Source organism: Hordeum vulgare, chromosome 5H (assembly GCF_904849725.1).
Source record: "Hordeum vulgare subsp. vulgare chromosome 5H, MorexV3_pseudomolecules_assembly, whole genome shotgun sequence".
NCBI lineage: Eukaryota > Viridiplantae > Streptophyta > Magnoliopsida > Poales > Poaceae > Hordeum > Hordeum vulgare.
Genome location: NC_058522.1, coordinates 585,567,395 through 585,639,086, shown reverse-complemented (window position 1 = coordinate 585,639,086; position 71,692 = coordinate 585,567,395). Strand labels below are relative to the sequence as shown.

General features: G+C 44.4%; 3 protein-coding genes, 1 long non-coding RNA gene and 1 pseudogene across 7 annotated transcripts; all 5 read right to left on the bottom strand.

Moving 5' to 3' along the window:
• Positions 1-22,666: 22,666 nt before the first annotated feature.
• Positions 22,667-22,750, bottom strand: LOC123400574 (annotated as a pseudogene).
• An 8,122-nt stretch (positions 22,751-30,872) lies between these two features.
• On the bottom strand, positions 30,873-33,736 carry LOC123395246. Its single transcript, XR_006609687.1, has 6 exons — positions 33,554-33,736; positions 33,125-33,171; positions 32,145-32,850; positions 31,614-31,846; positions 31,343-31,464; positions 30,873-31,084 (listed from the first exon to the last, which is right to left on the bottom strand). It is a non-coding gene; the product is annotated as an uncharacterized LOC123395246 (long non-coding RNA).
• A 2,244-nt stretch (positions 33,737-35,980) lies between these two features.
• On the bottom strand, positions 35,981-36,553 carry LOC123395245 (ER membrane protein complex subunit 7 homolog). Its single transcript, XM_045090207.1, has 3 exons — positions 36,466-36,553; positions 36,267-36,383; positions 35,981-36,122 (listed from the first exon to the last, which is right to left on the bottom strand). The coding sequence occupies exons 1-3, from the start codon at positions 36,520-36,522 to the stop codon at positions 36,006-36,008; spliced, it is 291 nt and encodes a 96-aa protein (XP_044946142.1). The 5' UTR covers positions 36,523-36,553; the 3' UTR covers positions 35,981-36,005.
• Positions 36,554-39,110: 2,557 nt separating this feature from the next.
• LOC123395244 (uncharacterized protein C2orf16-like) lies at positions 39,111-42,420 on the bottom strand. Of its 2 annotated transcripts, none has more exons than XM_045090206.1 (6): positions 41,971-42,420; positions 41,817-41,884; positions 41,624-41,674; positions 41,225-41,284; positions 40,054-41,115; positions 39,111-39,477 (listed from the first exon to the last, which is right to left on the bottom strand). In XM_045090206.1, the coding sequence occupies exons 1-6, from the start codon at positions 42,245-42,247 to the stop codon at positions 39,469-39,471; spliced, it is 1,527 nt and encodes a 508-aa protein (XP_044946141.1). In that variant the 5' UTR covers positions 42,248-42,420; the 3' UTR covers positions 39,111-39,468. The 2 variants fall into 2 exon arrangements, with proteins under 2 accessions (XP_044946141.1, XP_044946140.1); XM_045090205.1 differs by having other exon boundaries at positions 39,111-39,487; positions 41,971-42,414.
• Positions 42,421-43,799: 1,379 nt separating this feature from the next.
• On the bottom strand, positions 43,800-52,351 carry LOC123395243 (mitogen-activated protein kinase kinase 3-like). Of its 3 annotated transcripts, none has more exons than XM_045090202.1 (12): positions 52,105-52,351; positions 51,902-51,976; positions 51,631-51,770; positions 51,058-51,309; positions 49,328-49,546; positions 49,081-49,218; positions 48,784-48,951; positions 48,179-48,292; positions 46,601-46,708; positions 45,197-45,288; positions 44,293-44,677; positions 43,800-44,201 (listed from the first exon to the last, which is right to left on the bottom strand). In XM_045090202.1, the coding sequence occupies exons 3-11, from the start codon at positions 51,745-51,747 to the stop codon at positions 44,314-44,316; spliced, it is 1,572 nt and encodes a 523-aa protein (XP_044946137.1). In that variant the 5' UTR covers positions 51,748-51,770; positions 51,902-51,976; positions 52,105-52,351; the 3' UTR covers positions 43,800-44,201; positions 44,293-44,313. The 3 variants fall into 3 exon arrangements, with proteins under 3 accessions (XP_044946137.1, XP_044946139.1, XP_044946138.1); XM_045090204.1 differs by having other exon boundaries at positions 44,298-44,677; XM_045090203.1 differs by having other exon boundaries at positions 51,631-51,752; positions 52,105-52,337.
• Between the last annotated feature and the right edge of the window lie 19,341 nt (positions 52,352-71,692).

The window sequence follows — 71,692 nt, the reverse complement described above, 5'->3', positions numbered from 1 at the left end:
CGATCTAGAGGAAAAACTATGGAGGTATGTGGTCGGGCAGCCGTGAGAAAGTCGTCTCAAATCTGCCCTAAAAGCCCCATATATATAGGAGGAGGGAGGGAGACCTTGCCTTGGGGTCCAAGGGAACCCCAAGGGGTCGGCCGAGCCAGGGGGGGAGGACTCTCCCCCCCCAAACCGAGTCCTACTTGGTTTGGTGGGAGGGAGTCCTTCCCCCTTCCCACCTTTCCCTTTTTTTTTTCCTTTGATATTTTCTCTTCCTTGGCGCATAGGATTTGGTGGGCTGTCCCACCAGCCCACTAAGGGCTGGTGTGACCCCCCCAAATACCTATGGGCTTCCCCGGAGTGGGTTGCCCCCCTCCGGTGAACCCCCGGAACCCATTCGTCATTCCCGGTACATTCCCGGTAACTCCGAAAACCTTCCGGTAATCAAATGAGGTCATCCTATATATCAATCTTCGTTTCCGGACCATTCCGGAAACCCTCGTGACGTCCGTGATCTCATCCGGGACTCCGAACAACATTCGGTAACCAACCATATAACTCAAATACGCATAAAACAACGTCGAACCTTAAGTGTGCAGACCCTGCGGGTTCGAGAACTATGTAGACATGACCCGAGAGACTCCTCGGTCAATATCCAATAGGGGACCTGGATGCCCATATTGGATCCTACATATTCTACGAAGATCTTATCGTTTGAACCTCAGTGCCAAGGATTCGTATAATCCCGTATGTCATTCCCTTTGTCCTTCGGTATGTTACTTGCCCGAGATTCGATCGTCAGTATCCGCATACCTATTTCAATCTCGTTTACCAGCAAGTCTCTTTACTCGTTCCGTAATACAAGATCCCGCAACTTACACTAAGTTACATTGCTTGCAAGGCTTGTGTGTGATGTTGTATTACCGAGTGGGCCCCGAGATACCTCTCCGTCACACGGAGTGACAAATCCCAGTCTTGATCCATACTAACTCAACTAACACCTTCGGAGATACCTGTAGAGCATCTTTATAGTCACCCAGTTACGTTGCGACGTTTGATACACACAAAGCATTCCTCCGGTGTCAGTGAGTTATATGATCTCATGGTCATAGGAATAAATACTTGACACGCAGAAAACAGTAGCAACAAAATGACACGATCAACATGCTACGTCTATTAGTTTGGGTCTAGTCCATCACGTGATTCTCCCAATGACGTGATCCAGTTATCAAGCAACAACACCTTGTTCATAATCAGAAGACACTGACTATCATCGATCAACTGGCTAGCCAACTAGAGGCATGCTAGGGACGGTGTTTTGTCTATGTATCCACACATGTAAATGAGTCTTCATTCAATACAATTATAGCATGGATAATAAACTATTATCTTGATACAGGAATTATAATAATAACTATACATTTATTATTGCCTCTAGGGCATAATTCCAACAGTCTCCCACTTGCACTAGAGTCAATAATCTAGCCCTCACATCACCATGTGAACTACATTGTAATAAATCTAACACCCATACAGTTCTGGTGTCGATCATATTTTGGCCGTGGAAGAGGTTTAGTCAGCGGGTCTGCTACATTCAGATCCGTGTGCACTTTGCATATATTTACGTCCTCCTCCTCTACGTAGTCGCGGATGAGGTTGAAGCGTCGTTTGATGTGTCTGGTTTTCTTGTGAAACCTTGGTTCCTTTGCTAAGGCAATGGCACCAGTGTTGTCACAGAACAAGGTTATTGGATCCAGTGCACTTGGCACCACTCCAAGATCCGTCATGAACTGCTTCATCCAGACACCCTCCTTGGCCGCCTCCGAGGCAGCCATGTACTCTGCTTCACATGTAGAATCTGCTACGACGCTTTGCTTGGAACTGCACCAGCTTACTACACCCCCATTAAGAATGAATACGTATCCGGTTTGTGACTTAGAGTCGTCCGGATCTGTGTCAAAGCTTGCATCGACGTAACCTTTTACGGCGAGCTCTTCGTCACCTCCATACACGAGAAACATCTCCTTAGTCCTTTTCAGGTACTTCAGGATATTCTTGACCGCCGTCCAGTGATCCACTCCTGGATTACTCTGGAACCTACCTGCCATACTTATGGCCAGGCTAACATCCGGTCTAGTGCACAGCATCGCATACATGATAGAACCTATGGCTGAAGCATAGGGGACGGAGCGCATATGCTCTCTATCTTCATCAGTTGCTGGGCACTGAGTCTTACTCAATCTCGTACCTTGTAACACTGGCAAGAACCCTTTCTTGGATTGTTCCATTTTGAACCTCTTCAAAACTTTATCAAGGTATGTGCTTTGTGAAAGTCCTATCAGGCGTTTTGATCTATCCCTATAGATCTTAATGCCTAGAATGTAAGCAGCTTCTCCTAGGTCCTTCATAGAGAAACTTTTATTCAAGTAACCTTTTATGCTCTCCAAAAGCTCTACGTTGTTTCCAATCAGTAATATGTCATCCACATATAATATTAGAAACGCCACAGAGCTCCCACTCACTTTCTTGTAAATACAAGATTCTCCAACCACTTGTATAAACCCAAATGCTTTGATCACCTCATCAAAGCGCTTGTTCCAACTCCGAGATGCTTGCACCAGTCCATAAATGGATCGCTGGAGCTTGCACACTTTGTCAGCATTTTTAGGATCGACAAAACCTTCGGGTTGCATCATATACAACTCTTCCTTAAGGAAACCGTTAAGGAACGCCGTTTTGACATCCATCTGCCAGATACTTGGGGCAATTGCGCTTCCAGTGACCCATACCCTTGCAATAGAAGCACTCTGTTTCAGGCTTAGGTCCAGCCTTGGGTTTCTTCGGCGGATTGGCAACAGGCTTGCCGCTCTTCTTCGAATTGCCCTTCTTGCCTTTGCCGTTTCTCTTGAAACTAGTGGTCTTGCTCACCATCAACACTTGATGTTCTTTACGGAGTTCAGACTCTGCGACTTTCAGCATCGCAAACAACTCGCCGGGAGACTTGTTCATCCCTTGCATGTTGTAGTTCAACACAAAGCCTTTATAGCTTGGCGGCAGTGATTGGAGGATTCTGTCAGTGATAGCTTCTTGCGGGAGTTCAATCCCTAGTTCAGCCAGACGGTTTGAGTACCCAGACATCTTGAGCACATGTTCACTGACAGACGAGCTTTCCTCCATCTTGCAAGCATAGAATTTATCGGAGGTCTCATACCTCTCGATCCGGGCGTTCTTCTGAAAGATAAACTTCAACTCCTGGAACATCTCAAATGCTCCATGACGCTCAAAGCGACGTTGAAGTCCCGGTTCTAAGCCATACAAGACTGCACATTGAACTATTGAGTAGTCCTCCTTACGTGCTAGCCAAGCGTTCTTAACATCCTGATCAGCCGTAGCGGGTGGTTCATCTCCTAGCGCAGCATTAAGGACATAATCCTTCTTTCCAGCTTGTAAGATTAGCTTAAGATTACGAGCCCAGTCTACAAAGTTGCTTCCATCATCTTTCAACTTAGCTTTCTCTAGGAACGTATTAAAATTGAGGATGACACTTGCGTGAGCCATGATCTACAACACAAATATATTCAAAGTGGACTTAGACTATGTTCAAGATAATTAGAGTTCAACTTAATCAAATTATACGCTAAACTCCCACTCAAAAAGTACATCTCTCTAGTCATTTGAGTGGTTCATGATCCACTTACACTATCCCAAGTCCGATCATCACGTGAGTCGAGAGTAGTTTCAGTGGTAAGCATCCCTATGCTAATCATATCAACTATATGATTCATGATCGACCTTTCGGTCTCATGTGTTCCGAGGCCATGTCTGCACATGCTAGGCTCGTCAAGCTTAACCCGAGTGTTCCGCGTGCGCAACTGTTTTGCACCCGTTGTATGTGAACGTTGAGTCTATCACACCCGATCATCACGTGGTGTCTCGAAACGACGAACTGTAGCAATGGTGCACAGTCGGGGAGAACACAATTTCATCTTGAAATTTTAGTGAGAGATCACCTCATAATGCTACCGTCGTTCTAAGCAAAATAAGGTGCATAAAAGGATTAACATCACATGCAATTCATAAGTGACATGATATGGCCATTATCACGTGCTTCTTGATCTCCATCACCAAAGCACCGGCACGATCTTCTTGTCACCGGCGCCACACCATGATCTCCATCATCATGATCTCCATCAATGTGTCGCCATCGGGGTTGTCGTGCTACTTATGCTATCACTACTAAAGCTACATCCTAGCAAAATAGTAAACGCATCTGCAAGCACATATGTTAGTATAAAGACAACCCTATGGCTCCTGCCGGTTGCCGTACCATCGACGTGCAAGTCGATATTTCTATTACAACATGATCATCTCATACATCCAATATATCACATCACATCATTGGCCATATCACATCACAATCATACCCTGCAAAAACAAGTTAGACGTCCTCTAATTTTGTTGTTGCATGTTTTACGTGGTGACCAAGGGTATCTAGTAGGATCGCATCTTACTTACGCAAACACCACAACGGAGATATATGAGTTGCTATTTAACCTCATCCAAGGACCTCCTCGGTCAAATCCGATTCAACTAAAGTTGGAGAAACCGTCACTTGCCAGTCATCTTTGAGCAAAGGGGGTTACTCGTAACGATGAAACCAGTCTCTCGTAAGCGTACGAGTAATGTCGGTCCAAGCTGCTTCGATCCAACAATACCGCGGAATCAAGAAAAGACTAAGGAGGGCAGCAAAACGCACATCACCGCCCACAAAACCTTTTGTGTTCTACTCGAGAAGACATCTACGCATGAACCTAGCTCATGATGCCACTGTTGGGGAACGTCGCAAGGGACACAAAAAATTTCCTACGCGCACGAAGACCTATCATGGTGATGTCCATCTACGAGAGGGGATGAGTGATCTATGTACCCTTGTAGATCGTACAGCAGAAGCGATTAGAGATCGCGGTTGATGTAGTGGAACGTCCTCACGTCCCTCGATCCGCCCCGCGAACAATCCCGCGATCAGTCCCACGATCTAGTACCGAACGGACGGCACCTCCGCGTTCAGCACACGTACAGCTCGACGATGATCTCGGCCTTCTTGATCCAGCAAGAGAGACGGAGAGGTAGAAGAGTTCTCCGGCAGCGTGACGGCGCTCCGGAGGTTGGTGATGATCTTGTCTCAGCAGGGCTCCGCCCGAGCTCCGCAGAAACACGATCTAGAGGAAAAACTATGGAGGTATGTGGTCGGGCAGCCATGAGAAAGTCGTCTCAAATCTGCCCTAAAAGCCCCATATATATAGGAGGAGGGAGGGAGACCTTGCCTTGGGGTCCAAGGGAACCCCAAGGGGTCGGCCGAGCCAGGGGGGAGGACTCTCCCCCCCAAACCGAGTCCTACTTGGTTTGGTGGGAGGGAGTCCTTCCCCCTTCCCACCTTTCCCTTTTTTTTTCTTTCCTTTGATATTTTCTCTTCCTTGGCGCATAGGATTTGGTGGGCTGTCCCACCAGCCCACTAAGGGCTGGTGTGACCCCCCCAAATACCTATGGGCTTCCCCGGAGTGGGTTGCCCCCCTCCGGTGAACCCCCGGAACCCATTCGTCATTCCCGGTACATTCCCGGTAACTCCGAAAACCTTCCGGTAATCAAATGAGGTCATCCTATATATCAATCTTCGTTTCCGGACCATTCCGGAAACCCTCGTGACGTCCGTGATCTCATCCGGGACTCCGAACAACATTCGGTAACCAACCATATAACTCAAATACGCATAAAACAACGTCGAACCTTAAGTGTGCAGACCCTGCGGGTTCGAGAACTATGTAGACATGACCCGAGAGACTCCTCGGTCAATATCCAATAGCGGGACCTGGATGCCCATATTGGATCCTACATATTCTACGAAGATCTTATCGTTTGAACCTCAGTGCCAAGGATTCGTATAATCCCGTATGTCATTCCCTTTGTCCTTCGGTATGTTACTTGCCCGAGATTCGATCGTCAGTATCCGCATACCTATTTCAATCTCGTTTACCAGCAAGTCTCTTTACTCGTTCCGTAATACAAGATCCCGCAACTTACACTAAGTTACATTGCTTGCAAGGCTTGTGTGTGATGTTGTATTACCGAGTGGGCCCCGAGATACCTCTCCGTCACACGGAGTGACAAATCCCAGTCTTGATCCATACTAACTCAACTAACACCTTCGGAGATACCTGTAGAGCATCTTTATAGTCACCCAGTTACGTTGCGACGTTTGATACACACAAAGCATTCCTCCGGTGTCAGTGAGTTATATGATCTCATGGTCATAGGAATAAATACTTGACACGTAGAAAACAGTAGCAACAAAATGACACGATCAACATGCTACGTCTATTAGTTTGGGTCTAGTCCATCACGTGATTCTCCCAATGACGTGATCCAGTTATCAAGCAACAACACCTTGTTCATAATCAGAAGACACTGACTATCATCGATCAACTGGCTAGCCAACTAGAGGCATGCTAGGGACGGTGTTTTGTCTATGTATCCACACATGTAAATGAGTCTTCATTCAATACAATTATAGCATGGATAATAAACTATTATCTTGATACAGGAATTATAATAATAACTATACATTTATTATTGCCTCTAGGGCATAATTCCAACAGTCTCCCACTTGCACTAGAGTCAATAATCTAGCCCTCACATCACCATGTGAACTACATTGTAATAAATCTAACACCCATACAGTTCTGGTGTCGATCATATTTTGGCCGTGGAAGAGGTTTAGTCAGCGGGTCTGCTACATTCAGATCCGTGTGCACTTTGCATATATTTACGTCCTCCTCCTCGACGTAGTCGCGGATGAGGTTGAAGCGTCGTTTGATGTGTCTGGTTTTCTTGTGAAACCTTGGTTCCTTTGCTAAGGCAATGGCACCAGTGTTGTCACAGAACAAGGTTATTGGATCCAGTGCACTTGGCACCACTCCAAGATCCGTCATGAACTGCTTCATCCAGACACCCTCCTTGGCCGCCTCCGAGGCAGCCATGTACTCTGCTTCACATGTAGAATCTGCTACGACGCTTTGCTTGGAACTGCACCAGCTTACTACACCCCCATTAAGAATGAATACGTATCCGGTTTGTGACTTAGAGTCGTCCGGATCTGTGTCAAAGCTTGCATCGACGTAACCTTTTACGGCGAGCTCTTCGTCACCTCCATACACGAGAAACATCTCCTTAGTCCTTTTCAGGTACTTCAGGATATTCTTGACCGCCGTCCAGTGATCCACTCCTGGATTACTCTGGAACCTACCTGCCATACTTATGGCCAGGCTAACATCCGGTCTAGTGCACAGCATCGCATACATGATAGAACCTATGGCTGAAGCATAGGGGACGGAGCGCATATGCTCTCTATCTTCATCAGTTGCTGGGCACTGAGTCTTACTCAATCTCGTACCTTGTAACACTGGCAAGAACCCTTTCTTGGATTGTTCCATTTTGAACCTCTTCAAAACTTTATCAAGGTATGTGCTTTGTGAAAGTCCTATCAGGCGTTTTGATCTATCCCTATAGATCTTAATGCCTAGAATGTAAGCAGCTTCTCCTAGGTCCTTCATAGAGAAACTTTTATTCAAGTAACCTTTTATGCTCTCCAAAAGCTCTACGTTGTTTCCAATCAGTAATATGTCATCCACATATAATATTAGAAACGCCACAGAGCTCCCACTCACTTTCTTGTAAATACAAGATTCTCCAACCACTTGTATAAACCCAAATGCTTTGATCACCTCATCAAAGCGCTTGTTCCAACTCCGAGATGCTTGCACCAGTCCATAAATGGATCGCTGGAGCTTGCACACTTTGTCAGCATTTTTAGGATCGACAAAACCTCCGGGTTGCATCATATACAACTCTTCCTTAAGGAAACCGTTAAGGAACGCCGTTTTGACATCCATCTGCCAGATACTTGGGGCAATTGCGCTTCCAGTGACCCATACCCTTGCAATAGAAGCACTCTGTTTCAGGCTTAGGTCCAGCCTTGGGTTTCTTCGGCGGATTGGCAACAGGCTTGCCGCTCTTCTTCGAATTGCCCTTCTTGCCTTTGCCGTTTCTCTTGAAAATAGTGGTCTTGCTCACCATCAACACTTGATGTTCTTTACGGAGTTCAGACTCTGCGACTTTCAGCATCGCAAACAACTCGCCGGGAGACTTGTTCATCCCTTGCATGTTGTAGTTCAACACAAAGCCTTTATAGCTTGGCGGCAGTGATTGGAGGATTCTGTCAGTGATAGCTTCTTGCGGGAGTTCAATCCCTAGTTCAGCCAGACGGTTTGAGTACCCAGACATCTTGAGCACATGTTCACTGACAGACGAGCTTTCCTCCATCTTGCAAGCATAGAATTTATCGGAGGTCTCATACCTCTCGATCCGGGCGTTCTTCTGAAAGATAAACTTCAACTCCTGGAACATCTCAAATGCTCCATGACGCTCAAAGCGACGTTGAAGTCCCGGTTCTAAGCCATACAAGACTGCACATTGAACTATTGAGTAGTCCTCCTTACGTGCTAGCCAAGCGTTCTTAACATCCTGATCAGCCGTAGCGGGTGGTTCATCTCCTAGCGCAGCATTAAGGACATAATACTTCTTTCCAGCTTGTAAGATTAGCTTAAGATTACGAGCCCAGTCTACAAAGTTGCTTCCATCATCTTTCAACTTAGCTTTCTCTAGGAACGTATTAAAATTGAGGATGACACTTGCGTGAGCCCTGATCTACAACACAAATATATTCAAAGTGGACTTAGACTATGTTCAAGATAATTAGAGTTCAACTTAATCAAATTATACGCTAAACTCCTACTCAAAAAGTACATCTCTCTAGTCATTTGAGTGGTTCATGATCCACTTACACTATCCCAAGTCCGATCATCACGTGAGTCGAGAGTAGTTTCAGTGGTAAGCATCCCTATGCTAATCATATCAACTATATGATTCATGATCGACCTTTCGGTCTCATGTGTTCCGAGGCCATGTCTGCACATGCTAGGCTCGTCAAGCTTAACCCGAGTGTTCCGCGTGCGCAACTGTTTTGCACCCGTTGTATGTGAACGTTGAGTCTATCACACCCGATCATCACGTGGTGTCTCGAAACGACGAACTGTAGCAATGGTGCACAGTCGGGGAGAACACAATTTCATCTTGAAATTTTAGTGAGAGATCACCTCATAATGCTACCGTCGTTCTAAGCAAAATAAGGTGCATAAAAGGATTAACATCACATGCAATTCATAAGTGACATGATATGGCCATTATCACGTGCTTCTTGATCTCCATCACCAAAGCACCGGCACGATCTTCTTGTCACCGGCGCCACACCATGATCTCCATCATCATGATCTCCATCAATGTGTCGCCATCGGGGTTGTCGTGCTACTTATGCTATCACTACTAAAGCTACATCCTAGCAAAATAGTAAACGCATCTGCAAGCACATATGTTAGTATAAAGACAACCCTATGGCTCCTGCCGGTTGCCGTACCATCGACGTGCAAGTCGATATTTCTATTACAACATGATCATCTCATACATCCAATATATCACATCACATCATTGGCCATATCACATCACAATCATACCCTGCAAAAACAAGTTAGACGTCCTCTAATTTTGTTGTTGCATGTTTTACGTGGTGACCAAGGGTATCTAGTAGGATCGCATCTTACTTACACAAACACCACAACGGAGATATATGAGTTGCTATTTAACCTCATCCAAGGACCTCCTCGGTCAAATCCGATTCAACTAAAGTTGGAGAAACCGTCACTTGCCAGTCATCTTTGAGCAAAGGGGGTTACTCGTAACGATGAAACCAGTCTCTCGTAAGCGTACGAGTAATGTCGGTCCAAGCCGCTTCGATCCAACAATACCGCGGAATCAAGAAAAGACTAAGGAGGGCAGCAAAACGCACATCACCGCCCACAAAACCTTTTGTGTTCTACTCGAGAAGACATCTACGCATGAACCTAGCTCATGATGCCACTGTTGGGGAACGTCGCAAGGGACACAAAAAATTTCCTACGCGCACGAAGACCTATCATGGTGATGTCCATCTACGAGAGGGGATGAGTGATCTATGTACCCTTGTAGATCGTACAGCAGAAGCGATTAGAGATCGCGGTTGATGTAGTGGAACGTCCTCACGTCCCTCGATCCGCCCCGCGAACAATCCCGCGATCAGTCCCACGATCTAGTACCGAACGGACGGCACCTCCGCGTTCAGCACACGTACAGCTCGACGATGATCTCGGCCTTCTTGATCCAGCAAGAGAGACGGAGAGGTAGAAGAGTTCTCCGGCAGCGTGACGGCGCTCCGGAGGTTGGTGATGATCTTGTCTCAGCAGGGCTCCGCCCGAGCTCCGCAGAAACACGATCTAGAGGAAAAACTATGGAGGTATGTGGTCGGGCAGCCATGAGAAAGTCGTCTCAAATCTGCCCTAAAAGCCCCATATATATAGGAGGAGGGAGGGAGACCTTGCCTTGGGGTCCAAGGGAACCCCAAGGGGTCGGCCGAGCCAGGGGGGAGGACTCTCCCCCCCAAACCGAGTCCTACTTGGTTTGGTGGGAGGGAGTCCTTCCCCCTTCCCACCTTTCCCTTTTTTTTTCTTTCCTTTGATATTTTCTCTTCCTTGGCGCATAGGATTTGGTGGGCTGTCCCACCAGCCCACTAAGGGCTGGTGTGACCCCCCCAAATACCTATGGGCTTCCCCGGAGTGGGTTGCCCCCCTCCGGTGAACCCCCGGAACCCATTCGTCATTCCCGGTACATTCCCGGTAACTCCGAAAACCTTCCGGTAATCAAATGAGGTCATCCTATATATCAATCTTCGTTTCCGGACCATTCCGGAAACCCTCGTGACGTCCGTGATCTCATCCGGGACTCCGAACAACATTCGGTAACCAACCATATAACTCAAATACGCATAAAACAACGTCGAACCTTAAGTGTGCAGACCCTGCGGGTTCGAGAACTATGTAGACATGACCCGAGAGACTCCTCGGTCAATATCCAATAGCGGGACCTGGATGCCCATATTGGATCCTACATATTCTACGAAGATCTTATCGTTTGAACCTCAGTGCCAAGGATTCGTATAATCCCGTATGTCATTCCCTTTGTCCTTCGGTATGTTACTTGCCCGAGATTCGATCGTCAGTATCCGCATACCTATTTCAATCTCGTTTACCAGCAAGTCTCTTTACTCGTTCCGTAATACAAGATCCCGCAACTTACACTAAGTTACATTGCTTGCAAGGCTTGTGTGTGATGTTGTATTACCGAGTGGGCCCCGAGATACCTCTCCGTCACACGGAGTGACAAATCCCAGTCTTGATCCATACTAACTCAACTAACACCTTCGGAGATACCTGTAGAGCATCTTTATAGTCACCCAGTTACGTTGCGACGTTTGATACACACAAAGCATTCCTCCGGTGTCAGTGAGTTATATGATCTCATGGTCATAGGAATAAATACTTGACACGCAGAAAACAGTAGCAACAAAATGACACGATCAACATGCTACGTCTATTAGTTTGGGTCTAGTCCATCACGTGATTCTCCCAATGACGTGATCCAGTTATCAAGCAACAACACCTTGTTCATAATCAGAAGACACTGACTATCATCGATCAACTGGCTAGCCAACTAGAGGCATGCTAGGGACGGTGTTTTGTCTATGTATCCACACATGTAAATGAGTCTTCATTCAATACAATTATAGCATGGATAATAAACTATTATCTTGATACAGGAATTATAATAATAACTATACATTTATTATTGCCTCTAGGGCATAATTCCAACAGTCTCCCACTTGCACTAGAGTCAATAATCTAGCCCTCACATCACCATGTGAACTACATTGTAATAAATCTAACACCCATACAGTTCTGGTGTCGATCATATTTTGGCCGTGGAAGAGGTTTAGTCAGCGGGTCTGCTACATTCAGATCCGTGTGCACTTTGCATATATTTACGTCCTCCTCCTCTACGTAGTCGCGGATGAGGTTGAAGCGTCGTTTGATGTGTCTGGTTTTCTTGTGAAACCTTGGTTCCTTTGCTAAGGCAATGGCACCAGTGTTGTCACAGAACAAGGTTATTGGATCCAGTGCACTTGGCACCACTCCAAGATCCGTCATGAACTGCTTCATCCAGACACCCTCCTTGGCCGCCTCCGAGGCAGCCATGTACTCTGCTTCACATGTAGAATCTGCTACGACGCTTTGCTTGGAACTGCACCAGCTTACTACACCCCCATTAAGAATGAATACGTATCCGGTTTGTGACTTAGAGTCGTCCGGATCTGTGTCAAAGCTTGCATCGACGTAACCTTTTACGGCGAGCTCTTCGTCACCTCCATACACGAGAAACATCTCCTTAGTCCTTTTCAGGTACTTCAGGATATTCTTGACCGCCGTCCAGTGATCCACTCCTGGATTACTCTGGAACCTACCTGCCATACTTATGGCCAGGCTAACATCCGGTCTAGTGCACAGCATCGCATACATGATAGAACCTATGGCTGAAGCATAGGGGACGGAGCGCATATGCTCTCTATCTTCATCAGTTGCTGGGCACTGAGTCTTACTCAATCTCGTACCTTGTAACACTGGCAAGAACCCTTTCTTGGATTGTTCCATTTTGAACCTCTTCAAAACTTTATCAAGGTATGTGCTTTGTGAAAGTCCTATCAGGCGTTTTGATCTATCCCTATAGATCTTAATGCCTAGAATGTAAGCAGCTTCTCCTAGGTCCTTCATAGAGAAACTTTTATTCAAGTAACCTTTTATGCTCTCCAAAAGCTCAATGTTGTTTCCAATCAGTAATATGTCATCCACATATAATATTAGAAACGCCACAGAGCTCCCACTCACTTTCTTGTAAATACAAGATTCTCCAACCACTTGTATAAACCCAAATGCTTTGATCACCTCATCAAAGCGCTTGTTCCAACTCCGAGATGCTTGCACCAGTCCATAAATGGATCGCTGGAGCTTGCACACTTTGTCAGCATTTTTAGGATCGACAAAACCTTCGGGTTGCATCATATACAACTCTTCCTTAAGGAAATCGTTAAGGAACGCCGTTTTGACATCCATCTGCCAGATACTTGGGGCAATTGCGCTTCCAGTGACCCATACCCTTGCAATAGAAGCACTCTGTTTCAGGCTTAGGTCCAGCCTTGGGTTTCTTCGGCGGATTGGCAACAGGCTTGCCGCTCTTCTTCGAATTGCCCTTCTTGCCTTTGCCGTTTCTCTTGAAACTAGTGGTCTTGCTCACCATCAACACTTGATGTTCTTTACGGAGTTCAGACTCTGCGACTTTCAGCATCGCAAACAACTCGCCGGGAGACTTGTTCATCCCTTGCATGTTGTAGTTCAACACAAAGCCTTTATAGCTTGGCGGCAGTGATTGGAGGATTCTGTCAGTGATAGCTTCTTGCGGGAGTTCAATCCCTAGTTCAGCCAGACGGTTTGAGTACCCAGACATCTTGAGCACATGTTCACTGACAGACGAGCTTTCCTCCATCTTGCAAGCATAGAATTTATCGGAGGTCTCATACCTCTCGATCCGGGCGTTCTTCTGAAAGATAAACTTCAACTCCTGGAACATCTCAAATGCTCCATGACGCTCAAAGCGACGTTGAAGTCCCGGTTCTAAGCCATACAAGACTGCACATTGAACTATTGAGTAGTCCTCCTTACGTGCTAGCCAAGCGTTCTTAACATCCTGATCAGCCGTAGCGGGTGGTTCATCTCCTAGCGCAGCATTAAGGACATAATCCTTCTTTCCAGCTTGTAAGATTAGCTTAAGATTACGAGCCCAGTCTACAAAGTTGCTTCCATCATCTTTCAACTTAGCTTTCTCTAGGAACGTATTAAAATTGAGGATGACACTTGCGTGAGCCATGATCTACAACACAAATATATTCAAAGTGGACTTAGACTATGTTCAAGATAATTAGAGTTCAACTTAATCAAATTATACGCTAAACTCCCACTCAAAAAGTACATCTCTCTAGTCATTTGAGTGGTTCATGATCCACTTACACTATCCCAAGTCCGATCATCACGTGAGTCGAGAGTAGTTTCAGTGGTAAGCATCCCTATGCTAATCATATCAACTATATGATTCATGATCGACCTTTCGGTCTCATGTGTTCCGAGGCCATGTCTGCACATGCTAGGCTCGTCAAGCTTAACCCGAGTGTTCCGCGTGCGCAACTGTTTTGCACCCGTTGTATGTGAACGTTGAGTCTATCACACCCGATCATCACGTGGTGTCTCGAAACGATGAACTGTAGCAATGGTGCACAGTCGGGGAGAACACAATTTCATCTTGAAATTTTAGTGAGAGATCACCTCATAATGCTACCGTCGTTCTAAGCAAAATAAGGTGCATAAAAGGATTAACATCACATGCAATTCATAAGTGACATGATATGGCCATTATCACGTGCTTCTTGATCTCCATCACCAAAGCACCGGCACGATCTTCTTGTCACCGGCGCCACACCATGATCTCCATCATCATGATCTCCATCAATGTGTCGCCATCGGGGTTGTCGTGCTACTTATGCTATCACTACTAAAGCTACATCCTAGCAAAATAGTAAACGCATCTGCAAGCACATATGTTAGTATAAAGACAACCCTATGGCTCCTGCCGGTTGCCGTACCATCGACGTGCAAGTCGATATTTCTATTACAACATGATCATCTCATACATCCAATATATCACATCACATCATTGGCCATATCACATCACAATCATACCCTGCAAAAACAAGTTAGACGTCCTCTAATTTTGTTGTTGCATGTTTTACGTGGTGACCAAGGGTATCTAGTAGGATCGCATCTTACTTACGCAAACACCACAACGGAGATATATGAGTTGCTATTTAACCTCATCCAAGGACCTCCTCGGTCAAATCCGATTCAACTAAAGTTGGAGAAACCGTCACTTGCCAGTCATCTTTGAGCAAAGGGGGTTACTCGTAACGATGAAACCAGTCTCTCGTAAGCGTACGAGTAATGTCGGTCCAAGCCGCTTCGATCCAACAATACCGCGGAATCAAGAAAAGACTAAGGAGGGCAGCAAAACGCACATCACCGCCCACAAAACCTTTTGTGTTCTACTCGAGAAGACATCTACGCATGAACCTAGCTCATGATGCCACTGTTGGGGAACGTCGCAAGGGACACAAAAAATTTCCTACGCGCACGAAGACCTATCATGGTGATGTCCATCTACGAGAGGGGATGAGTGATCTACGTACCCTTGTAGATCGTACAGCAGAAGCGATTAGAGATCGCAGTTGATGTAGTGGAACGTCCTCACGTCCCTCGATCCGCCCCGCGAACAATCCCGCGATCAGTCCCACGATCTAGTACCGAACGGACGGCACCTCCGCGTTCAGCACACGTACAGCTCGACGATGATCTCGGCCTTCTTGATCCAGCAAGAGAGACGGAGAGGTAGAAGAGTTCTCCGGCAGCGTGACGGCGCTCCGGAGGTTGGTGATGATCTTGTCTCAGCAGGGCTCCGCCCGAGCTCCGCAGAAACACGATCTAGAGGAAAAACTATGGAGGTATGTGGTCGGGCAGCCATGAGAAAGTCGTCTCAAATCTGCCCTAAAAGCCCCATATATATAGGAGGAGGGAGGGAGACCTTGCCTTGGGGTCCAAGGGAACCCCAAGGGGTCGGCCGAGCCAGGGGGGAGGACTCTCCCCCCCCCCCCAAACCGAGTCCTACTTGGTTTGGTGGGAGGGAGTCCTTCCCCCTTCCCACCTTTCCCTTTTTTTTCTTTCCTTTGATATTTTCTCTTCCTTGGCGCATAGGATTTGGTGGGCTGTCCCACCAGCCCACTAAGGGCTGGTGTGACCCCCCCAAATACCTATGGGCTTCCCCGGAGTGGGTTGCCCCCCTCCGGTGAACCCCCGGAACCCATTCGTCATTCCCGGTACATTCCCGGTAACTCCGAAAACCTTCCGGTAATCAAATGAGGTCATCCTATATATCAATCTTCGTTTCCGGACCATTCCGGAAACCCTCGTGACGTCTGTGATCTCATCCGGGACTCCGAACAACATTCGGTAACCAACCATATAACTCAAATACGCATAAAACAACGTCGAACCTTAAGTGTGCAGACCCTGCGGGTTCGAGAACTATGTAGACATGACCCGAGAGACTCCTCGGTCAATATCCAATAGCGGGACCTGGATGCCCATATTGGATCCTACATATTCTACGAAGATCTTATCGTTTGAACCTCAGTGCCAAGGATTCGTATAATCCCGTATGTCATTTCCTTTGTCCTTCGGTATGTTACTTGCCCGAGATTCGATCGTCAGTATCCGCATACCTATTTCAATCTCGTTTACCAGCAAGTCTCTTTACTCGTTCCGTAATACAAGATCCCGCAACTTACACTAAGTTACATTGCTTGCAAGGCTTGTGTGTGATGTTGTATTACCGAGTGGGCCCCGAGATACCTCTCCGTCACACGGAGTGACAAATCCCAGTCTTGATCCATACTAACTCAACTAACACCTTCGGAGATACCTGTAGAGCATCTTTATAGTCACCCAGTTACGTTGCGACGTTTGATACACACAAAGCATTCCTCCGGTGTCAGTGAGTTATATGATCTCATGGTCATAGGAATAAATACTTGACACGCAGAAAACAGTAGCAACAAAATGACACGATCAACATGCTACGTCTATTAGTTTGGGTCTAGTCCATCACGTGATTCTCCCAATGACGTGATCCAGTTATCAAGCAACAACACCTTGTTCATAATCAGAAGACACTGACTATCATCGATCAACTGGCTAGCCAACTAGAGGCATGCTAGGGACGGTGTTTTGTCTATGTATCCACACATGTAAATGAGTCTTCATTCAATACAATTATAGCATGGATAATAAACTATTATCTTGATACAGGAATTATAATAATAACTATACATTTATTATTGCCTCTAGGGCATAATTCCAACATGTTCTCCACGCCAACGTGTTGTGGGACGCAGTCGATCCAGGAGGCGACGCTTTCAAGAAGGAGAGAGATGAGCATCGTAAGGATCGGCAAGCGGCGACGGCGATTTATTCGGTGATGTCGATGGATGTCCTTCAACACGTGATCGCCAAAGAAATGGCGAAGGAGGTGTGGGATACCTTGGAGTTCATGTTCGAGGGACACGACCGCTTCAAGCATGCCAATCTCCAAACTCTCTGAAGGAACTACGAGACTTTGGTCATGGGCATCAATGAGTCTGTGGACGCATTTGCTTCACGGGTAGCTACTCTCGTCAATCGGATCCGCGCACTTGGAGAGAATCTAACGGAGGCCTCGGTTGTCCGTCGGTTCTTGCGTGCGGCTCCTCCCCAATACCTGCAAATTGTCACGGCAATCAAGCAGTGCGTCGATCGCGTGACTCTCTCCATTGATGATCTCGTCGGATGCTACAAGGCTCACGACGAGCGTATGAGGTACAGTCTCGGGGACGGGAGGAACGATAAGCTTGCCATGCTCACACGGGCTCAGTGGCAGGCGCTGGACTCAAGGAGAGAAGGTGAGGGCTCTAGCAGTTACGCTCGACAAGATCATGTGCCAAACGAACAAAGTCAAAAGGACGCCAGTGATGGCGTTCCGAAGAAGAAGAAGAAGTTCGACAAGCGCAAGATCAAGTGTCACAATTGTGGCATCATGGGGCACTTTAAGTCGGAGTGCAAGAATCCCCCAAAGGAGAAGGCGCTCATAGCCCAGCAAGGAGATGAAGGTGACATGATGTTGATGTGTGAACTCATGGACGAGGAGGATCCAGTTCTTCAAGTGTCGGATAAAGAAATTGCCGCACTCCATGAAGAAAAAGTTTGCTCTCAACATCATGGTTCGGAAACCCGTATCGATGCTACGGATGCGGGGGTGATTCTGAAACTTACACCAATGCTACGGGTGTAAGTGCTATCTTTGCTAGAGCGAAGGAAGCGCTCATTGCATGCTCTCGGCCGTGGAGAAGCGGCCTTGTTACAAACAAGAGAGGTGAAGGACAGGAGTCAAACACGGACACGGCGTAGATGCATGTACTATCAGACACAGACACGTCCTATCGTGTTTAATTCCAACAATCACCCCCCTAAACACGACATCGTTACGTCACAGCTCCGACGTCGATCCTTCTTCGCATCTTGAAGAACTTCTCCCGATCCAAAGCCTTGGTCAGGATGTCCGCCAACTGATCATCAGTGCAATTGTAGTTGACCTCCGTCTTCTCTTCCGACATGATCTTCCGTTACTTGGTCAGGATGTCGTGGCGTCTCAAGACCACGAATCAAAGTATGTTGATGCAAAAGTAGGCACGTGCGCACCAGCCTTCTCATGTTGTCCAGTAACAGACCAGGACATGGTTACAGAAGTACACTACACACATGTGATGGTGCCAGAAAACCATAGCACACGACGAGCTATGCCGCTCGGACCTGATGAGAATCGCGCCGTGTCAGAGGATGGCAAAGCGAGGGAAAAAGGTCCACTCCCGGCTATGGTTGTGGAGATTCCAGATTTTGGACCGCGAATTCACGAACGAGCAGCCGTCCGGTCTGCTACGGTCGCTCAGCCAGAAAACCCGAAGCTGGTTGTCCCGATCAGCAGCAAAGGAGGTGGACTAGGCTGTAGTATCCTACATAGTAGTAGCAGTACGTCTTCAACAATAGGACATGGAGCGGGACGTGGTGGATTTGTTCCATCACATAAAGAAGCTCTTCAAGTAGTTCATATGGCTGGAGGGAGCACATGCAACATAGCAAGTGATCCAAATAAAGGGTCAGGGATACTAGGAAGCCTAGTTCGGGCTAGATGATTTGCTTCGCCAAAAGAAACGCGCGCAGCAGAAATTTTCATGTCGCCTCCGACAGTAATGGAGGAAAGGACACCACCACCTATATCCATAAAGCTATTGCCGGTATTTCATCCATATCCGGAGGATACTCTTCGAACGATTGACCCGGTAAAGATCGAAGGGAGTAGACAACGGTGTCTAGCAAGCGCTAAGGAACCAGCAAAATTTGAAGGCGCAAATATGAAGGAGTGTTGGCGTCATGCTATGGAGGAGAAGTTGGGGTCCATCCACGACAACAATGCATGGGAGCTCGTGGATCTTCCCAACAATGAAAAAGCCATGGATCTCAAGTGGGAATTTACGATCAAGAAAGAAGTTGAAAGGAATTGTGTGAAGCACAAGGCGAAGCTAGTGGCCAAAGAGTACATACAAGAGGCAGGTGTGGCTTTCGAAGAAGTGTTTGTTCCCATTGCACGGATGGAATCGATGAGATTACTCACCGCTCTCGCGGTTCAAGAATCATGGAAGATACATCACATGGATGTAAAATCCACGGTTTTGAACGAAGGAGATGTGTATGTGAATCAACCATCGAGTTTCATCAAAGAGGGAGAAGGACATGAGGTATTGAAGCTACACAAAGTCTTGTATGGGCGACGACAAGCCCTTCGGGCGTGGAACATCAAACTTGATCAGACTATGATTTCTCTTGGATTTCAGAAAGCCCCACTCGAGCATGCAATGTACAAGAGAGGTGAAGGAAGGGATCGTCTACTAGTTGGCATCTACGATGATGATCTATTGATAACTGGAGCAGATGAAGAGGTGATTGCAAAGTTCAAGCTACAAATGAAGGAGCTTTTCAAGATGGATGATCTAGGTCTTTTGAGTTACTACCTCGGGCCAGAGGTACATCAAAAGTCGGAAGGGGTCACACTATGACAGGAGGCATATGCAAGAAAGGTACTTGAAAGTTGTAGCATGAAAGATTGAAATCCAATTGACGCTTCAATGAAACCTCGTCTTGAGTTGAGCAAGAAGGAGATGGTGAAACTACTCGGCTACGGTGATAGTGACAAGGAAGGAATTGTTGATGGCCATAAGAGTACCTCGGACGTGGCATATTCCCTTGGTGGAAGCATAGTACGCTGGCTATCACGAAAGCAGAAAGTGATGGCATCGACTTCAAGTGAAGCAAAGTGTCAAGGTGTGTGGCTAAGGCTACACGATGATCTCATGGATCGAGATCCGAAACAAGTGGTGCTCAAAGTTGACAGTGAGTCTATGTTTTTTCTACGCGAGGATCCAATGTGGCGTAACAGGAGCAAGCACATTGATACGATGGATCACTACATGAAGGACTGCGTGGAAGAAGAGAAGACGGAGGTCAACTACAATTGCACTGATGATCAGTTGGCGGACATCCTGACCAATGCTTTGGATCGGGAGAAGTTCTTCAAGATGCGAAGAAGGATCAACGTCGGAGCTGTGACGTAACGATGTTGTGTTTAGAGGGGTGATTGTTGGAATTAAACACGATAGGACGTGTCCGTGTCTGATAGTACATGCATGTACGCCGTGTCCGTGTTTGACTCCTGTTCTTCACCGAGTAGGAATAGATTAGTTGGCAGATTAGCTACCTAATATAAATACTCTTGTACCCTCGTAATATCATAACAGATCAAGATCAGATCAATAACAAGTATTGTGTCGCTCCCGTGGCCATAAACTCGGCGACTCCTATGTTCCAGCTTACGTGAGTTCAAGCAATCCATAATCGATCAAGCCTAGGGCTAGGTTGTTACGTACATGTGGTAGACATACGTGAGAATCCATCCAGCTGCTCGTGTGCCTGCTAGCTCCTTGTGTACGTGCACATCCGGTGAAACTTCAACACTAGCGGCCGGCTGGAAAGTAATCGGCCGTGACTAGCTAGTGCGTGCGACTCGTCGGAAAGTAGTCGGCGAATCGTCACGGTGAGGTCGGAACTGGGCCAACACACTTGTTCCTGAGGAGTAGCAGGTGGGGAATTAAGTAGAAATGAGGGGAGAAGAACAAGCTCCGCGCGAAGTTGTGCACCTGCATTAGGGTGTAAAGCGGCAAAGGAAAAAATATGCTCATCGAATATAACATCACGGGAGACATATACACGACCCGTGGAGATATCAAGGCACTTATAGCCTTTGTAGAGAGAACTATAGCCAATGAAAGCACATTGCTTGGAACGATATTCCAGCTTGTGTTTGTTGAACGGGCGTAGGTTCGGCCATACTGCACACCCAAAAGTGTGAAGGGAAGAGTACTCTGGGGTGGTATGAAAAAGTCGTTCGAGAGGTGTTTGGTTGTGGATGGTGGTATGAAAAAGTCGTTCGAGAGGTGTTTGGTTGTGGATGACGCGGCTAGGTACTCTGTTGATTAGATGAACAGCGGTGAGGAAAGCCTCATCCCAAAATTTAAGAGGCATGGAGGCATGGGCTAATAGAGAGAGACCAACTTCGACGATATGACGGTGTTTGCGCTTAGCGGAACCATTTTGCTAGTGTGCGTGAGGACATGAGACATGATGGGTAGTACCGATGCGTTCAAAAAACTGATTCAACTTTTGGTACTCACCGCCCCAATCAGTTTGCATGGCAATGATCTTGCGATCAAACAAACGTTCAACAAGTGCTTGAAAAATATGAAATTTTTGAAACACATCAGATTTATGTTTGATGAGGTAAATCCAACTGAACTTGCTAAAATCATCTATGAAACTGACATAGTACTTTTGTCTACCAAGAGAGAGAGGCCCAGGGCCCATACATCCGAAAAAATAAGCTCTAAAGGAGCTTTTGACACACTAGTGGAACGAGGGTATGGTAATTGATGGCTTTTGGCCATCTGACACGCATCACAGACAAGGTGATGATCTGTTTTATTGGACACTAGAAGATTATGGTGGCGAAGAATTTGTTGCACGACCGGGAGGGATGGATGACCGAGGCGCCTATGCCACCTAGAGGTAGATAGTTTGACAACACCAAGGATTTGTCGTGCAGAACCAGTCGGTTTGCCATCAACAGAGTACAGTCCATCTCTACTTGGACCGTGAAGGGTTGTTCTCCCCGTTTCCTGGTCGTTCACAGAAAAGAACTCCGGGTAAACAATGAGGTAAGCATGATTATCTTTAGTAAGTTGATGTCTAGAAAGAAGACTCTTAGAAGCGGAAGGAACATGCAAGATATTGTTCAATTGAAGAGATTCATGGGGAGTAGGAAGAAGTGCATGACCGATATGTGCAATTTGCATACCTTGCCCACTAGCATTGTTAATTTGCTCCGGTCCCGTGTACCGATCCCGGACAATGAGTTTCTCCAGTTCACCCGTCACATGATCAGTAGCACCGGTGTCGAGATACCACTTGGTATCGACACCGTATGAGGCAGCCGCGACATTGGCAGCTTTGGGAGGGTTTCCTTGACGTTTGGGATTGTTGTTGAAGGACTTGTCAAATCGTTTCTTGCAAGACCATTCGCCATGTCCGGCAAGCTTGCAGATTTGATAGATGAGCGGGCCCTGAGGAGGCGGATTTCCCCCTGGTGATGATGAAGTGACGGTGCCATAGTTGTTGGTGTAGGAGGCACCGCCGGCAGGGGAAACCCGAGCCGGGTTGCCGCGACCACTCCCCTTGGAGGCAAGGTTGATGGAGTGGGCAGCGCTGCTATTCTGTGCCTCTATCCGAGTCTCGGCAGAAAGTAGCAGGGAGAAGATCTCGCCAAGGCCGATTGGGTTGTCAGCTGCCGCACTAGTCGAGATTGCCGATACAAACGAGTTGTAATCGGAGTCAAGACCGTGCAGGATGTGGGAGACGACTTCGTCTTCATCAACGGGTGTGCCAGCCGCTGCAAGTTCATCTGCAAAACCCTTCATCTTGGTGTAGTAAGAGGCGGCAGAGAGATCACCTTTCTTCGTAGTGGAGAGTTGACCACGCAACTGAATTTTACGCGCCTGAGATTGGGAGGCAAAAAGCAACAGAATCATCTACGAGACGCCGGATGAAGTAGCGACGTCGTGGACTTGGAGGAGAACATCCCGCGAGAGAGATGCCAGCAGGAAGGTGAGAACCTGCTGATCCTGGCTATACCAGGTGGTGTAGGTAGGGTTGGGGTGGTGGTGGATTCCTTCTTCCCGGAGACATCTGTCTCCACGACCAGAGTGGCAGGGGCGCCGGAGAGGAACCGTCGAGGTACCCCATCAGGCCGGCAGCCCTGATGTGAGGAAGAACCTGCGCCTTCCACACCAAAAAATTGTCTCTGGATAATTTCTCGGTGATGGTATGACCTAGTGCGGCTAGGGAGATGGAGGAAGACATGGCGACGGCTGAGGAAGAAGATATGTTGGCATAGGAAGAGGAAAGGCTCTATACCATGTGAGAATTGATAGGGTAGAAACGTATGCTTTACCAGCAGGGACGTATGCGTGTTATATAGGGCTTAAAGCCAACCGAATACAAAGATTACATGAGATAAGAAGTGGTTAGGATTGATCTTTATCTATACAAGATCTATCTACAAGATCAATCCTAACATTCTATCTCTAAGTTAAACACACGCACCCCTAAGATAATTACAATGTCTAACACTCTCTGGCCGGCCAGGAAGCATCTGCCGGCTAAAGGCGAGACGGCTACCTTCCCTTGGCCGCCTAGGCCAAGCCAGTCGGCTAGGGGCGAGGCGGCCGTGCCTAGGCCGGCTAGTCAAGCAGGCTAGCCGGCTGGGGATCTCAAGTCACATCAGACCGTAGGTCATGACGAGACCCTACGGTTACGCGTCAGCAAAGGTACTGGATCGGGGTGCACGGCAGGTACCAACGTCGGCAGCCACGCCGCTGACCTCCTCCATGCATAGTGTCGGCCCGTCAAACTCCCACTCCATTACTGCACTCGGCGTGGGAACAGTGGAGACGGTCGTACTGTCTGCCCATGAAGAATCTCGCTCGACGACGCCGGACGTACCACACGTGTCCTGCGTCAACCTTATGCGAGAGCCTTATTGGCTAGCCGACGGGTCCCACAACCAGATGGGACCTTGCAGCCAGCGGGGCCCTCCAGCGACAAGACAAGACCCCTGTGGGCCTCCTGGCTAGCCGGCGAGCCTGCCAGCCGGGTCCCACTCTTGTACCTTTTATCCATATTATAGGTTGGTGGGTTCGTTTATAAAACCCCCCGGCCCCCCTCCATGCAGAGGGTGGGTCAACTCAGCACACACACCAACCACATAGGAGAGGCAGACGCGAGCCGGCAGCTCCTTCTTCCTCCTCCGTAATACAGCTCCAGGAGCACTTTGTAGTCCCGTTCATACATCATACACGCCGGCAGTATTAGGGATGTTATCTCTACAGAGAGCCCTGAACCTGGGTACATCGCGCGTTCCATGCTTGTACCAACCTCGTTCCCAGCGTCCTCTGGTACCACTTCGGTTCCCACCATCTTTAGCCTACCCATGGCTTATGTTGTGAGTAAACACCGACACGGGTTTACCTCACCATTGGTTTTGGTGCACGAACACCTTTTTTTGTTCACCTTTTTTACCAAAATTCATGATCATATTTTGAAATTTGGACACACTTTCAAATTCATGAACAATTTTTAAAACACAGGAACGTTTTCAATCCTTGATCTTCTTTGAAATTTGGAACATATTTTTAAATTCTTGCACATGTTTATGTAGCACGGGAACATTTTCTAAATTCACTAACATTTTTTGAAATCCAGTAAGATCATTCAAATTTATGAAAGTTTTTTGAAATGCATGAACATTTTTAGAATGCCGAGAACATTTTTTCAGATTCGTCAAAAAAAATATTCGTAAAAAATATTCAAGAGAAGTTTTATATAACTTGGAACATTTTGAAATTCATAAACATTTTTTGAGTAAGTGAACAATTTACAAATACATCAGCATTTTCGAAATATTTTTATAATTCATGTACAAATCCGAGAATATTTCTTTAAATACGGGAATATTTTTTAATTTCATGATGTATTTTTTAAATTGTGAACATTTTTTGAATTTTATAATCTAAATAATATGTAGAAAGCATTTTAAAATTACTGAACATTTTTATAAAGAAACAATAATATGTAGGAAGCATTTTAAAAGTTTTGAGCATATTCCAATCATTTGCAACATTTGTAAAGAAGCAATAGAACTAAAACATAAAAAAAAGCAATAAATGAAAGAAAACAAATGGGACACCGACCTCGCACATGGTCTGGGCCAAACCGCACGCACGAGCAGTCGCGGCTCCTCCATCATCGTGCTTCAACTTACTGTTTGACTCCCTTAGATTTCTCCGTTCTTTATGAGATTAATCAAGGGTCATGCCTTTGCTTGCGGGGATTGCAACTGTTCGCATATGTGTCATATTGTATGTGTCTACACTTTACCAAAGTTCATGCTTTCTGTTAATATATGTTAGATTATTATTTTTATAGCCAGTCTATTGCAAATTGGCCGACCGCACAGGGCCCCAGAATTTTGGCCCCCCCAGTCCAGCAAATATTATGTCTATATATCTATATGAAAAAAAGGCCCAGCAAAAAAAAACTAATTTTCAAGCAGCCCATTATAGCACATTAGCACTCCCAGGCACGCATGCAATCACGTAGCCCACGCACCGTACGTAATCCCAGCCCGTCTGTTTCTCCCCTAATTGCGTTGCTGATTAGGGTTAGAGATCTCGACGGCGACGGCTGCGTGCCCGGGCGACGGTAGCACAGGGAAAACGTCAGGCCACACTCAGTCCCAGATGTACGTGCGGCGATCGAGGCGCCGACGGCCGACGGTCGGCCACGCCCCACGACGCATCTTCCATTAGCACTTGCGAGCGCAAGTCTTTGTAGTCAAAGCATCTAGGTGTTGACGGTACACAAAGCAATAGCATCTAGAGACTGCGGTGTTAGGTCCATACTAGAGACTGCGGTGCATTCAAGAGTTCTTCATACTTATGTTGTGCATTAACACACATAATTTTCATTGATTCCCCTACTTTATTTTGCTAGTGCAGACAGTAGACAAAGCATCTAGGTGAAGTATTTTTCTATTTTCTTAGCTACAAAGGGCTATAACTCTGAGAGTTTGAATTAATTCAGATTACGTTTTGTCTAATTAAACAGAAAGAATCATGCATCCAGGAAGGAAGTATGATTCCGGTGCTTCAAAGCGAAGGAAGAAACAGAAACTAGAAGAAGATGCTCGATCACAAAAGGGTGCTCTCGATAAATTTGTTGTGAAAGAACCTAAGCCCAATTCTGAAAACCAAACTGATGAAGGTGATGATACTAACAATGTCGACGTCGATGAAGATGATTCAAACCATCTTGATGAAGGAGATACTGCTAATATTTCCATTGAAGGTGATGATGCTAATATTGATGATAACATCAATAATTTGGTTCAACCTGATATGTTTGATCCAAGTATATGGGATGCACTTGATCCTACAATGGTTGATATTTTGGTGCAAAAGGGTCCTAAAAGAGACCTGTCTATTGAGCATGGTCCTACAGACAAATTTGATAGAAGGTTTTCAGCATTATCTTACACTAGAGTTCTCTCGAATGGAGAAAAGTGTGATAGAGAGTGGCTTGTGTACAGCAAAGATCTTGATAAAGTATTTTGTTTTTGCTGCAAATTATTAAGGAAGGGGCATGTGAGAGGTCAGTTAGCAAATGATGGCTTTAGTGACTGGCATCATCTTATCAGTAGACTCAAAGAGCATGAAAATGGTAGAGAGCATGTCACAAATATGAGTACTTGGTATGACTTGCGTCTCAGGTTGGAGAAGAATCAAACAATCACTAGTAGAAATAAGGGCTTTCGTCCCAGCTCGAAAAACACATTAGTCCCGGTTCCTTTACGAACCGGGACTAATGTTAGTATTAGTCCCGGTTCGAGCGGCAAAGGCGCCGGTCGGGCATTAGTCCCGGTTCAAATGGGACCTTTAGTCCCGGTTCGTGTCTCGAACCGGGACTAAAGGGTTTGGAGGTTTTAGTCCCGGTTCGTGTCTTGAACCGGGACTAAAGGGTAGACCTTTAGTCCGGTTTCGTGACACGAACCGGGACAAAAGGTGTTCAGATTTTTTTTTCTGTTTTTAAATTCTTGTTTGTAGTTTCTGTTTTAAATTGCTTATATCTTTTAGGATATTTGATGTTTTTGATTGATTCTTTTTGCATTAGATTCAAAATTTTGTCTAGTTTCTGTTCGTGCCATTAGTTTTCAAATTTGAATGGTTTAAATTTGAATTTGTTTAAATTTGCTTCAAACCCAGTTTTTGAATAACTTGAGTTTACAAATAGTTTTTAATTTAATTCTTTTTGCTCCCACTCATGTGTTAGATTGTTGTCACAGTAAGATTTATTTGGTTATTTTTAGAATAATTTAAATTAGGATTTTAATTAAAGAAATATTGTTTTTCTTATATAGTTGTTTTAGTCATTTAATTGTTGTTTTTTATTATTTTTAGTTAGTTCTTTTTGTAGATTTTAACATGTTGTAGTATGGTGCATATTTAATGCACAAAAAAAATCTAAAGTTCAATTAATTTTAAAAAAATTCCTTTGTAGCAGATGGGTTTTCGTCTGAAACCTTGATACTTTGAGTTTTGTAGAATATAAACAAAAATGATAAAATCTTCAAAAAATAAAAAAAATGATAAAATCTTCAAAAAATAAAATCCTTTGAGATATTGTTAGGTTTTAGTGTCTAGTCGGTATAAAAATTTTGAGATATGAATTTTGACCGTTTTTGTAAAAAAAGGAAAAAAAATAAAGGCCATAACTTTTGCATACGACGTCCAAAAAAATTAATATATAAAAAAAACTAGAAAAATTGGTACTCGATTTCACCCGGGCTTGCCCGATGAAGTTTTCTCACATGCTCAAAATTCCAAATGGAAAAAAGTTATTTCAAAAAGAAGTTTTTTCCAAAAAAAAAAGAAAAATAATTTTATTTAAAAATATTAGGTTGTTTTCATTGAAATTCACTATTATTGTTACTTATTAAGTTTATTTTAATAATTGTTTGTAATTCAAAAAAATAAATTATGTGACATGACATCAAGACCCAAGTTGTTTAGAATTGATAGCTTACTATTGTGAGAAAAACAACAAGTGCACACTTGGCAACTACGGGCGATAGAACGAGAAAGTTAAGCGTGCTCGGGCTGAAGCAGTGAAAGGATGGGTGATCGGTCGGGAAGTTAGACGATTTGAGACTAAAGGTACTCCCTCCGAGGCGCCCACGTGGAGCACCTTTGGTCCCGGTTGGTGAACCGGGACTAAAGCCTCTTACGGGTCGGGACTATAGGCCCTGTCCCCACTAGTGAATTGACAAAGTTGCTCAACAAGAACTTGAAAAAGAAAGGGAGCATTGGAGAAAATAAAGACATTGATGGACTTGAATTATCTTGCGAGCTACTTTTTCTCCAGGACTCACTTCAGAAATCTATGGGTCCACTTGATATTTTGAATTTTTTGAGGAAGCGCTCCTTAATCTATCCTAATGTTGTTATTGCATACAGAATGTTGTTAACCATTCCAGTGACAGTTGCATATGCAGAAAGGAGCTTCTCTAAACTCAAGTTTTTGAAATCATACTTGTGTTCTACTATGACACAAGAAAGACTCAATGGATTGGCCAACAATAGCACTTGACAATGATGTCTTGGAGAAGATTGATTATGAAGATTTGATCGAAGATTTCATTTCAAGAAATACTAGAAGAATGTTGCTCTTTGGTAGAAAATGACGTCAGTTTATAAGTTTATAGTGTTAGTATCATCTTTACTAATTTAGGGTTAGTATTTCGTGTATTTCCTAAATATTGTATCAAATATGACATATTTGAAGTTAGATAATTAAGTAAGAGCATGCTTTTAGTTCTTCAGTTTTATAGTATAAAAAAATTAGGACCCTAGTTTGATTTTTGTCCCGGGCCCCTAAATTTTTGGAGACGGCCGTGGGCGAACGCACAGAAAGGACAACAGACGATCGCGACGTACTTCACGCACATGCGCTCGCTAGTCGATGAGCTCGCCGCCGCGGGCAAACCCCTTCCTGACGACGAGCTAGTCTCCTACATCCTCGTCGTGGTCGGGCTGGACATGAAGTACCAGCTGCTTGCGTCTGCCCTTGACGCACGCACCACTCCCACCTTCCTTGATGATCTTTTTCCACATATGAGCAATTTTGATCATAGGGTAGCCCTCTTCCATGACTCGGGCTTCGACGGCGGCTTCAAAGACCTCCATCAACGTTGCTGCTCAAGGTCGCGACGGCGGCTCCTCACGGATTTCATATGAAAGTACACATGCGGACAATACACACTGTGAACATTTTGCTAGTATGAAAGAAAGCACATGCACATTTTTCTTTTCCCGCGAGGGGCACATACACCATTGATGGTATCCAGAAAGTGCCCTGATTTCCGCAGCCTCATCAAATGAGGCGCAAGTATAACGGTGAGTTCGCTACTAAGAAGTGGATAATATTACTGTTGGAGCAACACCCCCCCCCCCCATTTCGCAATTTTCAAACCAAAGGCTTACTATTTCTAATTCAAATATTTTCCATACTGCTTACACAAATTATTTGTTTTCATTGGGACATGTTTATTACATTCAAGATAAATTTCCCACACCGCTTACACAAATGATTTGTTTCCATTGGTACATGTTTATTACATTCAAGATAAATTCACGGAAGTAATATATACAATCCAACCAGTTGGTCACCCGCTTAGTTCGCGGGTCCGAAAGAGATGAGCGTGCGCTCGTTGTCCCTGACCTACTCGAGTAAAACCGCTTTGTATGCACCAAGTTGTCTGTTATTGTTCAATGCTTTGATGTTGAGGCGATATTTGAGACCAGCGACATTTGCCTCCTCGCCGCTCACCACCTTGATGAACTTGAGCCCATCATGCGACTGCCCACTCGCCGAGCTCTTGGACGTGTGGTTCATTGTCGGGGTCTCCAATAGGATACCACTCTTCCTCGGCGGACGTTCTCAAGGGGTAAGCCACCACGACAACACTGGCGACAATGATGAGAAGGAGGCTGCAAGTCCTCATCGATCGCTGACGGTTTTGTGGCGGTGTGGCTTTGGCTTGACGTATGCGCTTATGCAGCTTTGAGATCAATCACGATGCTTGTTGTGGTGATGGTCGAAGATGAATGAGCTGCACACATCTAAATAGGTATGGCCATTGCAAGGTACTCCCTCCGTTCTTAAATATAAGACATTTTAGATATTGCACTATAAACTACATATGGATGTACATAGACATATTTTAGAATGTAGATTCATTCATTTTCCTCCGTATGTAGTCTCCTAGTGTAATCTCTAAAAGGTCTTATATTTTGAAACGGAAGGAGTAGATATTAACTGCATACATATCTGTCATATGTCATTTATTAGTATCAATTAAGTAGATACATTAAAGTACTTCTAAAATTAGTACTCCCTCCGTCACGGTTTAGAAGGCACAGTTAAACTTGTGTGCGTTTCCAAAATAGACAAGGTTTAAGGCGCGAAAGCAATTACTCTTATTAATTACTAGTTGAGTGCCCGTGCGTTGCCACGTGCCGTCAATGATGACCCAATCTTGCTACTTGTCTCACTATTATCGGCAAACCTGCAGTAAGCCCTCTTGTGTCCCTAACAACCCCTCTTGCTTAAAGTACTCATCTCGATAAATAGTATGATACCTTCTTCCCTATACAATGTAGTGCTAAACCAATACATGTGACTCAAAATTGAATTCCAGATATACAGATTTATCATCATGTGTTAAAAAAGTGTCCCATGTTCTTAATAAAATCTCATATAGCCTGAGGATATTGGTCACCAAGAGAAAAATGTGTTCACAGTGAAACAAAACAATAAATTTAGGCATAGAGATCTTGAGTTGTAGGCATAGTTATAAAAATGTACAACACAAAGATGTGTCCCACAGAAAAAACAAGAACTTATGTGTCGTATATGGTGCTTATTACTACATTCAACAAATATCAAGTCACCAAACCAATGTACACAGTGAACTATCAGAAGCTTGACATATTAGAATTAAAACAAACTATCTCAACTGCAATAGATATATTTGCCCTGATGCTTCCTTGGTAGCCTTGTTCGAAGATAAATTTCTCTCTACAATCTACCAGCATAGCCTGACAGACAAGCAAGAAGCAAGTGAGAAAATATTAAAACAAAACATTATCCTCATCAAAGGAAGCATAACTGCATCTGCATAACTAAATAAGCAACCTATGAAGCAAGCACATCTGATATGTCATATGTCCATCTTCAATCTATGTTTGCTTCCAACTAAACTCATATTTCTCGGCATTTTCTAAGTAGCACCTATATCGTTCATGTTAATTTTGATATACATCATGTGTATATAAAGACAAATGCTTAGTACTTACTCTACACTTGGCAGTAGGAGTGCAGATTACTACCACCCATTGTTGAGACCAAACAAATTGTAAAATCATTTGATGGAAACCTCACCTCCTCGAGGGTTCCAGAATCATTGGAGCAAATCCACCTATTAAATAAGAAAAAGACATAAATAAACGTATACAAAAATTCCTACTGTGAAAATTTACTATTGTTCATGAGAAAGTGTGAGACTCATGCGTATAGAAAAGCAACATCAAACCGAAGTTTGGTAAATCAAAATTTGACTCTACTCACAATAAGGAAAAATAACTTCTGATTCATCCCTGCTCATCAAAACCCTCCCCATCGATGACTACTCCTGGCCACCAACTCTTCGGAACCCTCTCTGTGCTACCGCTTCAACCCTGCCATGCGACATCATCCTCATAGCGCAGAGGCTCTTCATCAGCCTCTGCAACCACATCCCATGGGGGTGGCCATCGGCGCGCTTGTGCTCCTTGCACTGCTTGCCATGCTCCCCTCCCTCGCTGCACACCATGCAAGGATAAAAGTGGGAGATTGGAGGAAATTGTTGAAGCTGGCAAGTAAGAATGGCCTTCCTCAGTGTTTAAGACATAGAACATGTGTTCTACATTGTTAGTATCATTAGTCTAACAACGAATGTTCAATTTTACTATCATCGACCAGCTTGGGAATGTGAGTACTATCCATCATATTTCCCCCTCAATTGTCACTTAATAACATCTTGCATGAAAAAAAAGGAAGAGCAGAGGAGGGGAGTGGGCAGGAACTGAAAGGAGAGGAAGGAGGGAGAGCAGAACATACCTTGCTAGACCTGACAGGGTGGCCGGTGAAGTGCCGCAGCAGTGGAGTCTTGACCCTATCTAGTGGGTGTTGATTGACGGGACACGACACGACCCACCTCATGTTGTGAGGACATCACATGCCCTTACAAAATTTAAAGATCATAGTGAGCAAAAATCAAAATTTTCTCTCAGTTTTTGTTGCCTTCTTACTGTTTTCACTAAAGCCTCGAATTCTACACCACAAGAATTTACTCCAACTTTCTCATGTAACCCTGAAGCAGTCGCTGCACCATGCAACATGAGCATCATGTAAAAGAAAAGAGGGGTAACATTTTTTTTTGTTTTTTCAACAACCAGAACATGTTAAAAGCAGACAAAATATTAGCTGGAGATATGTTCCACCAGCAAAAAAGTACATATATAAGAAGTCATATCCGGGGATCAAGGACGTATGGAAGCATTTACCACTGAACCTGAAAATGCAATGATGGTTTCGGAGGGTTGGAAAAAATCGTGGGAGGACGTGGGGGAGGACTTTTAGCGATAGAAGGGGGGTAGTACGAGGTTGAACTATCACGACAGACGGCAGATCCCCCTTTAATAGTAGAGATACCTGTAACGCATACTTTGCTGCAACATATCATCCGAAAGAATGACTCAGCAATATAAAATTACTGAGGTTCTTTGCTTTGCGCCATTCCTCAAAAGAATCTAAGCCTCGGTTTCTGTTCACAAAGTTGACCAAAATAAAAAACAAAAGGAAGCATGTTACTCGTTGTTTAAAAAAAGCATATACCAGAAACTACATCACAAAGTAATATGATGGAACAAATCTACATGGATTTCTCATAGTAGCAATTGCTTGCAGGATCCTCAAAAATCAAAATAAAACAGAATGTTCATCATAAAATTTGATGCCAAGGCTTGGTCAACAACAGAAATGATAGTGGCAGTTGAGGGGAACCAGTAGCATAATAAAATAAAGTATCTGTATCTAACCTTCAGTACTTCTACAATCAAAGTCAGGTCTGCTTGATCCACCCCAGCTGCAAAAGGGTAGGAAAAATTCAACAATATGCAACATCAAACAATGTGGAGTAATTACAAGAACAGTATAAAACATTTTTTATCATCCATGACACATATCCTAATAGTAGGCAAACATTTATGTATCGTCATATTAATTTTCCTTACCTAGAGGTAAAAGGACACGATTGACTCCTCTTAACTCACACTGATAACATTCAATTTCTAACATAAATCTTGAACTCTAACATTCAATTTTCTTTTCTAAACCTCTCCACGCCCTCAACAACAATTTTTACTGGGTCTAATTCCATGTAGCTGCAGTGACACAACAATTAGGAAAAACAAGAGATAGCAAATCATAATATTAGCAGTCGAAGTGGTAAAGAGGTGCTAGTGTACCTTCCATAGAAAGGAACCATGATCTTTGTTGCATTCTGTTTTAGTTGATCAAAAGCACCAGCCCTCAATGTGTCAGCACAAACCAGTGCCGATTTAAATCCTATATTTTGATGATAATGGACATATTTCATACAAGTGGTAGTTTTCCCAAAACCTGCATGAACAAGACGATGCCTTGTGATTTGTGAACAGTATATTATAAGCAATGCAACTAAAGTGCAGAAGACATATAACCGATCATTAGTGAGCCAGTCAGCTAAACAACAACAGCCCCACACCGAAGCCAAATAGTACGATAAGAATGTGATCTATCACTTACAACTGGCCCTTCAAATGACTCGCTAATTACAAACTACCCATCCAAGATGAGAAAACTTGCAATATAAAGTGTATCTTTCTTTTAGAATAGAACAAAATTTACAACACATCAGGTATCCACCCCAAAGGAACATAAGAATAGCTAATCACTACTACTCCAAGTCTCCAATTACATGGCTTCTTGTATCACCAAAAAAGTCAGCTGGAGAGAATCACATGCCAGTAGCTCGATAAAGTGAAAAAAACATTGAAGGTGACTAAGGCTTGGCCTATAATAATTTGTTTCCATGGTTAGCCCCCATCAAATGAATATATAAACAAGCCGGTAAACGGCTTAATAAGAAGTAATCAAGTCACTATGAAAGATAACGTTATTCTCATGGAATATAACCGTGAAACAATGTCCTCCAAATTAAGGAATAACGGATATTGCATATGTTCATTTGGGCGGATGCAATTGCTAAAACATCATATATCAAGACAGAATTCGGACATACAGTAATAACGTGGCAGCAGGCAGGGCAGACTGACCTTGCAAACCAACAAACATGACCACACACGGCTTCCCTTTCTTGGGAGCGAAGGCGGGCTTCCCGGCATCCAACATGTTGCATAGCTCATCGAAGACGGACTACAGCAACAACGACATACACGGAAGGCAATTCAATTAAAACCTCTCCCCGAAATCACACGAGAGAATTTGCGTCAGGTTAGGGCGTGTTCGTACGGGCGGGCGGGGCGGGGCCTGGTTGTTGTGGACATTATCGTCTTGATGTTGCGGCGCTTGTCGGTGCCGGCGGCAAGCGCCCCGAGGTAGACGGCGCGCTTGACGTTGGCCTGCATGTCGCGGACCATGTCGAGCTGGACGTCGGCCTGGAGGAGCGCGCGGGTGATCTCGTTGAGGCAATCGCCGAGGACCCTCTCGTTGACGACCGTGGCGTTCGTCATCCGCGCGAGCGCGCAGGAGAGGCTCCCGCCGAGCTGCGCGAGCACCATCTCGCCGGACTCACGGGGGCGGCGGCGGGGCTCTCTCTCTCTGGTTAGCGCTAGGGCTCGAGGCGAACTGAACTTGGGGAAGACGCGGAGGGTGGTGGTGCGGCGCGCCGGCTGCCTCAGCCTGCGCCGGCATATTGGGCGCGGACGCGTGCGCGGTTGCCGCCGCCAGCGCCGCCAAGTCCTGCGAGAAGGCGTCGTACATGCGGCGCTCGCTGGCGCAGTCGTCTCGATCGCCGGTGACGGCGGGGAGGTGCGCGCAGATGCCAATGCCCATCGCCCTCTTGGCCTTCCTCCACATCCCCTCCATGAGCGCCGGCACCCGGCAAATTCGCCCCCTAGGACCTCACACAAGATGGGATCGGGAGCAACGTGGGTGGGGGCTGGGACGTGGGTGCGTGGGTCGTTGGTCCTTTTTCCGGCCGGCTTTTCGAGCCGAGATAAGAGGAGCCGAGAGGATTTTTTATTGAACTAATCGCTGGTTTATCGCCTGGTTTATGGAGGGATTGAAAAAAATCGGTGGAAAAGTGGAAAGGCTAGTGGTAGGAGGGGGGGTCGCTGGAGGTCGAACCATCACGACAGACGGCAGATCCCCTTTAATAGTAGAGATAACACCTTCTAGTTTCTACCAGTATGTGTTTTGCATAAATTATAGAGCTGATTAGAGAAACAAACAACTATGATTGTAAGCGTCGCTGCTATAAAACCATATAGTATCAAAACGAAACAAACAACCTGGCACAAAAGCATTTAGCAGCAAGCGACAGACTGTAGATACAACAGCTGAAAAGGCAGCTACTGTGTATTGCATATATTATAACAACGAAGATTGAGATACACTACATACAAATGAGCACAGGTTGCTTTTATCTATTTTAAAAACATTATTGCCAAACATGTCATTTCATGTTACTGATAATTGTGAATGGACTCAGACTGTAACAAATGGAACAGGATGGGAAACACCACATGCGCAACAAAGTTGGATCTTATATCTTGCCGTATAAGCTTATAAGATTTACGTGGTGTAGAGAACTAATTAAGCATGAACCTTGATCTGCTAAGCTTCTACTTGCTTAATATACAAACTTGAAGCTTCTAGTTTTTTCTTGCATGTAAAAGTTTCAAATGTGTTTATATGTCACGTACCTATGTTCTCCATCATCTTGGGCATAACAAAGACCATTACGACCATAAAACCGACCATCATACCCATGGGGCTCTTCAAAAGTGACAAAATGTTGAAAGGCTCCCTCATCTGAGGAAAATAGATACAGACACATATGTTGGTTAAGAAATGATTTGGTAGAAAATAGATACTGATACATATGTTGGTTAAGAAAGGACTTGGTAACAGCAAGCAGCTAGGAAACAGGTTAACAATAACTATAGCATTAGACACCTCATAGTATTGCTCTTCTTTCAGAGGTTCCAAAACCAGTTCATTTAGTACTCTTCTGTTCTCAGTCAATGCTGCTTGAATATGCCCAGGATTCCTGGCACTGATGTCCACTCGAACCTATCACACAGCAAAATACAGAATACACTGTTTAGTGCCCATTCTGCTCATATTACAATGAAATTTTCTAATGAATACTCACTGGTGAGAAGAAGTAGCCAAGTGAGGAAACTTCGATCAAATGAGTCCCAGCAGGCATGTTGTGACTTAAGGATATTAGGTCAAGGGGTAACAATAAGCACAGGATGATCTGCTAACATTGCCCATGGGCTGCCAACAGTGAAACATTTATACAAACACAATAAACTACTCCCTCCGTTTCTAAATATAAGCCTTTTTTAGAGACTTCAATATGGACTAAACGTATTTTAGAGTGTATATTCAGTTATTCACTCATTTTGCTTCATATGTAGTTCATATTGGAATCTCAAAAAAGGCTTATATTTAGGAAGTGAAGGAGTATAACAGACACATAATGACATCGGAAAATTCTTGACATAGCACTCCCACAAGATGCACTTCCATCTTTGTCGAGAAGAAAAGCATCCTCATAAAAATGGACAATTCAAAACAATGATGCATGAAAGAACAGACTAAATTGATTTGATCAAAATAAAAGAAGATTTCCCCTCATAAGAGAAGTCGAAATAGAATTTGGAAGGACCTGGTATAACATGTTTCTCATAGGATTGGTCAAAGAAACATGATGCAATGTTCATTCCTCAACGCGTTTTAAAATACTCCCAGTGCTGGCCAAGAAACATTGGGGCTTTGGAGGCCCGTGTCAACACATTTGCTCAAAACAAACAAAGGGAAAGAGAGAGGCACTTTGATTTACCATGTGGACCAGGACGATTCCCCCTTTCTCCTTCTCTGCGGGAAGCTACCGAATAAGCAGTTTCCTGCATCTGTTGATTGGTTCTGTTACTTCTGAACAAAAGGACGCAACATATAAACAGCAGCCACAAGACAATCCCATCTTCGTTCAGAATCGAAAGATGAGCCAGGGTAAAATCCGTCACTACTATATAGCACGCCACGTAAGCAACGGCGAAGTTGGGGCGAGGAAACGGTCCAAAGTCCATGGTAGCATAGAGATCGGTAGCGGCGACACACTCGGCCATGCTTGGATCAAGCGTCCATGCACAGACCCCGGAGACAGTTCCAGCAGATTGGCCCGGTTCGAGCATGGAGCTGGATCGCGCTGAGCCCCAGATATAGGCCACGCTCGAGCTGCGCGAGCACCATCTCGCCGGACTCACGGGGGCGGCGGCGGGGCTCGCTCTCTCTCTCTGCGGCGCGGCGATCGGTTAGCGCTAGGGCTCGAGGCGAACTGAACTTGGGGAAGACGCAGAGGGTGGTGGTGCGGCGCGCCGGCTGCCTCCGCCTGCACCGGCGTATTGGGCGCGGACGCGTGCGCGGCCGCCGCCCCAGCGCCGCCAAGTCCTCCGAGAAGGCGTCGGACGCGCGGCGCTCGCTGGCGCAGTCGTCCCGGTCGCCGGTGACGGCGAGGAGGTGCGCGCAGATGCCAATGCCCATCGCCCTCTTGGCCTTCCTCCACATCCCCTCCATGAGCGCCGGCACCCAGCAGATTCGCCCCCTGGGATCGGGAGCAACGTTAGACAAGGGAGTAATTGCTTTCACGTCTTAAACCTTGTCTATTTTGAAAACGCACGCAAGTTTAACTGTGTCTTCTAAACCGTGACAGAGGGAGTCCCTCCGTCCAGGTGTGTAGGGCGACTTTTAGAAAGCTTGGCGATTTAGGCGGGGAAGGATTGGACGAGAGCGCGCGCAGTTTTTGCTAAAAAAGTGAAACCGTTTTGGAAATAAATCCCGTCATTAGTGCTGCCGTTTCACCTAACCCTGCATGCATTGGCTCTTTCCTTCTCTCACGGGGCATGTCCCAGTGGGAATTGAAGAAAGAAGAGGAGGTGGGTTGTAGTACTCCGAGGGGCATTTAACTGACTACGAGGTTGTTGAGATAAACGAGGGCATTTAATTGAATTAAGCCTAACACTTTTGGAATTCTTGGATTCTCAAAGTCACCCATGCACTTGGACGGAGGGAGTAAGATTAATCTTGATTGATTCCACATAAATGCATTATTAAATATAAGATGATGGGAGGAGAGACAAAAAAAACTGGACGAAAAAAAAAACCTACCAAGTCCCCCTTTATTTAAGAGCAGAGATTTTAGCAAGGCAGTTAATTATGTGTGAAATTAATTACGTCCATTTAAACAGGGATTTTTTTTTCATATGTTGGATCAATTTGGAAACTGAGTTATAAATGCAATTAATTATTTAGGCAAGCAGATAATTAGAAATTAGGCATGCAATTAATTACTTATGTAGACAGTTAATTGGGTGTGTAGATAAATATAGAAAAGATAGTTAATTAGGCTTGCAAATAATTACTTAGCCAGGGAGTTCGCGTTAAATCAATGAGAGAGAGAGATAAAGAGAAGGTCCGGTCACTACGTAAGTTCATGTTGCAGTTGTCATGTATACACAAAAGTTGTCATGTATACTCTATCATACAACGACCTCATAATGCAACAGCTGAAAAGAACTGGACGGCACACAGCTGATTATGTGGACGGTTTCTTAGAATCTGATTACATAAACTGGTAAGCTGAAAAGAACTGGCCCATTATATCCCCGCGCACACAGGGCTTAGGGTATGTTTGGTCGGTGCCCAAATTTGCCCTACCAATCCTTTTGCATCCTATGGTACTTTAACTTTCACTTGTTTGCCAAAATCTAGAAACCCTATGATACCAGCGGCTTCCTGGAAGAAGATAGAATTCATATACATGAAGGAACTATTTCAGAATGAAAAACAAAGTTCCAGTATGTTACATGAGATACATGACCTGCAACGCCTTGCAGTGAAAGCTCAACAGGACACGGCACAGCGCCGCCCCTTACACATTCACGACCACACTATCATGCTACGCTATGCTACCTTCAGTCGGAAACGTACAGGTAAATGCTACAATGTACACAATTGAAGGAGACGGTATCGTCACACAATGCCGCACCGACGAATAAGGACCTTAAATCATCGTCAGATTATTCAGGCCAGCTTCTGGGAGCTGACGACTGCTCCCCGCTCTCGCGCAAGCTTGATTGCTTCAGGTCTCTCAGCGCCACTGCAACGAGCTAACCAAACAACCATCAGTTTAGTTTGCAAAATGAACGTTTCATGAGAAAGACAGAGTTAGACATCAACTGGAAAACAAAGCAGTCTGACTAAAACACACCTTCCACATTGACCGTGCAAGGAAATTGGGAAAATAAGCACTAGCAGGTGACTGCTAATCTCTCCACATACACCCCTCCCCCCTCCCCACCCCCACACACAGCAAAATAAAATTTTACTTGTTTACATATCTAACACTTCATAGGTGAACTGCATCAAAACAATAAACAGCAAAAAATTACCATAGACATCTCTAACTGAGTCATCCCCAGTAATTCCAGCATTCAAACTATGTATAGGCATTCACAGTGTATAGTCGTCTCCAAGTCGGTGCAATTAACAGCAATAACTTACTATACAAAACTCTAGTTTAGGTTCATAAGTAACCATGATCAACATCGGTGAAATTGAACAGCAATATAGTTACTGGGAGTAGACAGCTACTATTTACTCACTGCCCCAGTTTATACTTCATAGTTATCTTGGTGGTACGAATTCTGCTTCAGAACGAAAAATGAGCACTCACCCTGTGGGGAGCTCCACTCTGTAGCCTGGGACTTCTCCGAGGCTCGGCGTTCTGGTGTTGCAAAAATGATGGACTGTTATGGGCAACGGGAGATGGGTTATGGTTTTGCAAATGGGATGGGCGGCTCTGGACATTGGATAGTGCATTCTGGTTATGAGAATAGGATGGACTGTTGTGGACAGTGGAAGATTGATTTTGATAATGGAAATAGGATGGGCTGTTGTGGGCATTGGGCGATTGATTCTGGTCATGGAAATAAAATGGAGTGCTCTGGATATTGGACGATTGACTCTGGTTCTGCGAATAAGATGGAGTGCTCTGAACCATATACCGAGGATTCTGAGTTTGCGAATAGGATGGACTGCTCTGAACCATATACTGAGGATTCTGAGTTTGCGAGTAGGATGGACTGCTCTGAACAATATACTGAGGATTCCGAGTTTGCGAGTAGGATGGACTGCTCTGAGCAATATACTGAGGATTCCGAGTTTGCGAGTAGGATGGACTGCTCTGAGCAATATACTGAGGATTCCGAGTTTGTGAGTAGGATGGACTGCTCTGAGCAATATACTGAGAATTCCGAGTTTGCGAGTAGGATGGGCTGTTCTGGATAACAGGCGATGGATTCTGGTTAACCAGATGGGATGAACTGTTCTGGACAACAGGAGATGGATCCTGGTTTTGCGGATGGGATGGAGTGTTGTGGACAACAGGGGATGGATCGTGGTTTTGCGGATGAGGTGGACTCCTCCTCTGGGCAGCAGACGGCAGAGTACCACTCCCTGAACTGCTATCGGCATGATTCTCTCTCGATTTCCCTCGAGTTTGAATCTCACTACTAGTGGCAGCACTAGCACCCTTCCTCGAATACTGAGTCGCGGCAGCTCTAGCCCCGGCTATTGCTGCAGAAACACTCTCAGTCTTGACCACGACGGACTTTGAAGACTCGAAATTGAGAGATCCCGGCTTGAGAGATAAGGGGTTTCTGGGATCTGGAAGCGGGAACTTGACCGGCAGTGGACCTTGAACAGGCGAAAGGCCCCTGGCTGCTCCCTCGTAGACCTGCAATGTAACACGGGACAACACATATAATAAGCTCAAAATATTCATACAGTGACAAAAGAAGGATGCAAAACATTGCTTATATTAACAGCAACCATCGGTAACTAACCCTTCTCTCCAAATTGTACACACCCTGGTAACCGCGCATCTCGAAGGGAACCACCAGCTTCTGCACAATTCGAATTGCATGGAAAATTGTCAAAAATAGGAAGAAAAAATAAAGGCATCTCAGTCTCAGTCATATAAGGCGGGTGCAACGATCAGCGGTGCTTGACAAGGTTTTTTCTTTTCTTTTTCTTTTAGCAATTAATTTTCATTAACTAATAATAAAAATAATGTACAATGAGTAGGTAGCCAAACCCTACATGAACCAATACCGGTTTTGGTGCTTGACAAGGTGGAGTGTGGAACTATGTAATGGCAGCTAACTAGTCGTAAATGCTTGCTAATTTAACACGGATGAAACAGTCATTCAAACATGGCAGGCATTGTTTTCGGGGTGTTTTACCTGGGGATTCTCGCATAGCCAGCAGAAGTCAGTCAAGCCTTCAAGCCGGACCTGCAGTCAATCAATCAATTCATTCAAGAAGCAGCATATATATATATATATTTAGCAATGGTTTGAGTGGCAAGACAAGACAAATCCAGGCCATGGACGGGGAGGGGAGGAGAGGAGAGGGAAGGGAATGAAGCTGTCTTACTGATTGAGGCACGTCCTCCCAGCAGACGAGCTCCTCGGACCTGACGCAGCCGACCACCTCGACGCACCCTGAGAAATATATATGTATATGTATATAATCGGCAATGGCGTCAGCAAGAACAGGATTTAGGAGGAAGACGATGGATTGGACGGACCGAGGAGGCGGGATACGGGGTAGTGGCGGGGGAAGTCGATGTGGTGGACGCCGTCGACGGCGTAGATCTCCCGGTAAAAGTCCTCCATGGCGGCGACGGTGTCGGGGTCGGGCACCTTGGAGGCGGCGTGGATCCAGAGGCGGCCGGTGACCGGCGACGGCCAGGAGCGGCCCTCCACGCGCTTGATGCCGTGCACCAGCAGCGATGCCCACGGCTGGTGCATCGTCAGGCACGGGTTCCGCAGCCCGCCGCCGCCCCCCGAGCGCCCGCCGCGCATCGCCGAACGCGGTGGTCCGGAGGGGAGGGGAGAGGAGAGGAGAGGGCGGGCGGCCGCCGGAATCGAATCGAATCGAATCGAATCGGGATCGGGATTGGAGCGGCGGCGGCGGCGGCGGCCGGCGATGGTTGATTTGATACGGGTCCCCTACTCTACTACAGTAGTACACAGTTGGTTGGTTGGGCTCAAACCAAACCAAACCCTCGGATAATGGGCCTCAAGGGTTGCCCCTATTTGTTTACTTCCTCCGTTCTGAAATAAGTGACTCAGAAATGACTCGGTTTTGTACTAACTTTAGTACTCCGTACAAAGTAGAGTTATTTTTGAATCATTTATTTTAGAACAGAGGGAGTACTTATTACCAGATTTGCCTCAATTTCTCAAAAGAAAAACAAGAATTGCCTCGAAAAAAATTGCCAGATATTTGTCCCAAAATCCCCTAAAAATAAGATATTTCTCTCAAAAAAATATTTGCTAGATATTCTAAACAAATGGTAGATAAAATCTAAGATCAAATTTGGACGATGCCGTTGATTTCTATTTTCTTATGGTGTACAAAAAAATGGTTTGAATCTTTTGGCGGATTGTACACACATTTTTTTATGTTGTGGAATTTTTTTATGTTCTGCGGTTCTACCTAACTCTGCTATTTTTTTCTCTTATATGAACACTGGTATGTGCACTAGCACTAGATGCTTTCTCGATTGAACGGCCAATATGGAGATATTTTAAGATGGCAATGCAAATTGAATAATGGATTAATATTATGATGAAACACATTTTTTCCATAGGGTTAGGGGTCTGAATTTATTCCCGTCGGTTACCCATGTGTTGCTCGATTAATATTACGATGAAACACATTTTCCTTTGTTATGCTCGATTAATATTACGATGAAACACATTTTCCTTTGTTACCTTAGCTTTGAAATATTACGCCAAACTCTAATAATGTCTATGTGTCAAACTACAGTTGCTTACATGTTTCTTGTTGTTGAACAACTATTAGTTACGTATATGCATCATCATCATGAATTGTTCTTTCATATTATGTTCTTAGATTAATCTGCAATCAATTGTACATCAAACCCGATGGGTCAGCAGGAACGGGTATCGGAAATGGATCTGAATGTATACCCATGCCATGACTAGGGTCGTGGGCAGGCATGTCAAAATAGACACGACCATAGTTATGGATATAGATTTCAATGATGGTCAGGCCCATGAAATCCGACCAAATTGCTCGCTCTTGTAAACAAAATTCAGAAACAAATGTAAATATGACAGAACCCATTAGTATCAGAATAACTCTTTAGGAACATTGGCACAGAATCCATTTTCAGCGAAAATATTCATTCAAAAAAGTTGCGATATGCAAACTTCACTATTGGAATTTATTTACTTTCAAATAAATGAACAATACTGAAAGCACAAAGTGGTTGCCAGTTCTTCCTATAGAAAACATTACTCCCTCGAAATAAAGTAGGTCAAATTTGAAGTTCTCAAACATCTTAGTAACAGTTCTAGAAAAAGAGAAATGTCAAACAGAAAGACATAGTACCAACAGAGTTAATTATAGATAGTCTTTCCAACATAAGCTTAGTACATTTAACTGTGTCACTTATTAGCACACACGCGCGCAATCTTCTCATCTACAACAGGAATTGAGCAGCCTCAACTACACCCGTGCCATGTGTCAAGAGTATCTCTATCTATGCACACCAATCATTAGAATCACTTCATTCTCCTTACCACCTTACAAACAACAATTAAGAGCTATGTTTCAGCTACAACTTTGCTTGCTCGCATCAAGGAGAAATGGAATCAATGTCAATGGTAGCAGGACTGTGTTGTGATCTGAAGCCTGTCCAAGTTAAGGGGCCACGAGGCGTGGAATCATTTAAGGACATAGCTTTCATCATGAACTGGAATCATTGACATCACAAATGGAACATAACTGCAAACCAAGCAACCTCATAAGCAAATAAATGATCGACGGCATTAAGAGCAATTCATCAAACAGTATACATGAGATTTACAAGACTTACCTTACACTATATACATTGTTTTCATGACTGGATGATGTAGAGGTCTTGCTTTGCTATGTAGTAGCACCCCATGGAAGTCCCTGGATGCACGGTGAACTGCTCCCGGAACTGGCCTACCCGCTTGCTTGGAATGTCGATATCAATTTCGTCCAGACTGGGCATCCCTTCAGCTTGCAACCCTTCACCAAATATTAGGAATTGGTTGCCCGTGATAAATGATCCAGACACACGAATAGCGATTTCTGTTTCCCCATTCGCACGACAATGTAGCTTCTCAACAACATGAACAATTTTTTCTCTAGGCCGATCACCTTTTAACTTCTTTCTTATATTTGATAAAGTATCAAATATGGCACTTTGTCCCACATACACATTCCCTGAAAAACTGCAAAAACAGGATAGGCAACACAACATATCATGTGTATGCTCAGAAACAGCTTGGATTCTTCGACACACAGTATCATCTAACCTATAACGGTGACACAAAAGAAGCAACAGGATAAATTTGGAAAATTGGCAGTAACCAGCCAGTTACTACCTGGTAAAACAAGAGAAACAACACTGCCTACAGGATAAAGTAGGGAACAAATGGAAGTAAGCGGCTCATGCTTTGCCCAGATTAACAAGGAAGGGTCAATTATGTAAAGTGCAACGGTCAATTCAGCTAGCTCCATCAACTTTGTTGGCAACTCAATGCTATCGTTTCAGCTAGTTTTCAAATTATCCTTCACAGAACATATTCTTGATATTACTATCACCAAGCTGATTTTAAGAATAATGTAACCAGTTATTGGAGCCACAAAATACATACAGGTTAAATGCCTAAACAGCGATAAGATGCTATGTGGTATGGTACAGACAAGTTTTATGATCATGTTACAAAATATAACATCGCCTCAGGTACCTGAAAGATGATTCTTCCCTGTAGAATGTCTTCATATGGTTCCAGGGTCCTTCAGAGCCATCAAACAGGAGGTAATAATGAACAGCAAGCATCTGGGATTGAAAGGGGAAATCTGCTTAGTAGATAGTGGCACCCTGCCCATCTTTAATGAGAATCGTGAGAATGTAAAAGGGAGCTAATGGGTTACTTATCACTTTGAAAGCTTAGATATTTGGGGCATACCATCGTCTCAATCTGAATTTCTTAGTGCTATTGTTATTATGTTTGTGGATCCACAAAACAGCAGGAGACAAGTGTATTCATGAAAGCATTGGATAAGTTATGTTAGAAAATACTGAGGGGTCTTGAGAAAAAAAGGAACAAATCAAGTAGTTAGTATCCTTATTGGATACGGTTGGGTCTATTAACAAGACTCTTATATCTAGGGTTTCAGGAACCGAGCTGGCTAATGTAGAATCAGCAAGTGAATTGAACAGAAAAAAGAGAGCATAAATAATATAGTTAAAGTGGGTTATGGGGATAGGGGAACTTGAACCCTCACGACTTATAATAATTTCTTTTTTGATGGACTTCGTTCATTAAAAGAAAAAGAAAATGGTTTGTCTGGACAAACAAATTGTCAGGTTTTAGAATAATCTGAAGTGACCTATCAGATCAGTTATTCTACATATAAAGGACTAGCACTGCAGTTCAACAAAATTTAGGACTGGCACTAGAGCCATATTTAACGCAACCAATGAAAGTATAAGAATACTGTAGTGCATTCGTTCAAATGGATCACATTTGTGCCGCATGATTCTTCCTATTTTCTACTCCCTCCATTCCTAAATATAAGTCTTCTTAGAGATTTCACTAGGGGACTACATACGGAGCAAAATGAGTGAATCTACACTCTAAAGTACGTCTATATATATACATCCGTATGTAGTCATTTTGTAGAACCTCTTAAAAGACTTATATTTAGGAACGGAGGGAGTAATGTACAAACCATATTTACAAGCAAAATGGACCAGCCGACTTGAGGAACAGTGCCATGGGAAATGGTTAAGGTGGCTCAACAAGTAGGATTGACGGGGGTGGGGTTAGTGCTCTTCGGTGAATGCTCTCCTTCTCCCTCTCCCCCTCCCCTTCTCCATCTCATGCCAAAACAGAGGTAGATGGAAGTGGAACAAATAGGAATGGTGACCACCAGCGGTGAGTTGGCAGAGGCAAAAGAAGGTGAGCCGCGGTAACATCATCAAGCAACAGTGTTTGTCAATATCTCCTCCATCTAGCATCTGCCCCCTTCAAAGTTCTAGCACCAGTTCTTGACATAGGGGGGATGTTTCATGTATCAGGTATGTGTCCTGATATTGAACTGAAGTAGAAAAAACAATAAGCTGAAACATGCTCTAAAGAACTCACCTCTGCTATTTGCTTTAATCTCTCTGTTGGATTAACAACACCCCTGACATATGCTGCCAAGTCCACACCAGTTTCCTCATACCTCTTGATGAATGGGTGCGACAAAAGCTGTGGAATGTTAAGCATGTTAATCAATTATAAGAAAACCAAAAAATGGAAAGGGACCAAAGATTTAAAATGCATCGTCAAGATAATTAACATTCTGTTATTAGACCAAGCCATAATTAATAAAGTAGCTGCATGCATCTCCCAGATGCAGAGGCCGGGGGTCATCCTCCTTTTCAAAAGAAAAAACTAATCATTACGTACATTTTGCCTATAAGTGTGTGAAATGGACCTCCAATAACACCCTATACAAAATTAAAGGCAGATCAACAACAAAGCTCTAGAATGCGCCTTGGTGAAGAAATCAGCTGACTAGAGTTCTGATGGAACATACTGGAGAGCAACAACCTGCTCTTGCATCTGCAATTCCAAACAGGAAGCATCAACTCCAATGTGCTTGGAGAGAAAATGCATCAGTGATATAGACTAGCCGATGCATTGCTTAAGGTGCTTCACTGGATCAAGGATGACATGACTTGCAACTCAGCCTAAGCATTCGAACGAGAAACTGCAATCTGCTTGATCTTCCAGGGAATCACTGAGGGAAGGAAACCACAGTAGGCACAGAGAGACTGGTGATCAGAATTCAAGTGGTGTTCCTATTATAACGGACATGTTGCCATGTCCAGCTCATATTATATTTAGGACCAGAGTCCAGCACATGTAAGGCAGGCCCTCATTATAACGAGATAGCTACATGTTAAATCAATTAATCAGGGAGTTACCCATCTTCTACTTGCTCCATCACCTCATTTCATTCTCCCTGCGCCTAAGGTTTCCATCCTAGCTGCACATACCTCCACGGTGCCCAAGCACCAAGTTCCTGACCCTCCAAAAGTTCAAGTGCTAACGCAGAGCATGGACGATTGGTGGCACACCCAGATCCAGGCCCTAACACAAAAGCGACCAGATAGCTAGAGATCATGGGTGGCCACCAGAAGCAGCAGCAGCAAGGACAGTAGCACGACAGGCAAGAGCAGGTCACGGCAGGCTCTACAGCAGAGGCACATCTGGAGCAGAGTGAGGGCGCAGCGTCATTCTGGGCACGTTGCCGAGTACAAGAGGCCTATGGCGGACAGCCAACATTGGTGGCGGTGGTCGCCTGAACGTGGCGGTGACAGCTAATCCGGGCTAGGGTATGGAAGTATGGACATGATGGTGCAAGAAAGAAAGAAGAGAAACCAAGGTCTCTGTGCGGAATGGGCCTCCTACGTTCATTCCAATGGACCAATGATAGGGGCAGCAATGTCCTCATCAACCAAAGGCCAGTGTGACATAGTTACAAGAGAAGGCAAATCAGTTAATAAAACTCTATACTTAACCACACAACTACACACTCAGACAGTTACTGCCAGCAATGCTTTATCAAGAAAAAATATTACCAGTAATATGTAGTACCATTCAAATAAACCGCAAAACATTAACGCAAATTACTAACCTACTGGACGCAGATTACATGAAAGTTTTCTTTACCTGCTCGCATGTAGGCCTTGCATCAGCATCTTTCCGCAAGCAATCATTTATGAAGGAACAAAACTCTGGTGTATAGGCGTCCTCTGGTGGTGCTGGCGATGGATCATCGAGTATCTGAAATAAGAAATTTTGTCGGATTAAGAAAGGATAGCAACTGAGTGAAAGAAAACAGTATCTGAAGTATGAGATTTTAAGATAAAGATAGGGCAACAAATGAAGTGACTAAAAACAACATTCCCACAGACAAATGATGGTGAAAACATTCATAAGACCAATATATATGTAACAGTACATATTTAAAACTCCCTCTGTAAACTAATATAAGAGCGTTTAGATCACTACTTTAGTGATCTAAACAGAGGGAATACATTGTCAGATGATTTATATATTCAAATAAAAATAGAACTTACAAAAGTTAAACCAGCAAGGAAAAAGAAGTTTGTGGAAACTAACATAACCAACGAACAGACTTGCAGAAATGTAAGATTTCTTGCCATCTCAACGAATCCAAATACAACCTACTATGTGAACAGCTCAAATAGTCCACGCATTTTACATCAGACTAAAAGGGAGACAAGAACCGGAAAATCTGAGTAGGCAATCACCTGCAGCATGAGATTGGCTGGGCCTTCATTGACATTATATGGAAATTTACCAGTAGCACACTCCAATATCGTTAGTCCAAGACTCCAAATATCAGCAGCATAAGAGTAGTTCTCATTACGAATTCTCTCAGGTGACATATATGTCACGGTGCCTACAAAGGTAGCACACTGAAACATATTTATTTAGCAGAAAATATGTTGCGCATTCACGCAAAATGATTTGATGGCATTGCTACACTATTATAAAATAATTAGCTCAGATTAAGCAATATAAAAAGTCACCAAGAAGTAGCATACCATAGCCATTGTATTGTCCAAACCAGCACTTACGCCAAAGTCTGTAATTTTTGCCTCTCCCTTGAGGTTTACCAATATATTCGCTGGCTTTAGATCTCTATGCACTAGGTGTCTTGCCTCATGCAAGTACTTCAGGCCCTTCAGAATTGTACAAAGAACAAATTATAACTTCAAAAATACATCAGGTCACAGCTTAATGTTGATTAACACGGACATGGAAGGAATAGTATGTGTGGAAGATCCATACAAGTAATACTTTCAGTAGCATATGTGCAAGAACCGGCTCTGGTATTGATTTCTTGACTTTTATAACATCTGCTAAGGAGCCACCATCCATGTATTCAAGGGCAATGCTTATTTGTCCAGAATCAGGCATGTAAAATGCACCCTGGAATTCAACTAAACCAGGATAGCAACTTGCTTCACATAATGTTCTCATCTCATTAAGAATTTGTTGCCTTTTCTCCTGTAAAGGTATGAAGACACGTATAAAATATCAAAAGAAAATTTTGTAAATCAGTTTATCAACTGAAACAGAAAGGATTAATTATAGCAAAATATATGGACAAACACAAAGTACCAAAATTACTCCGTGCAATACCAAACACGGTGCGCTGCAATGGTATATGAATTGAAGCATAGAAGAGAGAGCATTTCTATTCTTTGGTGTATCTGCTTCCATGCTGCAGGTCAGAACTGACTCTGGTACTTGACTACCACTGCAAATAAACCAGTATCCCTTTGTGCTGCCTTCAATGCAATGGAAATACATGTTTTGGTTTAATATACTCAACTCCAACTTGTTTCACTCAGGCTTACATCAAGAAAATTGTGTAGTGGGATATTTGGTTGCCTTGGGAGTGATTAAAAGGAAAATGAACACGTCACATTGTCATTCATGCTACTAAATTATAGGGCAAATGTGTCGAGAGCATGGCATGGTGGCGAGAGTTTGCTTTGGGGTCAGAGGAGACTAGAGATGAGATGAACTTGTTCTCTTTCTTTGCTTAATTAAATATCATGATATGAACCATGTCATCTCGAAATATAAAACTAGAGAGCACTGTGAATGAGAAATTGGTAAATAGGCAGCTTGAAATTCTAAAGATGTGTGGGAGGGGTCCCTAGTAACTGAAATCCTCTATCGTGGGTATTTTTGGCACCCTTCCTTGTGCAGGTCATGGGCCCATTCTGAAATCACTATTGCAGATGAGCCAGGAAATAATGCAGGTAGCTAAGGATGAGGATTTAGTGTCATCTTTCCACTAGTCGGCAAGTCCTAACTGGCTAGGCGAGTTTACATGAGTAAGAGTACGTGTCTGCAAGTTAAGTGCCAGTCTGAGTCTGATAAGAAGTTAGTGTCCGGATACTATTTGTAATTCCAAAAAAACAATGTACATAGTGAGAGTCTAACATTGCTTCGCTTCTAAATATCCAACACCCTGTAATTGAGATGTTCTTCCCTTCTACTCCCTCCGTTCCTAAATATAAGTCTTTTAAGAGGCTCCACTAGGGGGCTACATACGGATGTATATAGACATATTTTAGAGTATAGATTCACTCATTTTGTTCCGTATGTGATCCTCTAGTGAAATCTCTAAAAAGACTTATATTTTGGAACGGAGGGAGTAAATAGGAGACACTGTGAACAGGCAATAGAGAAATTGACAGCTTATCACTAGTGACCAAAATTCTTCAGGGGAATGTGATTGATGCTACCCATTCATGTGCTGCACTTCATGGGCCCATTGTGATGCACATGACTCCAAAAGAAAGGGAAGGATGCTCCAGCATGCAAGTAAACCACGTATAGATGAATAAAGGTTTGTTTTGCTCCCTTTAATATTATTTTGTTTGAAAACACAAATGAGGTTTAGACTAGTAATCAACAAAAAACAAAACACCCATATATAAACAAAAAGCAGAAGTGTACAACAATGTGGTAGTAAAGTGCATTTCGGGCCATAAAGAATGTACCTTCTCAAATATGTTTATCTTCTTCAAGGCCAGAATTCGATGAACTGGTATGAAAATAGCTCTCTGCACGACACTGCTTGCTCCATTTCCAATGGGACCAAATATATGCATGTCTTCAGATGCACATCGGTATGCCTTCTCACCAGTATCTGGCTCTTCTGGGCCAGTACTTCGCTTATGAAAGCCATGCTCATTGATGTTATACTCACCAAACGATCTACTCAGTAAATTTATCGTTCCACCATCAGACACCTTCATGAAAGAAAGAACATAAAAAAAAAACATTTGCACATGTAAACATGTTTGAATTCACAGATACACCATTGACTAAGTTGGAGGAATTCCAAAAGAAAGCTGTCTGTGTGAGGAGCGATTGGTCAGGCTGTGCAGATGACTAAGTTGGAGCATGTATATTCAGCTGCTGGAAAACTGGACTGAAACAACTTGTACCAATTCCCTTAACAGACAACAACCACGCCTAATGCTGGCTGCCGGTGTTTGACACAGACACAGACAGAGACAACCTAATTTGGTTTGCATGCAGAGAAGAAAAGACTGACACTGTGAGTTTACCACATAGGAATCGCATGTGTCCTCGGGGAAGGGAACCCTGGTGCTGACGCCGCCCTTGTCCGAGTCGTCGAACAGCAACGGCTGCAGCTTCTTCTTCAACTCCTCTAGCCCCGCCATGGGGACTGTCAATCAAAATAACCCTAATGGTGGATGGATGGATGGATGGGTTAGCAGTTTGCATCAACAACAGCACACAAAATCTGGCTGCCTATAGCACAAGCCAGTGAGTAATAATGAGCCCAGCCAAAAAAATAAACAAAATTGGGATTACCAAGCAGCGAGGAATCACGGTCTCTTCGGTTGGGTAGAGAATCCCAGGCGAAAAATTGGAGCTTGGGCGGCGGACCTGGTTACATCGCGAACAGATCAAACAATAGTGAACATACCACACTGGAATTCTCTAACCGGCGCCGATTCCGAATCGAACTTGGCAACTGACGAAATGGGAATCGGGATTTGGGGGAGCGGGGTCACCTCGGTTCGCCTCGCGGTGAGGAGGGCGGGCGGTGAGGTCCTGTAGGTGGCGGCGAGCCCGTCGGGAGGAGCGGCCGGGGATGCTCGCCGGACGGATCTGTACGGGCGGAGAGCGGAGGACGCGAAGGGGCGGCGCGACGGTTAGGAGGAGGCGGCGGGCGGCGGGCGGCGGCGGCGAGCCCGGCGACGGGGGAGGAAGGAGGGAAGGAGGATGCCCCTCTGCTCCGTCCTCTGTCTCTTGTCTATATGCCGCTTATGGCATACGTTATGTTTTTTTTTTCCTTTACCTTTCATTCTTACTAGCAGTACAGTACATCATAAAACGACCATTAATCCGGTCCTTTTTTACTCCCCATATTAGATTCGGATCAAGTTTGACCAAATATATATTGAAAATTATCAACATCTACAATATCAAATATACATATCATGAAACTACCTTTGTTAATGAATCTAACAATATGGCATTCACTATCTTTGTTAATGAATCTAACAATATTAATTTGGCATTCACTACCTTTGTTAATGAATCTAACAATATTAATTTGGCATTATGAATGTTGATACTTGTTTCTATAAATTTGGTCAAAGTAGAGATACTTTAACTTTAGACAAAGCTAATATGCAGATTAAAAAGGACCGGAGGGAGTATCAGCATATAGTTTTGAGTTTTCCATGTCGCTAGTTGTATTCGGTGCCGGCAAGATGTACGTGTGAATCGATACGTACCCCGTCATGGAGAGATTCCAGGACGTGTTAGTTTATTTGCATCAAAGTAGGCAGGTTAGTTAGTTTGTTAGCTGGTCATGCTAGTTGCAGGTGTGCAGAGGTTTCAAGCAAACAGGCTGCTGGTCATGTATATGCATGCATGTGGCTTAGTGCTGCGTGGGAGTGATTCCTGGAGCGAGTTGTTAGTACGTGGAGCGGTCATGCTGTTAGTGATTACTGGAGGCATGGCGTGAGTGCCAACCTTGTGTATAAATGTGTTGCTTTCAGTAATGAACAAGTGACAAGCCGTGAGGGCTGACGTAAAATGTAGTCTTTAGTTTCACGGATTTTTTCACTGTTTTGATCCTTAAGGCGTAAGTTCATCACATAACGAACTCGGTTTGAAAGTATTTCACGTTTTGACCCTTTTAGAAACGCACGTGACGTTGCAGGCCTTAGCAGAAACGTCAGTCTACTGGACGTTGCAGGCCTCATGTGCAGCCCGTAGCAGAAACGTCAAGGGGGCTGGCGTTGCAGACCAAAGCAGAAACGCCAAGGGGGCTGGCGTTTCCTTAGTCCAGTACCGCAGTGCTGGTGTCCTCGCCAGCGTTGCATCCAGCGCAGAAACGCCAGACCTTCTGGCGTTGCAGACCCAACCAGAAACGCCTGGCTTCCTGACGTTTCCTTAGTCCAGTACCCCAAAACAAGATTTTTTCACTGTTTTGATCAACAAACATATTTCATAGAATATAGTTTAAATCATAAGACCATAATTCACAGCATAACACCATTCATCAAAACATAACACCATAATTCACAGCATAACACCATTCATCAAAACATAACACCATAATTCACAGCATAACACCATTCATCAAAACATAACACCATAATTCAAAGCATAACACCATAATTTAAATCATGAGACTCAGCATAACATCATAGTTCATAGTTTAACAGACGTAGTTCAACAAAGAACATAATTCAACAGAAAACATAGTAGTTCAACAGACAATATCATAACACTCAGAATACGACATAGGTAACATACTTCACTTCCTCCCTCTCTTTGCAGCCATCTTGCCCTTAGTAACGTAGCCCTCTGGAGTGTTCTGCCAGCCAGGACGTCTGATGTTCCTTGAGCTAGCTCGACGTGTTGCTTCTGTCGGCTGAGTGGGTTGACTTGACTGCGGAGCATCTTCCATCTGCGAAGCCCCAAACTCAATGAAGTCCTGATCCGCGGCCTCGTTGTCGGACTCATCTTCTTCTTCAATCTCCTCTTCATGTGCTCGGCTAGAAGAAACATGTGCTCCACTCGAAGACGGACGAGCGGAAGAGGCCCGTGGCCGGCTGGCAGACGGACGAGCGGAAGACTGCACATCCATCGTGTACTGCGCACGTGCCCTCACATCGGTGGACGAAACACCGTGGCAAGAAAGTAAAGCCGCTAGTGTGCGGCACCGATTGGCGACCTTCTGCGCAAGGAAAAGATAATGACATGTTAATATGCTAACAAAGGTATGACAAAACAAAGGTTAACAAGGCATCAAACCTGCAGAGTAGTTCTAACAAGTCCGTCCGTTTGTGGACATGGGGCACGGGCAAGGACCACGTTACTCTCGTTGATACATCTCCATAGCTCTGTGTCCTGGATAAAACACATGTGACATACCATCCACGAATAAATGACACTTGTTTATATTTTAAAGGAGGGACGTACCACTCGGTCATGGAGAGGACCATAGTCAAGATGCGCTCCAACTGTCTCCCTAATTGAATTGTTAAATGCAGCATCAGCAGCCTCACTCGGCAGTAAGTCCAAGCAATCGGAACGAGTCCAGGCAGCCTTATGGATAACTCTGTACTCTGTACGCATCCACTCCAAATGCCTTAAGTATGCCGCCTCGTCAGTGTCTGGTGTTTCATCATTTTCAACTCGATGTTGTCTCTGAGCATTCCACATGTCCACCCAAGTAATGTGGTGCTCCTCCCAATTGATGACAGTCTTATTGCTTTGTCGGTTTGTCCTACAAAGCATTAGAATACTACATCAGTTTCATTTTTTCATGTTAGACATTGATCAACAGGAGAAACACGTGATACAAAAGACTCACTTATGTAGCTTCACACTTGTCTCGACGTAATCCGGCGGGGTGCGTTGTTCTACCCCGAACTGCTTTGAAACACGATGAGGAAGATGCCACTCCACCGCATAAAAGCATATCAACCTTCCTCCATACGATAAGAGCTTGCCCTTCCAACAGCTCAACTTTTTTTCGAACCGGTCCTCAATACATTTCCAATCCTTATTTGATAATTTTCTGTGATGAATTGGGATCCCTAAATAAGTAAAAGGTAAACTCCCGCTAGCACAACCAAACAATTGATTATACGTGAGCTGCTCATCTTTGGCCTTTCCAAAGCAAAACAATTCACTTTTATGAAAATTTATCTTCAGCCCTGATAGCTGTTCAAATAAGCATAGGATAAGTTTAAGGTTCCTGGCTTTACTGAGATCATGCTCCAAAAAAAGAATCGTGTCATCCGCATATTGTAAAATGGAGACTCCCCCATCAACAAGATGTGGGATCAAGCCCCCTACAAGGTCCTTCTCATTAGCCCGCTTAATCAGCAGTGCCAACATATCAGCAACAATGTTAAATAAAATGGGAGACATTGGATCTCCTTGTGGGAGACCCTTTAGTGTCTGGAAAAAATGACCCACATCATCATTCACTTTGACACCCACACTTCCCTTCTTTATAAAACAATCGACGTGCCTACGCCACAGCTCATCAAAACCCTTCATACGTAGGGTTTGCTGGAGAAACGACCATTTGACTTTATCGTAAGCCTTTTCGAAATCCACTTTAAAGATAACCCCATCTAGTTTCTTCGAGTGCATTTCATGAAGAGTTTCATGCAAGACAATGACTCCTTCAAGGATATTACGTCCCGACACAAAAGCTGTTTGCGTAGATTGTACCACTGAATGGGCCATCTTAGTCAACCTATCCGTTCCCACCTTTGTGAAAATCTTGAACCTAACATTCAACAAACAGATCAGACGGAACTGTTCAATCCTTGTGGCCCCTTCCTTCTTTGGTAAGAGCGTAATAGTACCAAAATTCAAATGGAAGAGTTGAAGGTGACCACTAAAAAGATCAGAAAACATTGACATAAGATCATTCTTAATAATATGCCAACAGTGCTTGTAAAACTCCGCCGGAAACCCATCTGGACCGGGAGCTTTTCCATTCTTCATATTCCCTATCACGTCAAACACCTCTTTCTCTGAGAAAGGAGCGGATAAAATCTCACTCGAATTCAGAGGTAAAGAAGGTATTGTTGTGTGACAGAAGTAGCACCCAACAAATTCTAGAGGGGCATGTAACTAAGTTCTGTAACTGAGTTTGTACTAGAAAGCAATGTAATGTTTATCTCATCAAGAAGTAGTGTATGTATGGTGCTGCTAACAATAGTAGCACTGAACAAAATTCTGAAATGCATGTTATTATGAAATGCTACAACCTAATAATTTCTAACCACAAAATCAAACATGCATGTACTAATCAATTGGGTTCGCACTCAATTGTAGCACAAATGAGTTGATAACATCCACATGTCAGATGTCTAAGTTGAGCGACATATATCGGGCGGGCGCCATTGCGTAGCACCCATTGTGCCCCCTATCAACGGGCCTGAGCTTGCCAAGGTTATGCTCGACCACCGTGGTGTACATGGCAGCGTCTCTCGCGTCAAGCGAGTGGCTCGAGAAGGTGAGCATGTAGTAGGGGTACACGTCAAGCAAGCCTCGGGGCAGGTCACATTCGGCATCGATGAGCACCTAGCCAAAGGATCGTGGGGGCTTTTCTGTTGTGGGCGTAGTCATCGTTACATCAACGTTTGCTAAGGCAATTGTGTAGGAGAAGCTGGGTAGAGACGATGAGGTCTGACATTGCCAGGAACAACGGAGGTTGTGGCTCGTGGTGGGGAAGGGAGGTTGGCGAATAGCAACAGGACAGAAACAAGGGGCTGGCCACGGAATCGGACACTTAGTCCAATTTTTCCTCTTGAAAAAGAGGTCGCAAAAGCCCAGCAGCCCATTGAATTGACCCAATTTGAAGTGCTCTCGCCTCTAATCCCTGTTCCTAGTTTGGGCCAATCCTATTAGACGCGTAGATCATGGAATAGTGATGTGATGCCTGCCGTGGAGAGTGCGCTCTTGCTTCAGTTGTGCTGACCCATTCCTGGGTTGTCGGGGGATAACCCCGGGGTAGGCTCAGCGAGCCTGCTCCTTTGCCTTTAACCAAGAAGGAATAACCAAAACAAATTCTACAAGGTCCAAGTCCCCTGGCCGTCTAGGAAGCACCTGCTGGCTGGGGGGCGAGGCGGACAACTCTCTATGAGAATCGATAGGGTAGAAACGTATGCTTTACCAGCACGGACGTATGCGTGTTATATAGGGCTTAAAGCCAACCGAATACAAAGATTACATGAGATAAGAAGTGGTTAGGATTGATCTTTATCTATACAAGATCTATCTACAAGATCATTCCTAACATTCTATCTCTAAGTTAAACACACGCACCCCTAAGATAATTACAATGTCTAACATTCCCCCTCAATCACAACTTATCCAAGTTGAGATTGCGACAAAATTCCTCTAACTGTCGAGCTGTTAAAGGTTTAGTGAAACCATCTTCCACTTGATCACCAGTAGGAATGAATCGAATATTGAGGAGCTTCTGAGCAACACGTTCACGCACAAAGTGATAATCAATTTCAATGTGCTTTGTGCAAGCATGGAAAATGGGATTGGCAGACAGATATGTAGCACCCAAGTTGTCACACCAAATGGAAGTTGATGGAGGATGAGGAATACCCAGTTCAGTCAAGAGATTCTGTACCCAAATAATCTCAGCAGTGGCATTAGCAAGAGCTTTATATTCTGCCTCAGTACTGGAACGTGAGACAATAGGTTGTTTGCGAGCAGTCCAAGACATCAAGTTACTTCCAACAAAAACAGCAAACCCACCAGTAAATTTTCTGTCATCAGGGCATCCTGCCCAATCAGCATGAGAGAAAGCACTTACCAACATAGAATCAGACTTCTGAATACGAAGCCCATGCGTTAAGGTGCCTTGCAAGTACCGAAGAATACGTTTGACAGCAGCCCAGTGTACAGAAGTAGGTGCATGCAAAAATTGACAAACTTTGTTTACTGGGAAAGAGATATCAGGACGAGCTAATGTCAAGTATTGCAAAGCACCAACAATACTGCGATACTGAGTAGAATCCTCAGGCCCAAGTGGATGTCCATCAAACAATGATAATTTCTCAGAAGTGGACAAAGGTGTGCTAACTGGTTTGCATCCTGGCATAGCCACACGTTGCAGTAGTTCAAGAAGGTACTTGCCTTGAGATAAAATAATATCATTACCAGCAAGGATTACCTCAATACCAAGAAAATAGTGGAGAGGACCAAGATCTTTAAGAGCAAAGTCCATGCGAAGATCAGTAAGAAGAGCTTCAACTGCTTGAGGAGATGAACTAGTAACAATAATGTCATCAACATATATGAGCATAAAGATAGTTACACAAGCCCATGAGTAGAGGAATAGTGAGGTATCACACTTTGAGGGAACAAAGCCAAGAGACAGCAACTTAACAGATAAGCGAGAGTACCATGCTCGAGGTGCCTGTTTCAGACCATAGAGTGCTTTGTCAAGTTTACAGACTAATGTAGGTGATCTAGGATCGACATACCCAAGTGGTTGTTTCATGAAAACAGCCTCTTCCAGAACACCATGTAAAAACGCGTTCTTAACGTCCAACTGCCGCATGCACCAATTTCTAGAGACAGCTATAGAAAGAATTAGCCTGATAGTTGCAGCTTTAACAACAGGACTGAAGGTATCCTCATAGTCAAGGTCATAGCATTGTTTAAAACCTTTGGCTACCATGCGTGCTTTAAACCGACCAATACTACCATCATATTTCCGTTTGACCTTATAAACCCATTTGCAGTCAATGATATTGGTACCTGTTGTGGGCGGCACAAGATGCCACGTACGGTTTTCCATGAGGGCACGATATTCTTCATCCATGGCAGCTTTCCAGGTTGGATGAGCAAGGGACTCCTGGAGATTCTGTGGTTCACGTGTGGCACAAAAAGCACCCCAACGAATACATCCATCCTTATATTGTTTGGGTTTGAGAATACCACTGCGAGATCGTGTATGAGTACGAGATGGAAGGGGCGGTGGCGGTGGCGGAAGCATATCCTGATGAAGATGACGTGCAGCAGGAGTATCAGAGGAGACCGGCGGAGAGGCAGGTGGCTCGATGTCGGCAGGAGCTGAGTGCAGCGAATTAGACGCCGGCAGGTGGCTAGGTGTATATGGTGTCGGTGACGAGGTGGCCACCTGCGGCTCCAATTCCCGAGGCGACGAGGTAACCACCTGCAGGTCGCTCTCCCGAGGGTGGCGCAGGGCACGGTCGGAGTCAGGTGCAGCAGCGCGCACCGTATCGGGGGGGAGGTGACGTGGTTGCTGTCGGGTAGCGGCTCCGGGCCTGAGACGGAGCCAGGTTGCCGCGCAAGTCGGGCGACAGCCGGACCCTGGGTGGGTGGGACCGGCAAACGCGGTTGGTGCAGGCGTTGCAATGCGGGCACACCTGACGCAGAGGATCCCGAGGTGCAGCTGGCAGGGGAATCAACCCGCGATACCGAGGCAGATCTGGCAGACAAATCGGCCCCGATGGTTGCCCCGCCCGGATTTTCTGTGGCTGCGGGCGCTGCATCATTTTGTATCTGCATAAAATCATGACTATCTGCTACAGGAATTTCATCAGTATTAGGCAAATTTTCAGTAGAAATTGACACAATATCGGTGCACACTTTGTTGGAATTAAACACGATAGGACGTGTCCGTGTCTGATAGTACATGCATGTACACCGTGTCCGTGTTTGACTCTTGTCCTTCACCGAGTAGGAATAGATTAGTTGGCAGGTTAGCTAGCTAATATAAATACTCATGTATACCCCTGTACCAGATCGTGAGTTGTGAAGTAATACAATTTGAAAAGGCTCGATACAAGCATGTGGCAATACGCCGGTTTGGTGCGTGTGTTCTCTCAAGAGTTTAGTACTCAGCCGCGTCGGCAAGCTCGGCGAGTTGATAGCTGCCTTCATGCTAATTAGCTAGCTTCACGTATAAGATTCTTCAGGAATCCATCCACCTGTGTGATAGGTGATACGTCCATTTTGCATCATGCTTTTATGTGGATATTTATCGCTTTATGGACTGTTATTATACTTTCTGGAACCTTACTTATGCCTTTTCTCTCTTATTTTGCAAGATTTATTTGAAGAGGGAGAATACCGGCAGCTGGAATTCTGGACTAGAAAAGGAGCAAGTCTGAGTCCTCTATTCTGCGCAACTCCAAATGCCCTGAAAATCAACGCTGATTTTTTTGGGAATATATAAAAAATATTGGGCGAAAGAAGTGTCAGAGGGGAGCAACCAGGGGCCCACAAGCTTGGTTGCCGCGGCTTACCCCCCTGGCCGCGGCAATAGGGCTTGTGGGCACCCTGGTGGCCCACTCGCCCCCCTCTTTTGCTATGTGAAGGGTTTCGTCCGGAAAAAAATGAGGGTGGAGCTTTTTTGTGGATTCTCCGCCGCCACGAGGCGGAACTTGGATGATCCTGCCGGGGAAACTTCCCTCCCGGAGGGGGAAATCGTTGCCTGCGTCATCACCAACACTTCTCTCGTCGGAGGGGAGGCATCTCCATCAACATCTTCATCAGCATCATCTCCTCTCCAAACCCTAGTTCATCTCTTGTAACCAATCTCCGTCTCGCGACTCCGATTGGTACTTGTAAGGTTGCTAGTAGTGTTGATTACTCTTTGTAGTTGATGCTAGTTGGATTACTTGGTGGAAGAGTTTATGTCCAGATCCTTGATGCTATTCATTACACCTCTGATCATGATTATGATTATGCTTTGTGAGTAGTTACTTTTGTTCCTGAGGACATGGGATAAGTCATGCTAATAATAGTCATGTGAATTTGGTATTTGTTCGGTATTTTGATATGATGTATGTTGTTTTTCCTCTAGTGGTGTTATGTGAACGTCGACTACATAACACTTCACCATATTTGGGCCTAGAGGAAGGCATTGGGGAGTAGTAAGTAGATGATGGGTTGCTGGAGTGACATAAGCTTAAACCCCAGTCTATGCATTGCTTCGTAAGGGGCTGATTTGGATCCACTAGTTTAATGCTATGGTTAGACGTTGTCTTAATTCTTCTTTCATAGTTGAGGATGCTTGCGAGAGGGGTTAATCATAAGTGGGATGCTTGTCCAAGTAAGGGCAGTACCCAAGCGCCGGTGCACCCACATATCAAACTATCAAAGTAACGAACGCGAATCATATGAACATGATGAAACTAGCATGACAGAAATTCCCGTGTGTCCTTGGGAGCGTTTTTCCTCTTATAAGACTTTGTTCAGGCTTGTCCCTTGCTACAAAATAGATTGGGCCACTTGCTGCACCGTTGCTACTACTTGTTACTTGTTACTTTTCGCTTGCTACGTTTCACCTCACTACATCTTCACTTGTTACCGCTACTTTCAGTGCTTGCAGTTATTACCTTGCTAAAAACCGTTTATCAGAGCCTTCTCCTCCTCCTTGGGTTTGACACTCTTACTTATCGAAAGGACTACGATTGATCCCCTATACTTGTGGGTCATCAAGACTCTTTTCTGGCGCCGTTGCCGGGGAGGGAAGCGCCTTTGGTAAGTGGAATTTGGTAAGGAAACATTTATATACTGTGCTGAAATTTATTGTCACTTGTCACTATGGAAACTGTTCCTTTGAGGATTTTGTTCGATGTATCTTCACCGTGAACGGAAGCACGAGGAGTTGTTCCTCAACCTGAGGTACCTGCTGAAAATATCTTTTATGAAATTCCTTCGGGTATGCTTGAGAAACTGTTGGCTAATCCTTTTACAGGAGATGGATCTTCACATCCAGACTTGCATCTAATCTATGTAGATGAAGTTTGTGGTTTATTTAAGCTTGCGAGTTTGCCCGAGGATGAGGTAAAGAAGAAAGTCTTTCCTTTAACTTTGAAGGATAAGGCGTTGACATGGTATAGGCTATGTGATGATACTGGATCATGGGACTACAATCGGTTGAAATTGGAATTTCATCAAAAGTTTTATCCTATGCATTTAGTACATCGTGATCGGAATTATATTTATAACTTTTGGCCTCGTGATAGGGAAAGCATAGCTCAAGCTTGGGGGAGCCTTAAATCAATGCTATATTCATGCCCCAATCATGAGCTCTCGAGAGAAATTAGCACTCAAAACTTTTATGCTCGGATTTCTCATGAAGATCGTACCATGCTTGACACTTCTTGTACCGGTTCTTTTATGAAGAAGGATATTGATCACAAGTGGAATTGTTTGGAAAGAATCAAACGTAACTCTGAAGATTGGGAGCTTGAAGAAGGTAAGGAGTCAGGTACGGATTTCTAGTTTGATTGCGTTATATCTTTTGTTGAAACAAACACTTCTATAGATTTTAGCGCTAAGTATGGACTTGACTCTGAGATAGTAGCTTCTCTATGTGAATCTTTTGCTGCTCATGTTGATCTTCCCAAAGAAAAGTGGTTTAAGTATCATCCTCCTGTAGAAATCAACATAGTTAAACCCAATCTAGTTGAGGAGAAAGTCATTGCCTTTAGTGATCCTATTGTTCCTTGTGCTTACGCTGAGAAACCACCTTACCCTGCTAGGAAAAAGGATTATTCTAAAGCTCCAACTGTGATACGTAGGAGTTACATTAGACCACTTGCACCCCCTGAGGAAATTAGAGTTGAACCTAGTATTTCTATTATCAAAGATCTCTTAGCCGAAGACATAGATGGGCATGTTATCAAATTATGTGAGGACTCTGCTAGAATAGCTAAACCTCACGTGAAAGAAAATTACGGACATGTAGTTGGCCTGCCCGTTGTTTCTGTCAAGGTAGGAGATCACTGCTACCATGGTTTATATGATATGGGTGCTAGTGTTAGTGCAATACCCCGTTCCCTATATGATGAAATCAAAGATGAGATTGCATCTGCTGAGTTAGAACCCATTGATGTCACTATTACGCTAGCTAATAGAGACACTATCTGCCCTCTGGGCATTGTGAGAGACGTAGAAGTCCTGTGTGGTAAGACGAAGTATCCTACTGATTTCCTCGTCCTTGCTACTGCACAAGATAGCTTTTGTCCCATCATATTTGGTAGACCCTTTCTCAACACTGTCAATGCTCACATTGATTGCATTAAACAGACTGTCATTGTTAGTTTCGAGGGTGTGTCTCATGAATTTAACTTCTCCAGGTTTGGAAGACAACCCCATGAAAAAGAGTCGTCTGGTAGGGATGAAATCATTGCTCTTGCCTCTATTGTCGTACCTCCTGCGGATCCTTTAGAGCAATATCTGCTTGAGCATGAAAATGATATGCATATGGATGAAAGGGGTGAGATAGATAAAATTGTTTTAGAGAAATATCCTATTCTCAAGAATAATCTGCATGTTGAACTGCTCGGGGATCCTCCCCCCACCAAAGGGTGATCCTGTGTTCGAGCTAAAACAGTTACCAGATACTCTTAAGTATGCCTATCTTTATGAGAAGGAGATATATCCTGTTATTATTAGTGCTCACCTCTCGAGTCACGAAGAGAAGAAGTTATTAAAAACTTTGAGGAAGCACCGTGCTGCTATTGGATATACTCTTGATGATCTTAAGGGTATTAGTCCCACTCTATGTCAGCACAAGATTAAAACCGATCCTGATTCTAAGCCAGTTGCTGATCATCAACGGAGATTAAATCCGAGGATGAAAGAGGTCGTGAGAAAAGAAATATTGAAGCTTCTGGAAGCAGGAATCATTTATCTTGTTGCTCATAGTGATTGGTAAGTCCAGTACATTGTGTACCTAAGAAGGGAGGTATCACCGTCGTTCCTAATGATAAGAATGAACTAATCCCGCAGAGGATTATTACTGGCTATAGGATGGTGATAGACTTCCGGAAATTGAAGAAGGCAACCAGGAAAGACCATTATCCTTTGTCGTTTATTGACCAGATGTTAGAAAAGCTATCTAAACACACACACACACTTCTGCTTTCTAGACGGTTATTCAGGTTTCTCGCAATAACCTGTTGCACAATTTGATCAAGAGAAAACCACCTTCACATGCCCCTTCGGTACCTTTGCTTATAGACGTATGCCTTTTGGCTTGTGCAATGCACCTGCCACCTTTCAAAGATGTATGATGGCTATATTCTCTTACTTTTGTGAAAAGATTGTTGAGGTTTTCATGGATGATTTCTCCGTCTACGGTTCTTCCTTTCACGATTGCCTCAGCAACCTTGATCGAGTCTTACAGAGATGCAAAGATACCAACCTCGTCTTGAACTGGGAGAAGTGCCACTTCATGGTTAATGAAGGCATCGTCTTAGGACACAAAATCTCTGAGAAAGGCATTGAAGTTGATAAGGCTAAGGTTGATGCCATTGATAAAATGCCTTGCCCCACAGATATCAGAGGTATACGAAGTTTCCTAGGTCATGCTGGTTTCTATAGAAGGTTCATTAAAGACTTCTCTAAGATTTCAAGGCCTCTTACCAACCTCTTGCAGAAGGATGTTCCTTTTGTTTTTGATGAGGATTGTGAGGAAGCTTTCGAAATACCTAAGAAGGCCTTGATAACCGCACCTATTGTTCAACCACCTGATTGGAACTTGCCCTTTGAAATCATGTGCGATGCTAGTGATTATGTTGTTGGTGCTGTTCTAGGACAAAGAGTTGACAAGAAGTTTAATGTCATTCACTACGCTAGTAAAACTCTAGACAGTTCCCAAAGAAACTACGCCACTACGGAGAAGGAGTTTTTAGCAGTCGTGTTTGCATGTGAAAAGTTCAGATCTTATATAGTTGACTCCAAAGTCACTATTCACTCTGATCATGCTGCTATGAAGTACCTTATGGAGAAGAAGGACGCTAAGCCTGGGCTAATCAGATGGGTTCTCCTGCTACACGAATTTGATTTGCACGTTGTTGACCGAAAGGGTGCTGATAACCCTGTAGCAGATAACTTGTCTAGGCTAGAGAATGTCCTTGATGACCCACAACCTATTGATGACAGCTTTCCTGATGAGCAATTGAATGTCATCCGCACTTCATATAGTGCACCGTGGTATGCTGATTACGCAAACTATATCGTAGCCAAATACATACCACCCAGTTTCACCTACCAGCAAAAGAAGAAATTCTTCTTTGATTTGAGACACTACTTCTGGGATGATCCTCACCTTTATAAGGGAGGAGTAGATGGTGTTATTAGACATTGTGTGCCTGAACATGAACAGGGACAGATCCTGCAGAAGTTTCATTCCGAAGCCTACGGAGGACACCATGCTGGAGACAGAACTGCTCATAAGGTATTGCAATCAGGTTTCTATTGGCCCACTCTCTTCAAGGATGCCCGTAAGTTTGTCTTGTCTTGTGACGAATGCCAAAGAATAGGGAATATCAGTAAGCGTCAGGAAATGCCTATGAACTATTCACTTGTCATTGAACCATTTGATGTCTGGGGCTTTGATTATATGGGACCTTTCCCGAGTTCCAATGGGTATACTCACATCTTAGTTGCTGTGGATTATGTCACTAAGTGGGTAGAGGCTATCCCCAATAAAAATGTTGATCACCACACCTCTATTAAGATGCTTAAAGAAGTCATTTTCCCAAGATTTGGAGCCCTAGATATCTCATGATTGATGGCGGTTCACACTTCATTCATGGTGTTTTCCGCAAGATGCTCGCTAAGTATGATGTCAACCATAGAGTTGCATCTCCTTATCATCCTCAGTCTAGTGGTCAAGTGGAGTTGAGTAATAGGGAGATCAAATTGATCTTACAAAAGACCGTTAATAGGTCTCGAAGAATTGGTCTAGCAAACTTGACGATGCACTATGGGCTTATAGGACTGCTTATAAGAATCACATGGGCATGTCGCCGTATAAAATGGTTTACGGTAAGGCCTGTCATTTACCTCTTGAGCTGGAACACAAAGCTTATTGGGCAATCAAAGAACTCAACTTCGATTTCAAACTTGCCGGTGAGAAGCGGTTGTTTGATATCAGCTCATTAGATGAATGGAGGGCCCAGGCATATGAGAATGCCAAGTTGTTCAAGGAAAAGGTTAAGAGGTGGCACGATAAAAGAATACAAAAACGAGAGTTCAATGTAGGTGATTATGTCCTGCTATACAATTCTCGTTTAAGATTCTTCGTAGGCAAGCTTCTCTCTAAATGGGGAGGCCCCTACGTTGTCGAGGAAGTATATCGTTCCGGTGCCATCAAAATCAATAACATGGAAGGTAATTTTCCTAGAGTGGTAAACGGGCAAAGAATCAAGCATTATATCTGTGGTACTCCCATAAATGTTGAGACCAATATCATCAATATCATAACTCCAGAGGAGTACATAAGGGATGTTTATCAGCCTCATTCAGACCTTGAAAACCAAGAGGTATCTGTTTCGGTAAGTAATTGGACTCCGAAACTTTTCCAATAGGAATTTTTCTCCGTTTTGGAATTTATGGAAAATTAGAAAAATAAAAAGCAGTCCGGAGAGTGCACGAGGCGGCCACAAGCTTGGTTGTCGCGGCATCCCCCCTGGCCGCGGCAACAGGGCTTGTGGGCACCTCGTGTGCCTCCCGGACTCCGTTTTCTTGCGGAGCACTCCTTCTAGTCCAGAAAATATCATTATATTTACGCCCGAGGGTTTTGATCTCCGTATAGCGCAGTTTTCCTTTGTTTTCATTTCGAGCTTGTTTCTGTCATAGATCTAGACCATCATGACTTCCCCAAAAGCTTCTAAGGACAAGATCTTCGAGAAGGTCATCAATCGCTACCTCACGAAAGTGCTGAAACACCCTCAATCTATTAAGATGAGTGAGGGGATGTTGCACATCCGTGATGTTGAGGGGCCTAAGAAGACCGGAAGCATGGAGACGAGGCTCGAAGCAATGGAGCAACAAGTCTTCAAGTGCCAAGGGATGGTGGAGCGTGGACTCAACGCCAACCACATGATGATCACGGAGTTCACCAACAATCACAAGATGGATGCCATTGACATTGGGAAGCACCTCTCCAGGCTCTATGACAGGGTTGATCAACTCTAGGGCCAGATCTATGACCTGCATAACCAAAACTGTGAGTATGAGTATAGATTTAAATCAATACGGTTGGCTGCAGATTTGAGGATTCCGGCGACTCGTTCATCCTGCCATGATGGATCACCTATGCCTTGGAAGACGGAGGATCAGACTACTTCAACAACACCACCACCATCACCACCAAAGGAAGACAACTAAGCATTGGTATGGGCAATCCCCTTGGCTTTTGCCAAGCTTGGGGGAGTTTCCCTGGTATCGTATCATCTTTATATCTTTTGCTTTTACCTTTGTTTTAGTTCTTTCCTTTTCAGTTTTATTTCTTCTCTTAGTGGAGTAAGTCTTTAGTATTTAGTTTGAGTCTTTTGCCTTGTGTCTCCCCCGATGTATTCAAGCTTGCGAGCTATATAATAAAGAGTATCTTAGACAAGGGCTTTGTTTTGTACCGTGATCAAAAGTATGAAAAGAACGATAGCATGAAAGATCATGAGATGATCTTATCGGAAGTGATAGCTTCACATATAACAAGTATGATGATTGAAACTTGTTGAGAATAGACCAACATAGACCCCAGTCATTGTTGCAATTAATAAGAAGTAATAAGGAAAGAGAGGTTCACATATAAATATATCATATTAGACACTTTCTATAATTGTGAGCACTCACCAAACTATTACATTCTTAGAAGTAGATGTTGGACAAGGAAGACAACATAATGAATTGTATTTTCTTAGTTCCAAACAATGTTATATGATTATAGATCCCTTAGCATGTGACGATTTCTTTCACCTCATATTAGCCAAAACTCCCGCACCAAGTAGAGATACTACTTGTGCATCCATAAACCTTCAACTCAGTTTTGCCATGAGTGTCCACCATACCTACCTATGAATTGAATAAGATCCCTCAAGTAAGTTGTCATCGGTGCAAGCAATAAAAATTGCTCTCTAATATGTATGATCTATTAGTGTGTGGAAAACGAGCTTTGTACGAACCTGTGATGAGGAAGACATAAAAGCGACAGACTGCATAATAAAGTTCTTTATCACAGAAGGCAATATAAAGTGACGTTCCTCCGCACTAAGAGGACACGCATCCAAACCTCAAAAGCGCATGACAACCTCTGCTTCCCTCTGCGAAGGGCCTATCTTGTACCTTTACTTTTTTCCCTTGAAAGAGTCATGGTGATCTTCACCAATTCCTTATTTAGACTTTTTCTTGATGAACGTCATATGCTTGGGAAAGATCTATATTCATATATCAACTTGGAGCTGACTACTTATTCTTTATTATTGTTGACTTTACCCTTGAGGTAAATGGTTGGGAAGCAAAATTATAAGCCCCTATCTTTCTATGTGTCCAACTGAAACTTTGATATCATGAGTACCACGTGAGTTGTAACAATTGTGGAAAACAAAAGAGATAATTGAGTATGTGGATTTGTCTTACAAGCTCTTATTTGACTCTTTCTGATGTTATGATAAATTGCAATTGCTTCAATGACTATGGAATGTTGTTGGCTACTTCTCGGTAAGGTTTTTGTTTCATACTTTGCTTTGTGAAGTAATTGTTATTTTCCCATAAGAATCTCTATGATGTATTGCTGTTCTATGTGTGATCATGATGCCCTCATGTCCGTATTATGTTTTATCGACACCTTCATCCCTAAACATGTGGACATGTTTTGGGTCTTGGTTTTCGCTGGAGGACAAGCGAGGTCTAAGCTTGGGGGAGTTGATACGTCCATTTTGCATCATGCTTTCATGTGGATATTTATCGCTTTATGGACTGTTATTATACTTTGTGGAACCTTACTTATGCCTTTTCTCTCTTATTTTGCAAGGTTTATTTGAAGAGGGAGAATACCGGCAGCTGGAATTCTGGACTGGAAAAGGAGCAAGTCTGAGTCATCTATTCTGCGCAACTCCAAATGCCCTAAAAATCAACGCTGATTTTTTTGGGAATATATAAAAAATATTGGGCGAAAGAAGTGTCAGAGGGGAGCAACCAGGGGCCCACAAGCTTGGTTGCCGCGGCTTACCCCCCTGGCCGCGGCAATAGGGCTTGTGGGCACCCTGGTGGCCCACTCGCCCCCCTCTTTTGCTATGTGAAGGGTTTCGTCCGGAAAAAAATGAGGGTGGAGCTTTTTTGTGGATTCTCCGCCGCCACGAGGCGGAACTTGGATGATCCTGCCGGGGAAACTTCCCCCCCCCCCCGGAGGGGGAAATCGTTGCCTGCGTCATCACCAACACTTCTCTCGTCGGAGGGGAGGCATCTCCATCAACATCTTCATCAGCATCATCTCCTCTCCAAACCCTAGTTCATCTCTTGTAACCAATCTCCGTCTCGCGACTCCGATTGGTACTTGTAAGGTTGCTACTAGTGTTGATTACTCTTTGTAGTTGATGCTAGTTGGATTACTTGGTGGAAGAGTTTATGTTCAGATCCTTGATGCTATTCATTACACCTATGATCATGATTATGATTATGCTTTGTGAGTAGTTACTTTTGTTCGTGAGGACATGGGATAAATCATGCTAATAATAGTCATGTGAATTTGGTATTCGTTCGGTATTTTGATATGGTGTATGTTGTTTTTCCTCTAGTGGTGTTATGTGAACGTCGAATACATAAAACTTCACCATATTTGGGCCTAGAGGAAGGCATTGGGGAGTAGTAAATAGATGATGGGTTGCTGGAGTGACAGAAGCTTAAACCCCAGTCTATGCGTTGCTTCGTAAGGGGCTGATTTGGATCCACTAGTTTAATGTTATGGTTAGACGTTGTCTTAATTCTTCTTTCGTAGTTGTGGATGCTTGCGAGAGGGGTTAATCATAAGTGGGATGCTTGTCCAAGTAAGGGCAGTACCCAAGCGCCGGTCCACCCACATATCAAACTATCAAAGTAACGAACGCGAATCATATGAACATGATGAAACTAGCATGACAGAAATTCCCGTGTATCCTTGGGAGCGTTTTTCCTCTTATAAGACTTTGTTCAGGCTTGCCCCTTGCTACAAAAGGGATTGGGCCACTTGCTGCACCGTTGCTACTACTTGTTACTTGTTACTTTTCGCTTGCTACGTTTCACCTCACTACACCTTCACTTGTTACCGCTACTTTCAGTGCTTGCAGTTATTACCTTGCTGAAAACCGTTTATCAGAGCCTTCTCCTCCTCGTTGGTTTCAACACTCTTACTTATCGAATGGACTACGATTGATCCCCTATACTTGTGGGTCATCAATAGGCTGGCTGTTTTGGCTAGCATAGTATTGTGGTGCATCTCGGTGTAAAAGTAATTCGTCGAGTTCGTCAGCGAGCTTTGTTCGTCTTCGTCATCGTTCGTCGTCGGTCGTTGCCGTCGCCGGAAATTACTCGGCGTCGGGTCTGGCCAACAATTGGTATCTAAAGCAAGGTTTATCTTCTAGTAACGGAAGATCATGTCGGAGGACGACAAGGCCAAGCAGCTGGCGGCGTACTCCGGTGCGGCTAAAGTATTTGCTGCTCTGGCGAGTTCGTCGTACCCACAATTTGATCGCGAGAACTTCGGGGTCTGGAAGGCCTTGATGGAGTGTGTTCTGTTGGGGAACGTCGCAAGGGAAACAAAAAATTTCCTACGCGCACGAAGACCTATCATGGTGATGTCCATCTACGAGAGGGGATGAGTGATCTACGTACCCTTGTAGATCGTACAGCAGAAGCGATTAGAGATCGCGGTTGATGTAGTGGAACGTCCTCACGTCCCTCGATCCGCCCCGCGAACAATCCCGCGATCAGTCCCACGATCTAGTACCGAACGGACGGCACCTCCGCGTTCAGCACACGTACAGCTCGACGATGATCTCGGCCTTCTTGATCCAGCAAGAGAGACGGAGAGGTAGAAGAGTTCTCCGGCAGCGTGACGGCGCTCCGGAGGTTGGTGATGATCTTGTCTCAGCAGGGCTCCGCCCGAGCTCCGCAGAAACACGATCTAGAGGAAAAACTATGGAGGTATGTGGTCGGGCAGCCGTGAGAAAGTCGTCTCAAATCTGCCCTAAAAGCCCCATATATATAGGAGGAGGGAGGGAGACCTTGCCTTGGGGTCCAAGGGAACCCCAAGGGGTCGGCCGAGCCAGGGGGGGAGGACTCTCCCCCCCCAAACCGAGTCCTACTTGGTTTGGTGGGAGGGAGTCCTTCCCCCTTCCCACCTTTCCCTTTTTTTTTTCCTTTGATATTTTCTCTTCCTTGGCGCATAGGATTTGGTGGGCTGTCCCACCAGCCCACTAAGGGCTGGTGTGACCCCCCCAAATACCTATGGGCTTCCCCGGAGTGGGTTGCCCCCCTCCGGTGAACCCCCGGAACCCATTCGTCATTCCCGGTACATTCCCGGTAACTCCGAAAACCTTCCGGTAATCAAATGAGGTCATCCTATATATCAATCTTCGTTTCCGGACCATTCCGGAAACCCTCGTGACGTCCGTGATCTCATCCGGGACTCCGAACAACATTCGGTAACCAACCATATAACTCAAATACGCATAAAACAACGTCGAACCTTAAGTGTGCAGACCCTGCGGGTTCGAGAACTATGTAGACATGACCCGAGAGACTCCTCGGTCAATATCCAATAGGGGACCTGGATGCCCATATTGGATC

Bases quoted from the DNA above. Each gene is read 5' to 3' on its own strand.
- LOC123395245 (XM_045090207.1), bottom strand. From the start codon at position 36,522: ATGCCTGCTGGGACTCATTTGATCGAAGTTTCCTCACTTGGCTACTTC. The intron at 36,384-36,465 runs GTGAGTATTCAT...GCTGTGTGATAG, and splicing joins TTGGCTACTTCTTCTCACCA to GTTCGAGTGGACATCAGTGC. The intron at 36,123-36,266 runs GTGTCTAATGCT...TATTTTCCTCAG, and splicing joins AAGAAGAGCAATACTATGAG to ATGAGGGAGCCTTTCAACAT.
- LOC123395244 (XM_045090205.1), bottom strand. From the start codon at position 42,247: ATGCGCGGCGGGCGCTCGGGGGGCGGCGGCGGGCTGCGGAACCCGTGC. The intron at 41,885-41,970 runs GTCCGTCCAATC...TATATTTCTCAG, and splicing joins CCCCGTATCCCGCCTCCTCG to GGTGCGTCGAGGTGGTCGGC. The intron at 41,116-41,224 runs GTTAGTTACCGA...GTTACATTGCAG, and splicing joins TGTACAATTTGGAGAGAAGG to GTCTACGAGGGAGCAGCCAG.
- LOC123395243 (XM_045090202.1), bottom strand. From the start codon at position 51,747: ATGGCGGGGCTAGAGGAGTTGAAGAAGAAGCTGCAGCCGTTGCTGTTC. The intron at 51,310-51,630 runs GTAAACTCACAG...TCTTTCATGAAG, and splicing joins ACACATGCGATTCCTATGTG to GTGTCTGATGGTGGAACGAT. The intron at 49,219-49,327 runs GTATGGATCTTC...ACAATTCTGAAG, and splicing joins TGCTACTGAAAGTATTACTT to GGCCTGAAGTACTTGCATGA.